The 54,923-nt window shown below is 28.0% G+C and overlaps 6 protein-coding genes across 6 annotated transcripts; 2 read left to right on the top strand and 4 right to left on the bottom strand.

Moving 5' to 3' along the window:
* Nucleotides 1-6,184: 6,184 nt before the first annotated feature.
* LOC106766908 (protein TIFY 3) lies at nt 6,185-8,595 on the top strand. The gene is given in 6 exon segments (XM_014651696.2): nt 6,185-6,428; nt 7,449-7,560; nt 7,631-7,787; nt 7,942-7,999; nt 8,195-8,271; nt 8,274-8,595. Coding segments are annotated over 6 exon segments (660 nt in total). The 5' UTR covers nt 6,185-6,273; the 3' UTR covers nt 8,375-8,595.
* Nucleotides 8,596-11,316: 2,721 nt separating this feature from the next.
* Nucleotides 11,317-14,111, bottom strand: LOC106767402 (protein CREG1). Its single transcript, XM_014652281.2, has 6 exons — nt 13,858-14,111; nt 13,680-13,715; nt 13,354-13,555; nt 12,534-12,612; nt 12,270-12,387; nt 11,317-11,594 (listed from the first exon to the last, which is right to left on the bottom strand). Exons 1-6 carry the CDS (start codon nt 14,073-14,075, stop codon nt 11,570-11,572), a joined length of 678 nt encoding a protein of 225 aa, XP_014507767.1. The 5' UTR covers nt 14,076-14,111; the 3' UTR covers nt 11,317-11,569.
* A 5,314-nt stretch (nt 14,112-19,425) lies between these two features.
* On the bottom strand, nt 19,426-22,379 carry LOC106765772 (protein FATTY ACID EXPORT 2, chloroplastic). Its single transcript, XM_014650501.2, has 3 exons — nt 21,919-22,379; nt 21,164-21,298; nt 19,426-19,781 (listed from the first exon to the last, which is right to left on the bottom strand). Exons 1-3 carry the CDS (start codon nt 22,328-22,330, stop codon nt 19,642-19,644), a joined length of 687 nt encoding a protein of 228 aa, XP_014505987.1. The 5' UTR covers nt 22,331-22,379; the 3' UTR covers nt 19,426-19,641.
* An 897-nt stretch (nt 22,380-23,276) lies between these two features.
* Nucleotides 23,277-26,779, bottom strand: LOC106766517 (cation/H(+) antiporter 19-like). Its single transcript, XM_014651239.2, has 3 exons — nt 26,394-26,779; nt 24,861-25,862; nt 23,277-24,649 (listed from the first exon to the last, which is right to left on the bottom strand). Exons 1-3 carry the CDS (start codon nt 26,586-26,588, stop codon nt 23,411-23,413), a joined length of 2,436 nt encoding a protein of 811 aa, XP_014506725.1. The 5' UTR covers nt 26,589-26,779; the 3' UTR covers nt 23,277-23,410.
* Nucleotides 26,780-43,056: 16,277 nt separating this feature from the next.
* Nucleotides 43,057-46,932, top strand: LOC106767420 (self-incompatibility protein S1). The gene is made up of 3 exons (XM_014652307.2): nt 43,057-43,278; nt 43,367-43,440; nt 46,457-46,932. The coding sequence occupies exons 2-3, from the start codon at nt 43,427-43,429 to the stop codon at nt 46,803-46,805; spliced, it is 363 nt and encodes a 120-aa protein (XP_014507793.1). The 5' UTR covers nt 43,057-43,278; nt 43,367-43,426; the 3' UTR covers nt 46,806-46,932.
* Nucleotides 46,933-48,212: 1,280 nt separating this feature from the next.
* LOC106767664 (cation/H(+) antiporter 19) lies at nt 48,213-51,389 on the bottom strand. The gene is made up of 3 exons (XM_014652603.2): nt 51,100-51,389; nt 49,760-50,761; nt 48,213-49,560 (listed from the first exon to the last, which is right to left on the bottom strand). Exons 1-3 carry the CDS (start codon nt 51,292-51,294, stop codon nt 48,322-48,324), a joined length of 2,436 nt encoding a protein of 811 aa, XP_014508089.1. The 5' UTR covers nt 51,295-51,389; the 3' UTR covers nt 48,213-48,321.
* Nucleotides 51,390-54,923: the final 3,534 nt, after the last annotated feature.

Genomic DNA, 54,923 nt, shown 5'->3' on the forward strand with positions numbered 1-54,923 from the left:
AAGCCATTGCCGAGGGGTTTCACCCGACCACACACAAGTGTAAGTCCAACCAAACTCATCTTGGCCCATATAAAATGGAGACACCCAAGACTAGGACCTCCTCCTATTCTCACCACATGACTCATCACTCTCTAATTGAGCATGGATGGTCATTAGAATGTCAAGGTAAACCCCATCCTAAACTCCGGCCATTCATACGGTCAATCACAACAACTACAGGGCACCACCATGTAACCTCCCTTGAGGATAATGGAATTACGTCCAATAACCATACTTTTAAATTTTGACACACCACTCATGATTTTCAACGTTCATACACTTGTACATAATTATACACTGTTATTTGAATCTATATAAGATAATATATAATTCATACATACTCCAACATTACATACTTTTGCAGAAACATCACTTATTAACACAAATTTCTTTATAACCTTTAATTACCAATACTTAAGGAATTCAAATGGCTTGGAGACCCTTACCAATGGATCCGGAAGGGTCAAAACCCCCCAGAACGACCTAAAGAACGTCCAAAACGGACATCCGAAACTCCCAAAACGTCAAAAACATCAAAAATACTCACTCTGTCGCAGGAAATTCGCTGAGCGCACAGAGTGCGCTGTGCGACTCTGCATAATCTGCAGAGCGAATTTCTGCAGATTTTAGGAACTCACCCACCCAAAACTCATTATAGGCCATTTAGTGAACTTCTAACACTCCTAATTCGAAGTATGGTTGATTTTAAACTTGTTTAAAGGCTCACATACATTCCTAACTCAAAANTCTAAAAGATATGCAGAGATTTATGATCAAAAGTTCACTTCTATTTAATTTTGGAGCTATGATTGTGAATTACCTATTCTAAACTATTTTTAGTCATTTTAAGAACTTAGATAAGTCCAAACCAATGTTTCTAAATTATCTATCCTGGTCACTACTCTCTAAAACACCTAATAATGAAATTGACTATCCTAGTTCCTCTAATTTGACACTAACTCTCCCCTCTTTTCCTTGAACCATAACTAAATAACTCAAGTGCAGAATTAACCTCCTACAACAATTAAATCAACTTTAAAATCATTAAAATTCATATTTACTAACAATCCAGTATCTCAAGAACTTAGAACAATCAATTTCACATACAAACCACATACCTTTATTTCAAATAGCATCCTTGCTCAAACAAATTATACATGCATTCTTCTACCACTACTACAAACAACAATTTCATTCATAATATTTTTTTTTTATAAAACATAAAACAGAAAATAAGATCCAGCTTCCCTTACCTTTGTTTCACAGCATAGTATGACAGAACCTTGCATGCTCTCTTGCACCCCAAGAAAATACTAGGATTACCTATAGATCATAAATTGAAGATGGAAAATAATTTCTTAATCTTCAATTGAGCTAAGAATTTTGAAGAAGAGAACTGTTAAACAAATGCAAGCAAAACTGTTGCATGATCACAGCTTCGAAAATACATAGAAAATAGGGAAAACGCTTACCGGGAAAAAAACACCGAATTGATCGGTTGAATTCGAAGCCTATAACTCCAGGACTGCTTAGGTGCTTCCAAAATGTTGAACAATTGACTTAGTGAGAAGAAATCCTAGAGAGATTACAGAGAGAATGAAAGGGTTATGTTTCTAAAGAGAAGAAGAAGAACATGTTTGAAGAGAAGTAGTGTTCTATCTGATAATGAGTTAAAATTAGAAAATTTAAAATTAAAATTGTTTTACTAATAATGACTCAGCCCATTGTGTTGTCATAAGTCCAACCCCAAATGCTCTCTTTTTCTCAGACTTTACAAACAGCATTCTTTTTACAACATATTTCTTCACCTTTTATGATATATTTTTTCTACAATTTTTGTTAACATATTTTAAAACACTGTGAGCACATTAATCTTGATATTCTACATATTTTGAAATGTCAACATGACACTCGGGCTATAAAAGTCTTCCACTGGCATAGTTATATATAGTTACTCAAAAACAAAATTAAACATCTTTGAACTCAATTCATCGTTCTTTCACTGTATAATTATATACATAAAACGTAATTTATGTTAAAACAAATCGGAACCATTACAGTATAATTTAAAACGACAAAAAAAATATATTGTCGAGTTGAAACAAAATTTTATAAAAAAACACAAAAATTATTTTTTTTTTCTATATAACTCTAATTGTGGTTATTTTAAATCCTAATCCTATGTTTTCATATTCAAATATTCTATTTTTTGGATCCAAAATTTTTAAATTATGTGTTTTAAATATAAAGTAAAATAGGATAATTTATAATTTATAGTTTACTACAACGGATAATTAATAATATTTGATTTTGAAATTTATTCATTTATCCCTTACCTCGAGATATTTATTAGATATAGAGGATTAATGTCTTTTTATTATTACGTTGCAATGTGTTAGTTTCTTATTTTTAGTTTTATTTTATTTATATATATTTTCTCAAAATTTTTCTTATAAATCCCTTATCTTTTTGTCTAAGATTTTCTATATCATCATTCAATAATATTCTACCTAGACTTCTCAAACTTAATTTGTACCGTTTCTCATTTTCTTAAATTTCTTTCATTTCTCAAGTTTCTTGATTCTTAAGATTTTCAAAATTATCAGTTTTTAAGATTCTCAAAATTATCAAGTTTCTCAAATTCTCAGTAAAAAAAAGAATATTATTCCAAAACTTTTACTATATTTGATATTTCTGCTACGTTAGGTTTTTGTTATCAAGCTTATGTGCCTATTCTTACTGCAGTTCAATTTTTTAATTTACACACTAAAGTTTTACATTATCCTCATTTTTTCTTTTTATTATATAAGCTAAACATCAAAAGATATATATGTCTCAACTTGCAAGAGGGTATTAGATATAAAGAATTAATATTTGTTATTAGGTTGTACCTGAGATAGTAAAAATTGAGTGGTCAATAGTGGTCAGATAACAGGTGGAAACAAAAATGTCTACTTAGAACTCGTTAAGATAAGCTCTAACCCGATTCTAATACCATATTAGAAAATGGACTTTTAAGGTCTAACTCAACTTCACAAAACCAGTTTGTAAGATGAGATTTGCACCTCACTTATATATTATAAATTAGCCTTATTTCTAGTCGAGATATAAGATTTCCAACAAATATAATATGCTATAATATAATATTTTTTCTTTCATCTTTAACAAACTTTGTAAACATTACAAGAAAGGTGGCAGACACTTAATCTCATAAGGAAAATAAATTAAATATAAGTGAGGTCAAAAAAAGTCAGGTCAAGAAAAGTCTTTAAAAAGTAAAACACTATTATAAAATAAGAATACTCAACTCTAGAACAAAATTATTATTATTAAATGAAGTGTTGGCAATGAGTAGTAAAAGACAAAAAGAAAATAATGAAAGAATCTTAAGCACTGTTATGTTGTTTTGTTTTTTTCTTTTTTGTGAAAACGGAGCACACAAAATAAAAGGTGATGCTTTTATGTTCATGAATAAGTGGGGCACATAAGATAAACCATCTGTATGTAAAAATGATATATTTTTTTTCCTATGGTTCCAAATAGATGATCATAAATGGGGAAGGACAATTGGACCTAGCCAATAATTATTCATTGATATGTTTTTCTTTTTGAGTTAACATCTTTGACAAAATCTTGAAACAGGATATCATTTTAGTGTTACAACAATTTATACTCAATTTACAAAAGAAAAATTAACTAATAGCAGTAAAATTATTATTATTAATAAAGAAATATAAAAAAATAACGTTTAAATATTGATTTCTACATTATCTAAACATTTAGTTTATATTTTGTGATATTTAAATCACTAATCAATATAATTTAATTATAATTTTTTAAGAAAAATTAGTTAATATTAATATATAAATAAATTAAGTAAATTTATTCCAAAAAATATTAACTTATAACAAAATTTTAAGGTGATACAAAAATCAATATAAGTATTTGATTAAGAATCCGCTTGAATACATTACAAAAAATATTATTACGAGAGTAAATCATAATTATTAGAAGTATTAGTAAATAATAACATTTAATTTAAAGATCAAATTCAGTTAATATAACAAATTTATAATTAATATAAAATATTTAATAATAATTATAATTAAAATATTTTAAATAACAATGACAATTTTAGCCGGAGATACCATTGACGTCTTATAAAGGAATGTTTGTAGACTCATACTTTTAAATATACTAATTATATTATTAGTTTGACTATTTAATGTAAATAATTATATCTGAAAAATGTTATAATATATATATATATATAAATGGATTCTCTTTTTATTTTCTAATTTTATCTTTTAAATATATTTTAAAATTAAAATAACTATTCATTAATTTTATTATTCAAAAAACTGTTTCTTTAAATTCAATCATCATTTTCAATTTCATTGTATTTGTAAATTTAATTATTTTTTAATTATAAAATTATCCTCAAAATAAATAAAAATTTATAAAAATTATTTACACTCAATTTTATGATAATAATGGTTTTATTGTCTGTTATTATCATAAAAAATAAAACACCTCTATATTTTCATCAATAATAATAATAATAATAATAATGATATATTGTTATTATTATTATTATGTGATATCACTTTTAATAAATAAGGGTTAAATATTTTTTAGTCGCTATACGATAGGCGATTTTGGTTTTAGTCTATTTTTAAACTATGGTAGAATTTAGTCTTTCAATTTTAGAAAACTCTGGTTTTAGTTCTTTTTACCAAATTTTTTAATAATGTGTTTGAAACAACAAATAAAGTTAAAAAAAAAATTGGTAAAAAGGACTAAAACCATAATTTTCTAAAGTTGAAAGACTAAATTCTACCATAGTTTGAAAATAGACTAAAACTAAAATCACCTCAAAATATAGAAACTAAAAATATATTCAACCCAATAAATAACGAAAGAATGGTAAATGGTTATAATTTAATATATAAAAGTAGATAAAAATAACATAAATCCTCGGCAAATTATCCCCATTTCTTTATATTTTATATTCATACATCTTTAGAAATATGTAAAATTACTTTTTGTACGGAACTCACAGCTAGGATATGCACTTGTCTGAATCTTGTGTCGTGGCTTTAGGTTTAATCACTGTATCTGAGATAAAATTTTTCACACATTTCAACAAATTTAAATAGTATTAATAATTTATTTCACTCTTAAAATATGATAATGAATATCATCATTTAAATTAAAAATAAAATTAATTTTTTTTATTTATTTTTAATCGACTAAATAAATTTTATGTATATATACAATTTTTTAATTTTTGTTTAAGTAAGAATAGTATAAAATCATATGCATCTAACTATGCTTAAGTTTAACCTTAAAAGTGAAGAAAGTCTAAAAATTGTAAGTATCACAGATAAATAAATAAATAAAGCAAAAAAAAAAAAAACAATTTTACAGTTTTAACTTTGTGGGCAAAACTAAAATCCTTTGTTGGAAATTATAAGCAAGAAATCTCTGTTTTAATAAATTGAGTATTATTAATAGTTATAATTTTTAATAATAAAATAAATAATTAAAAGAATATATAAATAAAGTTATTTTCTAAATTACTTTTAATTATATCAATACAAAAATTATTCTCTTACATCAATCAAATAATTTACAAATTGTTCACCTATTTTTCTTTTGTTTTCAACCAAATTCATGATATCAAATCTAAAATATTTTTAAAAAATAATTTTGTATATTCAAGATTAATACAGAAAACTAAACCTACATTAAAATAAATTAGTTTAAACAGTTTCCATCAAAAAGGATTTTAAACTGTGTCCTGAGATATTATTGAAGTGTCTGGTTCAGAATTGGCAACAGTAGAAAACTTTAAGAAACATCCTTAAACTTTCTTACTGTAAAAACATATTTAAGAATTAGAATAGAACAAAAATTCAAAGGCAAAATTTGGTATTTTGAGATTTTAAGTTACCCTGTGAATGTGTCTGCAAGAAACAGACATCTATCCATATAATGGACTGGAAGTTAAATGAAGCATAAAAAACACGTGCTTGTTATGAAAAAGGGCATGAGAAAATGGTGCAGTTGGGCGACAGTGTGGGACCACCACATCAAATGGAATCAATTAGAACCTCTTCTTCCTCTTGTAATGTTTTCAAGAACAACAATTAAGCATCATCCTTTGAAAATCCACCCCCACTTGCTCCTAAACCATTCATTACAACACATCACAAGTTGCTTTTTTCAACCATGGCTGGTGTGAACACCCTCCCAGGAGAAGGGTGGAAGCTTTATCCTTCTTCTGCTATGGAGATTGCTCTTGACAGTGTTGATGGAAGGAGTGAGAACATGGAGGTCCACAACACCATAACTGATGATGTCTGTGTGCATTTTTCTGCTACCAGGTGTGTCACTCTCTTTACTGTAGAACATGTTTGTTCCTCTATTTCTATGTATAGTATTATATTCCTNCACACAGATTTATGCTTTCTTTATTTGATACTTCACTTCTTGTGTTCCCTTTTTTGCCCCCCTCTCCATGTGCAATTAATCAACCTACTGGGGGACAGCTTGTTTGGTTCATGATTTCAAATTTCTGTGGATTCTGAACTTTGTGTGAGTGAGATCAAGACCCATCTATTATGGNGAGTTGGATCATGAAAAGAAAACTTTGGACTAATTTGGATGAACCTTTTCATATGTATTTATCTAAGAAAATGATACTTAAAATGATTTTTTTTTTATAAATTAAAATTAATTTATGTATCTCACACCTTGGAGAATTTAGAAAAAAATACTTTTCAAAAAAATTTAGAAAAAAATACTTTTCAAAAAGCTTGAAATATATGCAAAGTTGATTTTATCATTCTGTAAAAAGTTTATGTATTTTTTCTTCTTATTTTCTTCCTGTACAAGTATTTACTACTTGTTGAAAGGTTGATCTGAACAAAGCATCTGATTAGGACAGGAGTTATAGATTAGACTTGTTTAACCCAACTTTCTGATCTGACATTCTAATTGATGGTTAGGAGTATGTTAATTCTGAACCTAAAAAAGAAGCAGATTTTGGGGATATACTATAGTGTGTTTGTTGGTTTTTAGTCATTACCTCAGGTTTTCTTTGTTTATTTTAAAGAAAAGCATCTGTGCATTTGTTCACCTAGATAAAGGGTACACCCTCAGGGGATAAGCCACTCTCAGAGGAAAGAAAATGCAAAACTTTTCTGGGTTTTGAACCTTTGACTTTACACTTGTTATTTAATCAAGTATTGAATGCAGAGTTTAGAAAATATACTAAAGCTACGAAGTCTAAAGCATGCATGATTGTTGAGAAAACCGTGCTGCATAGTACAATACAATCTCTATCAATGTATAACTTTTGGATAATTTTTTTATGGTATGTGGTTTCACCCCTTTCCTCTCAGGCCAGTGGCAGTGCCATCATCTGGACAGATCAAAGTGATTCCAAATCCAACCAAGTTTACCATCCTCTATAAGGGGAACATGTGTGTTTATGAAGGAATTCCCGCAGAAAAGGTAACTCATTGTGAAAGATGATTAAATAGCTGTTATGATTTTGGTATAACTCATATTTATTCATTAACAGGTGCGTGAAATAATGTTGATTGCTTCTGTCTCTGCTAAGTCTGCTGAAATGAAGAGAGGGGTCCCTTGGACTTCACTCATTTCAAAAACTCCTTCTTCTCTACTTGGAAACACTACTGATTCTGCAAAGAAGAGTTCCATTCGAAGGCTGCAAGATGGTAGCTCTCTTGTTATTACTCTACTAGATTTAGATGATTGATCGATCATCAAACAAATTTCTTGTATGCCATTAATTCTATGTTCACTTTTCATGTGTTAATCCACTAATATTATATAAGTCTTTTCTGGCCTTTGTTTGATGTCTCTCTTCAGAATTTCCTCTAGCACGCAGACAATCACTTCAAAGGTTTCTTGAGAAGCGAAGAAACAGGTACTAACAATGTATCATGTTAGTGCTGTCTCTAATCAGTTCAAAACTTCATTGAAACTAAAAATCATGTTATTCAGGAATCATACCAACATAGTTATATGATTTGGAATGTCAGTGTGAGAGAGTGTTAGCATTTTTCATGATATTACATATGCTGTTTCTGGTATTGACTTTGTTTCTGTTTCCTGAATAAAGGTTGGCTAACAAAGCACCTTACGCCTCAAGTAAAAACATGGCTAACAACATAGAGAACAACTTCTGCTCTGAAATGTCACATTTTGGTTCCTTGAACTATCAAAAGAGGAATTTCAGCCCAGTGTTGTCGCCTCTTTAAGGAAACATGTGTTGGTTCTGCTCTATGGAAGTAGAAACTAATATAACTATGTTACTTTCTCGAGACCATATTCTGTGCTTGATTACTGAATTTGAATCTATCAAGTATGACTTGAAAAGTTGGACCAGTTTGGTTATAATGCCTAGAAAAAGTTCATTATGCTAAGAAAACCTGCTTTTTAAATGTTAGTGGTGGACTTTATGATGTTTTGTAGACAATTGTTATCAGTTATGTTGTAACATCATTTGTTGCTTCCTTCGTATTTTTTTGCTGTTCTACCATGTACAATTTTATTTTATCTTTTCAGCATAGACCAAGAAAACAAAACAAAACAAACTGTCGGTTTTCGTGTGAATTTTGATCAATAGATGTATAATTTTAGTGTTTACATGGTTATTAAAAAAGAAAGAAAGAAAAAACATGTTTCAACAAAACAATTACAGCACTTATTTATCAATAAAGCATTCATGGCATCTTCTTGCCTTGGACAAGTTTCATGTTTGAGTTTTAACCTCTGTGATTGTTTTTTTTTTTTTTAAATGATAGGTTTATTTAGTTTTCTGTTTTAAAAAATAAAACTAGTATTATTGTATTATATACATGTATTATAATTCACATATCGGATTATTATATTTAAAATTAAAATTAGTTTTATTAATGAGTTAATTTTTTTCTATTTTGTTATATAGTTGATGGTCCCATAATAAAGTGTAGTATTCAAAGCAGCATTGATACCTAGTTAATAATCTCATCCCTTTTTCCACACACTTTTGTGTCTTCTCAAGTTTGGAAAGGTCATCTTGTTGGCCTCAAAATATCTAACATTCTCTGACTTCGCTGAACACGTGGATTCAATTGCTTACGTTCTTCACTAAGGGGTTTATAAAGCAAATTTCCTGTTTTCATTATTTATCATTAGGAATTCAAATGAGATTATTGACGAATATTTGAAAATATTAAATAATACATACAAAAACTTATAAATATATATTTTTTAAAAGTTTAGATTGAAAGTAGAATCACTCTTTCTTATAGGAATTTGATTCACATTTTATTATTATTGAACCTTACGTAAATTTGATTCAAAGTAAAATCCATTATTAGTATTGACTTTGTACCCTCATATTATTAAAAAAATAACATGATCACATCTATTTATCGTAAAAAGAAGTTAGATTATGATTGTTTGAAAAGCCCCTTTTAGTAAAAAAGTGAACTTCTAATCATAAACAAGCTAGCTGAATTATTTAACTAGAGATAACTACATGCTTTTTAGGTAGCTGAATTATTTATGATTATTATTATTCATCATGAAATAATTTTAGACCAATGACACGTAAATGATATTCAAATATTGTCAAAAAAATATTATCTAAGTATCATTATTTCATCACTTTTGAATCCTATTACCATGGAATCATAAATCTATTATGATCTTAGCTACATCAGTTAAAAATAAGAACTTAAAAAATTTATATGAGAGGGATTACAAAAATTAACTAATGCATAAGTTGAATTATTATTTTTAGAAGTTTATTAAAATAGGTCCTTTTTAAGGATGGTGGGTAAATTAATGTTTATAAATATTGTTTAAACTTATCTCTATTTTGAAAAAAAAAATATATTAATTGAGAATAGGAATATGAGTAATATTTTTTTTTTCAATTGAATATAATGATAAGGATTGACATATATGTATATGTGTGATCATTATATCCATCACAATATTCATATTCATTATCGTTTTTATTTATGTTTAAATTACCAAAGTACATATAGTTTATAATTTTTTTTTCCTTTTGCTACACACTTTTTTCTTTTCTCTTTCAATTGATTGGCTTGTTATATCTCTTCAAAATCTATTCACATATCTAAGGTACTTTTCCTTTTAAGACAATTTTGATTATATATTTATTCCTTTATACCAATTATGTTCAAATATAGTTAATCAAATAGTTTTAAAGTTTCACGTGTGATTATTTATATTTTTTAATATTTTTTTTCATTGAGAATGTTTAATTTCAATTCTAAGTATTCAATCATGTAAATCCTTTATTTACTAACTAATAAAAAAATTATTATCTTCTTTATTTTTTTATCCTTAATTTTACTTTTATTTAAAAAAACTTTTGTTTTGTTAAAATAGCTTTAATTGTCTCTCAAATGTTCGATTATTTAATATTCAAAGTATGTCTTTTATGTGATTTCATTATATGATATATTAAATAGTTTATAGGACACATTTTTTTTTAATTTTTTAAATATTTTTATTTATTTTTTATTTTTATTATGTAGAATAATGTATTTGATATTTTTTATATGATTATTTTCATTTTCCAACTCATTCTTATAAATGTAATTTTACTGTTATAATTGTATAAAGATGTTTTAATTACTATAATATAATAATTTAATATTGTTATAATGAATCTTGTTTATTATTATCCAATATAAATTAATATAAATTGAGACTTAACAACATATTTAATACTGAAAACAATTTATTCACAAAAAAAGATTGTCAAACGTATGAGCATTTTGTACTTCATACAAAAAAATCATATGCAGTCATAAATGTTGCTCAAATTATAGACCTTAACAATCCTTATAAAAAATGGGTTGAAAAGAAGTTAAAGATAAATATGCAATATTTCAAATAGAAGAACAAAAAATTGAAACTAATCAAATAATATAAAAGGGAATGAACAGAATCAACCCTATATAAGTTTCGTTATCAATGTGTGAATTATTCTTTTCCCTTCCTAGAATTCACATGCAAATCCTAACCGACTGTTCCTTATAGAGAAGTAACATCCTTTGAATGTGCAGCGCCAACAGCTACAATGCAATACAAATGCGAAGGATGGACCCAAGCAATTCAACAATCTATTACTTTTATTAGAAAACTTATTATGCAGTCTAAGAGTTCTCTGTTACCAGATCAAATGATTTGACACCAAATTATGGAGATAAGCATAGCATCTTATTGTAATCAATTATTGCTCTCGGATGCCTTTTATTTCTCTTATTGATTGCAGTATTTTCAGAGATAATAGCCACAACACAAAGGGCAAGAATCCAAGATCATAAACATGTACAGAGTTCAAATATACAGGAATAAAGAACCATGGCCCAAGAGTATTTTGGAAGGAATACACAATTCAAAAGACAGTATATCAATTTACAATTCCATGGTACAATTACAGCCCACAATAGGAATAGCAATTCGGGAGCACTCAGAGAATGATGGCAACATTGTTCCTGTATATTAAGAACCAAAATTGGACGGAAAATAAAAATGAGAAATAGATAAATGGCATAAATTTTGAATAATTTCATAGTACAAAATGTGACATTTTCTTTCCTCCCCTCTCCCCTTTTCTTATTTTACAGAGGAGGGGGATATCTTTGTTAAATTATATTAATAATTAAAGTATAACTTTGATGTAAAGATTCTAATGTGATGATTATTAGAATATAAGGTATTAAAGTTATTGGAATTATTTTAGAGTTATTAAAATTAATCCCTCTCTTCTCCCTTCAAAAGGACATTTTGATATTTTATTAAAGTTAATTAAAATATCACAAAAGAAGAAAAATTTTTACTACTGTGGACAAGGGGTTAAGTTTATGAAAGAAAAGAGAGAAAGTAACGTTCTCAGAAAAGCAAAGGAAACAGTAACTTTGATAGAGAAAAACTTGACAATTCTATATATCAAGAAAACATTAAAGAGAAGTAAAGAAGAGAGAACATTGACAGGAAGAACTATACAATGGATCCAGATAAGTTCTCTTTCTCCTATATATGAGAATAGTGAGTATCATGAAAATTCAAGATCCTGTGTGTTGTTTTCATTTAATTGAAAATCAAAGATTTGCTTACAATCTTTCCATATTATTTCCTTTCAAGGATGGTATTTCTGTTCTAGGACTTACATTTTAGGATGAAGGTACTCTTCCACTGTGAGTGGTTTTGGACCACCAAACCAATCAATTAGAAATATATTTTCAATTTCTAATTTGAAGATTTGAAAGTTGTGATCCTTCGGCCAGCCTGCCAACAACATGAAAAACATCATAGTTCAGAGTCATTTTTTATCAACCATGGTGTATATAACAAGGAGAAAGGGGGGCATTGAACTTTAGTAAACAGTCACGTAAAAACAGAAAGAATGAATGCTGCTAATTCCTTGATTTTACCTTTCATCTCTGGATGCTTGGAGAACAAGGCTTTTCTAGCAAATTCGGCTTCCTTGGAATTTTGATCAATCAATTTCAGCTGAAACACAAAGAAAGAGTTATCAACTTCCTAAGACCTACTAGTGATTAGAGAAAACTCGAGAGTAGTTTCTTTAAGATTGTTCACGAAGTTACGTAGATATTGATAAAAACATCTATGCCAACGCATAAAATTGTATAAACTACGGTACAAATACAATGAGTATAGAGATAGATGTATTTTTCATAATCTTCTAACTTAAGCATTAAAGAGCATTAAAAGAAGGCAGTGTTTGAAAGGAGTAAAAAGTAAGAGTGCATTTAACTTCACAAACCAAACCATTTTAACGAAACTGAAGTGTTTTACGTTGACTGATTTGTACGCTAGTGATGCGTATTGAGAACAAATTCATGTACAATAAGTAACGGTACTGGATATCTACACCCAGTGTGGATACACTAACCATCTAGGAGTACCCATATATGATAGATTAAAATGGCATAGTTTTGACAAAAACATTCTTATCACCCAAAGAATGCTTTTGACTTTTTGTAAGAATTCGTGATCCTGGGGTTTGAAATACTGAAGTGCTGGAGAACTGGAAATGCTTCCAACACCAATACTAACACTCTAGTAATCATATGGCGAGTCAAAGGTGCCCAACGAAAAAAAAAATGGTGTTGAACATGGAAAATAGCAAAAGAGCAAAGTTTAGAGAAATTAAAAGAAAAATCCAAAGGAGAAACATCATGTTCACACATCCAAATTATCATATTGGATATAATTCAATTCTTCACACACCTTTCCAGTTAGAGAAATTTTTGAGCAAGAAGGGTTCATTGGATCTTTCTTGACACAGGTCCCAAGAGGGTATTCACTAACTGTGAATGAAGCTTTATCATTTTGCAGTGCATTTCTTGCTGTTGGGTCGAGGCTTGTCAAGTAAAAGTAAGGGATTCCGGTGCCTGCACCGGGGAGTCCATCACTATACGACACTACATTCCTGCACATACATGACATAACAATAACTTTTCAGCATTCAAAATTAACAAATTCCAGTACATAATGTAGAAGGCACCAGAAACTCTCAGCAGAAGTTATTAGCAGAGTAAATAAACGACGCTTACCCAAAGGGAGCACCACCCAAATCAGCTGAGATAGTGCTGAAAAGAAAGGGGGAAAAAGGAAACTGTTTGAGTTTCATAAGCAGATAAATAAGTGAAAGCGAAGTGGGAAAAAAATCCAATAATTTGAACATGCAAGTTCAGAATTGGAATGGAAGAGATGAAGAGAGAAAGAGAGTACTTGAGGACTCCCCAGAAATTGAGAGAGACGAGCCAACGAGCAGTTGCAGCTGCATCATTTGGGTCGGGTTTTGACGGGATCGACAGTAACCGGCCTTGGGATTGAGAGACCCACATCGACAACCACATCAAACATACCAAACCCTTCATTCCCATCAAATTCAATTTGAAACACATCATTTTGTGTTTTTTCCTGAATCCTTGGCAGTTGCTATTCATCGCTCAAATGGTCTCTTGGAGCATCTTGAGACAGACTATTTATACAATTAAAGGATAAAGAATCCTTTGAATAAAGACATATATTTCTTTTTTATTAGATTTAATTAATAATTTATTTTATTCAATTCAATATTTTTTTAAAAAAAGGACACATTCAAATTTTTTTGATATCATTTTTCTTTATTTTTTTAATATGAAAATTTATTCTTTTATAATAATTTTTTATATAATATATGTCAAATAAATATAAATATGTATTATATTATTTTTATTATTTTTAAATAAAATTGAACTACTTTCTTTAGTTAAAATTATGGTACATTTTATAAATGTTACATTTTAAAATTTGGGAGACTTTCTATCTTCAACTCATTCTATATAATTTTTTTCTTTTACTTCTCTTACTTTTTATTACCTTCTTTTACCTTAAATTCATTTTATACCATTTTTTCAGAAAATAAAACACACATCAAAAGAAAGGAGGGTAAGGATTTTTTCGAACTCAAAACATATTCTTCACCCAAAATCTTCCACCCCATAAAAGAAAAACAATTTTCTTCACCTAAAATATAGTGGAAGAAATAAAAGAGTAATGAATAATAATGAAAACGGATGAGAAAGAGGTAGAGGGAGAAAAAAAATAAAAGGTTTAATAGGTTCGGAGGTCCCTGTATTGGAGGTTTGTTTCAATTCGGTCCTCCAATTTTTGAAGTGATCAATTAGGTTCCTAATTTTGTTAATTTGAATCAATAAAAGCATTTTTGTTAAATGCAGTTAACACCATGAAGTTTTTGAACAGGCACGCTGACGCTTTCAGGTGACATCGTTTCAAGTGCATAGGTGGACTATAAAATGGTGAAATCCCTAAATTAAAAGGGTGTATTTGAAGGTGAAATTCCTAAATTAAAAGGGATTTCACCCTTTTATAATCCACCTATGCACTTGAAATGGTGTCACCTGGAAGCGTCAGCGTGCCACGTGTTCGGAAAGACTTTTATTGATTCAAATTGACAAAATTAGGGACCTAATTGATCACTTTCAAAATTGGAGGACCCAATTGAAACAAAACCCCAAATATAGAGACCTCCAAACCTATTAAACCAAAATAAAAATATTTAATTTTGACACTGTCATAGTTTTAAACATTAATTTTAGTTTGAACTAAATTTATTAAATACTGAAAAAAATGTAAAAGTCAGAATGAATTATATCATACACATAAAGACTTAATTATTAGTTAAACCTTTTTATTATAATAAAACACAATTAACAGAAATGTTAATACAAACAACTAATTTTGTTTCAGCTTTATTAATGATTAAAATAATTAAGCATTTGTTTTTTTTAATAGTGAGGAAATTTTGTTATTGAATGTGAGAGATTTACTCTCTTACATTTTCTTTATCATGCATAAAGTAATATATAAATAATTTTATTTTTAAAATTTGAGTACGATTTATATATTTGATATTTTTAAATTTGTATACACTTATAAAAAAATTTAAAACTCAAAAAAATATTTTTTAAGAATCATCACTCTTTTTTGGTTTTTAATAATTATTATATGCGTTTAAAAATACAATTAATGATAATATAAATTTAATTTTTAATAAATACACATGATCATTATCGATATTAAATTATATATTTTATTTATACTATTAATAAAATATGTTACTATTTATTCTACTAAAATATTAATTTAAGTTTTGTAAATATATTATATTATGATTTTCTTTAATCTTTATTTTGAAGCACAAAGATCCAGAATTTCATTTATATTTTATTGATTGATTGTTGAGGGACGAATATATCTTCATGACAAGAAAAAATCATTTTTCTAATCTTATGAAGTTTTGATTTATATATTATATTAAATATATATATTAGGACAGTAACAATTCTTCACATAAAGATTTTATACCAACAAATATTATTACAGGTATTTAGGATTGGTATTTTCTTCCCAATAAAGAGTATTTTTTTTTTAACATTTTTTATTTATTTTAAGTGTCATTTATTAGAGAAATTTTGATAAATAATTAAATTCATATTTATAGATATATGTTAGCAAAATCACAAGCAGGCCAGGTAAAAGATGAAGCAAGCATTTAGATCTTCAAATAAAAAAACCCTCATAAAGTTTTTTAGTATTGATATTTCTCTATTAAATTGATTATAAAATTATGCTTTAAGAAAAAAATATCTTAAAAGTTTTTTATTAATATATTTCTATTAAATTGATTATAAAATTATGTTTAAGAAAAAAATATCTTAATTTTTTTATATTCATATATTTTTATTAAATTAATTGTAAAATTATGATTAAAAAATTATACCATAAAATAAACGAATATATCACTATTAAATTAATTATAAATTTATGTTTGAGAATAAAATTTAATTTAGATTATTACGTGTATGTGTTAATTTTAGGTAGTATTAAAAACGAGTTAAAATCCTTTTTTCACTAAACTACAATTTTATTTAGAAATATTAAATGATAAGTTATTTTTATAATTTTATAATCAATTTCGATATTCATTTTGTTTTGCAGTGACTTCTCGTGTGGTGATTATACTTATTAATTTTTCTTTCTTTTTTATATTATAAAGGTAATTGTTTTGAAAATTTTAACAAATTTTATTTCTCGAATTTTATGTTGCTTATGTGTATCTATCTTTTCATCTCATTTATGGTTAATATATATTTTATTTATGTTATTGTTATTTTTATTTTATTTATTAGATTTTATTTGTATTAAGATTAAAAATGTGTTACTTTTATCTAATTTTATTTTTTAATACTTTTTTTATTTGTGAACTTTTAAATTTTTTCTACATATATTTTGATGAGAAATTAGAATTATTCTATTCGATTCAATTGTATAACTATTAACTAGTTTATAGTTTATAGTTTAGTCTTGTAGACAATAGAAATGAAATCATTAATCAAACAAGAGATGAATATAATTTGAAATTAAAAAATTAAAAATTAAATAAAATTAATTACAACGAATAATTTTTTATTGAAAAAATTTTAAAAATAAATTTTAAATTAAAAACTTTATTCTTAAGTTTGTTTCAGCTTACACGACATTTGAACCCTTCATAACCATAGGTCTATTTTTTTGGGATAAAAATCAAAAAATTATATCAGAATAAAAAGCTTTACTATTAAATTAGAAAATTATATAGATATATAATTTAATAATAAAAAATATTACTAAGTTTATAATTTTCTTGTGTAGCTTTTCTTAGTAATAAAACTAATAAAATAGAATTCAAGTAAGTATCCTTTATTTAATGATATAATTTAAAAAAAAAAATTACTTCAAAGAGTATTAATTACCAAAGATTTAATAAGAGTATTAAGTACAAGAGATAATGATTATTAAGGACAATAAATGTTTTAATTATTCTCAAAATTTACATATATTTAATCTAATGCTAGTTGGATTTTTCACTAAAAATATTTAATAGTCAATTATGAGTACTTTTGTGTAAGCAAATAAAAAATATTCGTAGAAACATTCTTTAAGAAGTTTTACACTCAACTTAGAAGAAAAAGACAAATATCACCTTATATGTGACAAGTTACAGTAAAACAACCTATATCATAATCAAGTTTTCTCAATCAACCTCGAACAATTAAGGAAGCACTCTTTTTCTTAAAGTATGAAACTATATCAATGAACAAAGAAAGTGTATTTTTTAAGAAAATTTTGAGATATTTAACAAAAACAAAATATTGTTATTATTATTATTATTATTAATCATTAATTATTATGTCCATTGAGTAATTCACTAGACATTTTAAAAGTAAATTAATCAGTTATTATGAAATCTAGTTGATTATTTTTGAAAGATTAAATTTTCAAATTACCTAACATAATTGATTATTTTTTTAATGTAACATTCTATTTTTAGTAGTAAAATGCTACTAAAATGAAATATTACATATATAGTAATGAAACCACTTTTAAATAATAAACCTACCAAATACAAGATTATACATGAGAATAATCTAACTTTCCAAGTGTTTCACTCTCACCTTTCATTGGGTAAAAAAAACGTCTCCCTAACCTCACATTATTAAGGTGATTATAGCAAAAGTAAAAACATACACAGAGATAAAAGTACTACAAGATCATTTATAATTTTTTTAAAACAATAATAATTCACATCTATATATAACTCAAATAACACATAACACAATTTCCCATCAACCTTGAAGAACCCAAACTATCCAAATAAATGCATTGATGTCAAACTCATAGGAAACTTGTACATGTGTATAGTGGAACAACATGCTCTTAAATAATAATAATCACATCTTCAACCACCACCAATGATGTTATACAAAAAAGGTTAATTCATCAAACATCTATACATAAGATGTGTTTATTGAGAGTATCAAGATCATCCTCCAATTCAGAAACTCCTATTCATAGTAACACACTATAACCAACTTAGGATATTTGTATTTCATAATAATTTTTATTGTACAAAAAATAAAGATTTAAAAAATATAGAATCACTACCCTCGTAAGTTTTTATGTCAAATATGTATTTATAATTGTATGAAAACTATTATGATCCAATATTTTGATATTTTTTTATAACATGTCAAATATGTATTTATAATTACATTTATTGTTTTTAAAACTTTTCAATCAAATTATATCAATTGTATATGATGAAAAACTATATATAAAATTAATTTTCTTTGTATTATATATACCCATAAGATCTTGTATCTATAATAGAAAAAAAATACAAACTAAAACTCAAAATAAAAAAAATAATAAAAAATTAACTAAAGATAAAAAATAAATATAAAATAAAGATAATATATATAATAATATCAAAATTTAAAGTAAAGACAAAATTTAATTTTATGTCTAGACTAAAAATACATTTAACATTTAAAAAAATCATCAATTTTATTTAAAAGACACCTAATTGGAGATATTCTCTTTCGGGTCAAGTTTTCTATTTAACGAAAAAGTTAAGAAACTAACCCCAAGTCAATTTAGTTTGACCACCAATGTGAACCCAGAAGGAAATATGTTCAAAAATGATAACTCAATAAGATAAGATAATAAATAAATAAAAAAATACTAGTAGCAAAAAGAAGACATTTCACGTGTCCCCTCTATTATTTAGTAGCAAAAATACTAGTATTTGATAATAACGTTTGATTAAGGTCGCAAGAATGCAATGCTGTAAATAAACCAAAAAGTTAAATAAAAGAAAGAACAATGTTCAGATCATGGGTTCGCCTTTTCTAATTGTATTTTTCTTTCAGTGAATTATGCAGTAACTAGTGAAAAAGTTAAGAACGAGTATAAGTTATAACTAAATACGCATAGGTTCAAATAGAACTGGGACAGAACTGTGCACACGATAAAAGTACACACGAAAATAACAATTATGGCCGTAAACCGAGGCCAAACATCCTTATTTAACAACAAAGGTTTACTACATTGATGAACAACACTGAGAAAGTTTCCAAGGTATCCTACCACAACCACCTCAGCTTCGTTATTTGTGTGATATTGTATCTAGTGGGCACTACGCATAATTCCATGCAAGTAACCACCCGTCATTATAAGCGACACAAGTGACACAACACCTGCTGGAAAGACCTTACCTGATTTCTTGAAACGAGAACCCATCACCCCAAGAAGTGCAGCAGATATCCCTACATGTGGGGTGTAAAGTAAACAAAATCCAACACGAGAGCAGAAGATGAGCTCAAACTTTACTCTAATATCAAAGTGCATGCCGTAAATATGTAGAAGTAATATACAAGTAATGTAAACTAAAATAATCGCACGTCTACTTTAAAATTAATATTTCAAAAATAGACTCGGGCCGGAAAAAACTTTGAACCAGGTAATAAAACTGTCGGGCTTATCAAACATTATTTAGGTGACCATCTACATAAAAGCATAGCATAGATTCTTCTGCGCAAACCACATTATGTGACTATAATTATATAAAAGTACATCATATAGCCTCTTCCATAGCCAGTTGGGCAACTCTAAACATTATTTCGTTTTGTTAGGTTGTATAAAATCTTATAGGCTTGAATAAGATATTTATTTAGTTTTAAATTCTTAAAAGAAACTTCAGAATTCTGGGATAACCAGCCGATAGAGTCTTTACAGTTCACATTAGTTAGTCTCATATTGAATTTCGACATATCTTATCAAATTAATAAACACAAATTATGTGTTAATGATTTGCAAGATTTATTTATATAATTTTTTCTTCAACTTCAAAAGTTTCCTCTCTTAATAAAAAAATGAAGATGTTGTACATCCCACACAAAAAGATAGGGCTGAATTACAATAAATAGGCACATGCAAATCTCAGCTTGTTTGTAAGCCGATTTAGTAGAATTGAAATACATATAAATTCGCTTCCTGATATGACATAATCTACTTTAGCAAGGTTTGTCAAACTTATCATTCTCTCTATTACTAGACTGCTATTGAACCAACCATAAATATATAGATTCAAGCTCAAGATGTTCAAAAACCAACATGAGAAGATATGTTGTAAATTTCACATAAATTAAAGATATATTCAAATTATAATATATAAATAGATAAAAAACTTTATTTTACAAGCCGCCTTTGAATATTCGTTGAGTTAAACCTGAATTCACTTTCTATTCCCTAAAATAAATAATTTAAATATTTTTTTAACAATAGCAATTTTTTAATTTTTCTTTTGATGCTAGCTAAATTAAAAAAATACTAAAGTATTGTACAGGAAACATAGTAGGACTTTAAGATGCACATTCAAAAGAAATCCAAAATTTAGCCATATAGATCACCTTTAATTCAAAAGTGCTAATGCATACTTATACGTGAGAATACACACAAGCACACAATTTTTATTTAAAATTACTAATGCACCTTAAAGAAATTAACTTTTTTGTTTTTTAATTCCTTAGTATTGCAAAATAAAACACAGAAATGAATGCATCTTATCTTTATATGATGATATAACACTTTCCTAAGGTAGGCTTTAAGCAATGAGTAAGCAAAAAATGTGGAGCAAATAGTCACTTACCAAGGCCCACAGATGATGCAAAAACAGGCCTTCCAGGTAGCTCAGTATATACATAATATAGCAGTGATGCAGACAAACCCCCAGCCAAAAGCGACTTCTGACTGCCACTCTTGAGAAAACCCATTACACCACCCACTGCCAAACACCATAAAAACATCGTTGTATATACGTCACCGGGTAAGGGAAAAACATAAAGCAGATGATGCAAAATCATGGCATGGCCGAATCCGTTGGACATTATACTGTGAACAACTCCAATACATGACAGACTCGAAAAAACAGTTTTAATGCAGGAGTAGTATAGGACCATATAACTAGGAAGCACAGATATAGGACCAAATCATAGTAGTAAAAAATGAGCTATTGTTTCAGACACACGCAAGCGTCCCACTCGACATTGATAATAATTTTGGAGAGTGCTTCCTAACCCTGCAATTTGGGAAGAAATTGCAGCTAAAGACGACTCTCAAATAGCAGCTTAATTAACATCTGAAATTGCAATGAATCGAAAACCTTGCCCTAGAAAACTTTCATCCGTCAAGCACATTCCAAAATGCTTTTGGATGAATTGAAAAGTACCAAGTTAACTAAGTCAGCTCCCTCAGATAATTAAACAAAACAAACATATAATACAATAGCAATGTCATTCTCTAGGGTTCAGCAACAGTTATCTCATTTTAGTTATTAAGTGAGTGAAAGAGAAGTACCGAGAGAGAGAGAGAGAGAGAGAGAGAGAGAGAGAGAGAAAGAAGTACCTCCGACGAGTGCAGCATAAGCTAGAGTGAATTTCTGGGACATTAACAAAGCCATTTTCCTCTTGTCACTGCCCGACCCTTCCTCGCCCTTGCTGTTATCACCTCCTTCTCCTCCTCCTCCGCCTCCTCCGCCGCCACCAGAGCCGTTACCGTTTCCGTTAGCGTCGGAACCGCCACCGGTATGATCGAAATCGGGTTGAGTCAAGTCAAGCGAAGTGGCCTTGGAGTCGGAAGTGACGGCGGCGTGGAGGTGGGGATTGTAACGCGTGAAGTAACGGAAAGCAGGGGAATGAGATTGAGAGCGAAAGAATATGGAGATGTTGGGAATGGAAGTGTGAGATCTTGTAAGAGAGAATGAGGGAAGAGTTGAACCTGTAACACCCAACCCACCTAAACCTACACTCTCTGCCATTGACCTTCTCCTTCCTTTCGATTTTGATTTCGTTTCAGTTTTAGATTTCGCCCTGTTCCACAACCTTCCTCTCGCCTCCGGCCCATGTTAATCCACCTTCGCAAAGCCCAAGCCCAAAGCCCATCCCACGCCCTTCATACGTTAAAAAAAATTAACTGATTTGTTTTAATTCATATGTTTTATTATAGTAGAGTGTTACGTACGCATTCATCTCAATAAAAGGGTGAAAACATAACTGAAAATTATACCATAATTTTCATATAAAAAATCAATTATATCATAACTGATTATTTCAAGTTCGGAATAATGGGAATCAAATTTTTGTCTGAACTCTTTCCTTCATGCAAGAGATCACTATCTTTTGAAAAATCAGTACCCACGATTACGTGCAATAGGTTAAATAAATATCAATTAAATATATATATATATATATATATATATATATATATATATATATATATATATATATATATATATATATATATATATATATATATATATCTACACAATGATCTCATCACCAATTACCATCTTAAAATGGATATTTGTATTTTCTTTTGCATAATTGACACCTCCTTTGATGTCCCGAAAGGCTCATTAGATCGAATTTCATTCAAGTTATCAATACTTTTGAATCTCAACTTATCACTTTCATTAAAGTTAAAACATATAATTTAACTTTTTAATTTCTTTGAATATCATTTAATAAACAAATTATTATTCATTTTACTTAATTTCACTTTCTCAAGACCTGTAAGTATATTTTTAATATTAATTTATATTTTGTATGTGTATGAGAAAAAAAATCGCGGTAAAGTTATGGATAGTGCAAAGACTTTAAGTTAACTGTTTCAAATTTTTTACATATAAAATTTATTTAAATCGTAATTAATTTATTATTATTATACTACATGTTTTGAAATATTGTATGATTCTCTCTCCTGCTTAATATTCCAAAACGATACTGCTAGTTTTGTTATAGTAAAACATCCAAAACATCATTAATCTAAAAGGATAAAAGTTGATTATGAGCATCTAACTCATTTGTAACATATAAAAAGTTCACAAGTATGTATAACTTTATACTGCATTATTAACTCCCTGGTGAATCTGACATATATCTGGGGAATCAAATTCCTCCATCACCAAGGGATGAACGTCAGTTGAGGGATTGTATTGCTGAATTACCATAACTGACGTGACAGTGGAAAAATCTGAAGAAGCAACAAAGCTTCCAACAGGTCCAAGCTCTGGACAGTCACTCTTGCTACCCAAAGGTGCCACTGGTGGCATTCTACCAACCAATATTAGGTTGCATCTATGCATTTCCTTCAATGCTGTCTCAATATCTGCTTTGCTTTCCACTAGCTTTTCCTCATACTTCATTGTCTCTTTGGTGTTGTTGTTGCATGCACTTAAAAACTCACTCCACAATTCATCATCTTTATCATCATAATCATTGACATCAACCATATCCATTGTTTTCCTATATTTCTTTGATGACACCTCAACACCGAACGCCAATGATGTCCCTGGTGGACTTACAAACTTAAGCACAGTGAGAAAAATACCCGGGTGCTCAGCCATTCTCATTCCATAACAAAGAGCTTCACGATCATCACGCCCTCCAAAGAAGGGTACCACTATCTTATAAGACACATCACTGGCTTGGACTTGGCTCGTCCCTCCAAGACCTCGATCAACAAAAATTCCCACAGAGCAAGGAGCATGACATAGCACAAGTTGATTCATCTCTTGGAATGAATGTCCCAGTGACTCCATCGATCCATCCACACGTTGGTGTTTGTGGAATGGAAGGATGATCATGGCTGCACGCTTTCTGTGAGCAGTAGTACAAATATCCTCGTGGATGCTATTGAGACCAGAAATGACTGTCATGGGTCGCACACTCACACTGCTCAATTTCTCATATGCCTGAAAAGCTATGATCATTTGATCTTTGCCATCCCGCTTCTTGTTACAAAAGGGCATGCCATTTTTGTGTGCTTTGTGAACCATTGTGATTGCCGAAGATCGCTCCGAAAGCTCCATCAAATGCGTTGCATAGATACAAAGCTTTCCTTTCCTTCCAGTTCCACGGGAACACTCTATTAGATTGATCAGCGAGGGAATGTTACGGGTGTTGTGGAAGCAAGCTAGCAATCGAAGCTCAGTGTCGGGATCTCGTTGAATTGTTTTGTGCTTGTAAGGTGCTCCTCTGCGAGCTGGTTTATATATAGCCATGACTATTGGGGTGGTGATGAAGGTGGTGAACAGTGCCATGACAACACAAATGGCAAATGCTTGGTCATTCAGCACCTGCATTGTATAAGAATGATTCATAAAAAATATAAGAACAAATGACAAATTCTTTTATAAGAAAGGACAAATAACAGACTTGTATTAAGAAATAGGGTGGTAGCATGGCTACCTTCCACAGAGATCTTTGACAATCAACATTGATCTTAAATACTAAGATAAATTATTATTGTTTAGAATAAAAATAACAATATTTTTCTGACATAAATACCTTAAGGTCCCTCCCAATGTTGAGAACAATGAGTTCTACCAAGCCCTTTGTGTTCATGAGAAATCCAAGAGCCAGCGCTTCTCTGGAAGGCACCTTAAACAGTAATGAAACAACAGTAGTGCCAATAATCTTCCCAAAGCAAGCGTTGAATATAACAAGCATTAGCATTGCCCAAGAAAGACCTCCCTTAATTGTTGCTACATTAGTCTTCAAGCCACTTGACACAAAATATAGTGGCATGAAAAGGCCAGAAACCAAGTCTTCTATCCTTTCAGTCAACACCCCAGCAAAGGAACCTTCTTTGGGCATAACAGTACCAACCACAAAAGCCCCAAAGAGTGAATGAATTCCAATAGTATCAGTGACAAAACTACAAGCCAAAACCAAAGTCAATGTGATGCATATGTAGACCTCCTTCACTGGCTCACCCTCCAGGGAACGGTTAGCCATAGCCACAAGCAACGGCCTAATGGCAAAGACAACAAAGATGACAAAAGCAGCACCACAGAGCAATACCCAAAGAGGAACAAAGGGGGATGCATGAGAACCAGAAAGGGCTATGGCAAGAGCAAGAAGAATCCAAGCTGCAACATCATTGACAGCAGCAGCAGACATTGCAATGCGACCAACATCAGTGGTTAGGAGTTTAAGCTCCGCCAGGATCCTCGCAAGGACAGGGAAGGCGGTGATCGAGAGAGCAACACCCATAAAGACTAGAAAAGGAAATAGCTCAGCATCTTTGGATACAGTGGCTCGAAGAGCAATGGAAGTGCCAATCCCAAGAACAAAAGGCACAGTGATCCCACAGAGGGCAATGCCTAAGGCCTTGTGACCAGTACGTCGAATTGCACGCATGTCAAGCTCATGTCCCACGAGAAACAAAAAGAACAAAAGACCTATGTTGGCCAGTGTGTCAAGAACTGTGATGCTTTTCGCTGGAAAAACCGCATTCAGAAACTTCTCGTTTCGCCCAATTGCAGATGGCCCAAGTAGTATTCCTCCCTACAATTTTAACAACATTACTACTTATATTGACATACTCAACATTTTTATCCACTTTCTACGAAAAAAAAAATGAAAAAAGTTTTTTTAACAATATTTTAATAAAATGATGACACTCTGTTATAAAAAATTGTTAAAATAAATATCAGAACCAAATAAAATCCCTTTCCTTATAAATCACAAGTTCTTTTTTATAGAATTAGTCCTTTTAATGGACTTACACATGATACAAACTCAAGATGAGTAGTTAAACTTTAACAAGATTGACCCAAGTGTTGGGTAATTTGTTAGCTCTATTAAATATATATCATCTTTCTATATCTCTCTTCCTTGCGAGAAAGACATGCAAAGTGAACATTTTTGAATAAAATAACACCAACCGAATCCAGCAGTTAAAATAATAATAAAAAAAAAGAAATCCTGGGCATGCCCATGTGCCTAAATTCATTATCACTGGAAGAGGAACCCCTTTTATAACAACGAGAACACACTTGGTTTTGATAACTGGATGGTGGGGTAAGAAAAACTTACTATGATTTCAGCAATGACTCTGGGTTGTCTGAGGGGTCTGAAGAGGAATGCAAGAAATCTGGTAAAAGTAACGACCAAACATATTTGGAGGATTAACAGAGGAAGAGCATAATCCAGAGGGTTTTCATGTTGGAACACTCCGTTGGACGTGGCCTTCATGGGTGCAGGGCATGATATGTTATTACCGCTGCCCATCGTGCTTTTCTCTCAAAATATACCACCACCAACAATCCTTAAACTATGTCGATTTTCACAAGAAAAACAGACTCACAACAACAACTACTTGTGTTGTTCTATGTTCTTCACGAATCTTCACAATCATCTAGGAGTCGAGCTCTCTATATATAGAGCGGGGTTAAACAGTGTGTAACTCTATGCAACCAATGACAACTAATTAGGTGCACTTGTTTGTGGTAGGACCAGTTGAAACCAGGATGGTTTACTCTCTTATAGATAACATCTTTCGTAAACCATAAATTTAATTTCAAACTGTAATCATTTGTTAAATTGCTTTTTTAAAATTAATAAAATATAAAATATTCCCATTATTATATATCACCTATAAATTAAATTTTTGTCAAATATTTTATATTTATATTCTCATATTATTTATATATATATATATATATATGGGTCGGTGAATAATATTTTAAATACATTTTTGTATATTTCAACAATTCTAGATATTTTTTAGAATGGGAGTGTTACAGTAAATCTATAAATAGAAAGTTATGGGTGAAGTCGGTTCATGACATGTGTTACAGTAAAGATCTGACCTGATCTTAGTATCTATCTTAGTGCTTCTTTTCTGTCTCCGTAAAACATTGTTAAATTATCTTAAATTAAAAAGAAGAAGATAGAATTAAAATAATTACTTGTATATATAAAAATAATTTTTTTCATTTATTTAAGTTAATGTTAAATGTTGTTATATTATATATGTTATATGTATCAAACCGTTATAACATCATATACACTGATAAGAGGACAATTACATAATTAATAACATAACGTAGAGTCCTGTAAATATAAAGATATCAAATTGTATTTAAAAGATAATAATAATAGACTGAGATATTATACTACTAGTTATATCTATATCATTATCATATTATATCTATATAATAATATTACTTCTTCTTTTTCAATACTTGATTATCTAGTGTTCTTGTAAAATATAATTATCATATCATATCAAGCAAATAACAATCACATAAAATAAAATAAGTTAGAGTTCATTTAAAACTTATAAGTTTTAAATAAAAAGATAATATAATAATAATTTAAAAATTATTAACATAATTCTTATAATTTATCAAATCCGTATTTAAAATACAAAATCTCTAATAGATCAATTATAAAAAAATAAAAAATCACAAACGCGATTTCAGAAAGATTAGTATATTAACTAGTATCTTAAATTTATACTTTTATCATTCTTCAATGTTTAAATATTTCTTGATCCATAAAATATAATATAATAAATTATATATCTCACAAATTCGACCACAATCAAGATTCTAAATAGAACGAATTTCTATCGATTCTCACCACCATAAAAACAAACTAGAATTATCGACAAAACAATTTTTCGCAAACAACTAAATTTTATCAACAATCAATAACTCGTTGATAATTTTGTTTTTCGTAACCATTTTAAAAGTAATATTTTTGTTTGAATCATCACAAAGATAAAATCAATAGTGTTGTTTGAAATAATTGATGAACTCATAAAACGTTTTAATTTTAAAAAAAAAAATCTTCATATGGGGAATAATTTACAAATTTTTAATTTTAACAAAATACATGTGCTTAAATTTTGACAATTTCTTTGCATTATTAATGATTAATATTTTATGTCGCAAGCGTGTCCGTGTTTTTTTTTTCTTTTTTTTTTTTTGAGATCTGCTTTTTTTAGATATAAAAGTTTTAAATTAATTTAAAAAAAAAATATTCGTTATTTAGTTAGAAACTTTATTTTAAAGTTTTGATTATTATTAAAATTTTCACTTTTTAATAAATAATTTATTTTCATAATAAATTACACCCTTAAAAATTGTAATAATGAAATATTAAAATATACCGAATAGATTCAGTAATTTTTTACCTACCTCTGTTAATCTAAAATTTTAACATTTCCCTGTACTTGTGAACTCTTCCTTGAAGCGTACAAAAATACTTATTTTGGAAACTTTTCTTCTTCTTCTTTTTATGAAATAAACTAATATTATTATTGTTACACAAAATATCATTGTTAAAAATTGAATTTTAAATCTAACTCAAATTTATAAAATTAATTTATAAAGTGATGTATGTATCTTTTTATATAATCTAAATTAGTTTTATTATTTATATAATCTAAATTAGTTTTATTATTAATCGAGATGAAACTTCCAACATGTATTTCTTCTGTTAAGATATAAAATTTGAATATTAGATTAGACATTAATAGATTGTTTGATAGGAATTCGATAGTAAATGGAACAATAGATCAAACCAATAACAAGTTTGGATAGAATGAACCCTAACTCATAGTTTTTATATAATAAGGATATAATTTTATGTTCAACACATCTATACAAAATTGGCTTGTAATACGAAGTTAACATTCATTTATAAATTAGTCTTATAATTAGTCTATGTATTTAACTTTAACTCATTCTTATAAAATCGATCCTAAGCTTTACATGTATTTATAAATTAGTCAATGTAAAACTTTAAAACATTAAAATACAAAATTAAAAAATAATAAATATATTTGTTTTAACAGTAATAATATATAAAAATATAAAGCAAATTAATTTTAAGTTGCAGAAAATAATAGCATGATGAAATTTAAAATACCGTTATAAAGTTGTCATGTTAACTTTATAAACGAATTTTTTAAATTTGGAAATATATTTTGAGAAATTTTTTGTTAGTGTATAAATTGTCTCATCAATGTTATCATTCAGAATGCAATTTTGATCCTTTAGTGGATTTATTTAAGATTTAATCTTTCTAATAGTCTCTATTTTTGGTGATTATTTTCAATTAGGTCCCTCATTTTTTCTTTTTCTCAATTAGGTCCCTATTTTTGAAAAATTGAAGCAATTAGGTCACAGTCGTTAGTTTTGTACTAATACCGTTAAAAAGGTTACACGTGTCATCTAGTGATTTTTTTTAATTTTTTAAATATATTTGTAATTTTTTTATTTTTATTTTAAACTATTTATTTATTTTTTTAAAATTGCCATGTGTCAGTGATAGTGCCACGTGTCACTGTCAGACCACGTGTTATTAGATTTGTCTCAATTTGGTCCCTATATTTTAATTTGTCTAAATTTGGTCCCTGCATTCTTATTTTGTCTTAATTTAGTCCTATTTTTTCAAAAAACTAAACAATTTTATTTCTCTCCAAGTTCAAACAAAATTTTATTTGTATATAAATCTTTACAAAAAAATTTATACAAATTAATTTTTTTATTAGAAAAATAAACAAATTACAAATAATATTAAAGAAATCATTTAACCTAAATAATATGAATGAGTAACTTATAAAATTTAACATCTCAATAATAAATATTTTTGTGAAGGTAATCTATACAAGTATAGTCTCAATACTTCCTCAATAATTCATAAAAAGTTTCTAGAGTTAAATATTTCGATTTGAAAAACATCATCACTAATAATTTGCTTAACAAAAATAAATTTAAAGACAAAAATTTGGAAAATGTACATACCGTGTTTTATTTGGGAAGGAACAAATTTTTTTAAATTTTTAAAAAAATTAAGACTAAATTGAGACAAAATAAAAATAGAAGGACCAAATTGGAACAAAATAAAAATACAGGGATCAGATTGAAACAAACGCAATGACATGGGGTTTGACAGTGACACGTGGCACTGTTAGTGCCACCTCACACTGTCATTGCTACGTGGCATAATGTCAACTTGACACGTGACAAATTTTATTTTTAAAAGAAAAAAAAATAAAAATAATTAAAAATATATTTAAAAAATTCAAAAAAAAAATCACGAACTGACACGTGTCACCCTTTTTAACGGTGTTAGTACGGAACTAACGACAGTGACATAATTGTTTCAATTTTTCAGAAATGAGACCTAATTGAGAAAAAGAAAAAATAAGAAACTTAATTGAAAAAAATCATCCAAAAATGAGGACTATAGAATTATTAAACCTTTACTTAATGACATACGCTCTTGAGGGAAACGAGTTTATTATTTTGGAACAGGTTCCTGCACATGGTGTTTTACATTGTCTTTGATTTGTAGTGTCTTACAAATAGTTAAAAAAATATTTATTCTCAATGAAAAATTTCTTAATTATATCTTTCTTTGCAAAATCGACATTCTTAAAGAACTGAACATTTACCAATTTTAAAACTTAGATATGGACCATAAAAAGTGTACCCATAAAGCTCCAACAAAGAAACAACTATTGTTTTCATATTCATTTGATTTTTTTTTTTGTTGTTTCTTTTGGATGCGGTTGCAATTTCCTTATCTTTTTTGTTCCCAGCCTTTATTCATTGAAGCATAGACAAGATGACCACTTTTTGTATTATTTTCAATATTTCCTCTTCCTGAACATTATGTAGGATGAGGTCATTTAAAGACCAAATCTTTTCTTGACAATTATAAGTAATCTTGAATTCATCAAATTTTGTTAGAAGGGAAATCAAAACTAAATGAACTAATAAGTTCTTAGACAATTTTAATTAAAGTGCATTTAATTTTAAAACAATACAGTACTACTCTTGATGATGTCTTTATCCATACATCTTCAAATTAGGTTTGTTCAGAGTCTATCTATCAGAAACTTTTCATTCTTATCAAATTTCTTTCAATTCAAGAAAGAAACTCCTTCGCTATATTTATGTTTTTAAATGTGTTCCAAAATGCTTATGAAATGAGCATTTTTCTAATCATTTGATTTTTAAACTCATGTGTCATTTCTCTCTTAGTTCCATTGAAAGTACGAGTATCGAGTAAAATACGTGACGAGTAATTATTGCCTGCGAGTAACAGGTAACGAGTATTTTAATATTTGTTTCTAAACAGGTCAGGTATAGATAGTATACCATCCGACCCACAGGTACCTGTTACCCTAAAAAAAATAATTTATATTTTTTAATCAAATTTAATTAAAAATAAAACAAAATTATATTTTATCAAGTTAAATTTAATTAAAATTAAATTTTAATTTATATTTAATTTAATTTATATTACATTATATATAATTTTTGTAATTTTATTTTAAAATGTATAAAATATTTTTTTTGGGTATTCACGGATATCCGTGAGTTTTAAAATATCTGCGAATATTTTCTAAACTAGTACCTGGAAGGGAGCAGTAAAATTTTATCCGACGGATTAGGTTACAAATAACTACCATACCCGATCTAACCTGTTACCATTCTTAATTGATAGTAAACTATCTCTAACGCATCAATATCTAAGATATTGTATTTTCAAAATTATTTAAACTATTTAAAATATAAATAGAATTGATATTGACATTAATATTGGCAGAATCATTATTCACAACTAAACATAAAACATTAAAAAATACTTAAATAAATAAGATATAAGTAAAGTATTAAGATAATAGTTTAATATTTTATCATTTAATAAAATTTTATATAATAATATCTCGTCACAATAGCATGTTAATAATAAGATAATATTAAATAGTAAGTCTTCATTCAGGATGATTTAACATTTACACAAAACATACTAATTATTAGATAACACCTTTGGTGTACATGCAATATTAATCATTCTTTCTTTAAGTTTGGATGTACATATCAAACTCCTAATCTTTTCATATTTTAAAATAAGTTAATTTAAACAATAGATTACTTTAATGACATATTGATTCAATTAATTACTCTCAAATATATAAATAAAATGAAAAAAAATATGGTCATGATTGAGCAATTAATTTAAGAAATAAAGAAATCAAGTTTTCAATTTTTAACTTAAAACATATATTTCAATTGAAAAGATATTCACATATTCAATTATTAAGATATTTAAATATCAATTAGTCACGTCAAAATATATTTAAAAATAAAATAAAATCATCTAATTATCATGATTTTTGTTTTGTAATTATTATATTCAGAAAATACATATATTATTTCACTTTAACTAAAAAGTTTAATGTCTTAATAGATATTTATTTATGTCAATAATTTTTAAATAAAATCTTTTTTTACGATTTAATTAAATCTTTATTTTTGTAAAATTGAATCAAAAACAGTTGGTATTAGATATTGTGTTATTTGGCATGTTTATTAGATAATGTTGATAATGTTGTTTCTGTTATTTGGCATGTTGAATCAAAAACAGTTGGTATTAGAAATTCAATTACAGAAAGACTCATCTCTTCACAATTGCGAAATAGAAATGAAATTGGAAAAATTTTAAATTTTAATGGAAACTCCCAAAAGTCAAAATGTTGGTTTTGGAAGTATCACTTGGACACTTGGAGTGGCTTTGTTGGAAGCTGGGAAGGCGTATTCCGTTAAATTTGGCCTTCATGGTTTTGGCTTGCTTCAGATGAAGATGAATATACCTTTTCTTGTTCCCATTTTGATACTTTCATTTATTCTTCTGCCTTGTTCTTTATCATGGGTTGTCGATGTCAAGATTTTTCCTGAGACAATATCTTCCATTTTTTAGGCATAACAGTGGGTCAAGTGCATCTGTCCGGAGACAATATATTTTTTTAATGGTTAAATTTAAAACTATATGTTAATGAGAGATCATAATTTCTTAATTTGGAAAAATAAAATATTCAATGCATTATTAAAGTTTTATAAAAACAATGAGTATACATTAATTTAAATATAAATAATAAAGAAATTTATTTAATGTGGTTGACAATTTTCTCTTCTAGAAATAATAAACCAGATAGAGCGAGGAAGTAAAAAAAAGGAAAGACAAGAAAGAAAAAACAGAAACAAAAGAGATATATCATTTATTTACTTTGCATACGAGAAAAAAAAAGTAAGAAAGAAATTACAAGTTAGGTGGAAAGTTAGAAAAAAAAAAGATAAATATAAATATCTATTGAATTAAATATATTTTTAAATTTTAAATATTTTCGTAAATTTATATTTTGTTCATATTGATATATTTTGATTTGTAAGTTTTAAAACATAAACGAAAATAATTTTATTTAATTTACTTATGTTAACTTTTTTATGTAAAATATGTTTTTAAAAATATTTCAAATAATATAAATATTAATATAAAACGTGTTTGAAATATAAAAAATTAAATATAATCGAGTTAAAATTTTATTTATTTTTAATGTTTGAAAATTAAATTTATAAAAATTTAAATATAAATAAATTTTAATTTAATTTCAAAATTTAAAGATTAAAAATATATTTAATCTATATATTTTAAAGACCTAATATAAGAAAAATTAAAACACAAAAGATTTTTTTTTGTTTTGGTTAAAAGAGAAAATTTAAAATTATCATATAAAAGTTTTTTTTTTCTTTTATGAAAAATAACATATTTGTATCGTCCTCCGAGCACTAATAATAAGTGGTAAAGTCATTGGAAGCTTTAAGAGCCACAAACTTAGCGTGATTTTTACTCATAAAGTTTAAATTGGACAAGAAAAGGGAGTCTAATTTTTTTTTTTTTTTAAAATAGGTTTAGTTTGGACTGATTTTAAACACTCATTCTGGAAATAGTTCTAAATAAAGAGTATAAACAAATTTGTTTGGTAGCCTAAAGTGGTAGATCTATTAACATAAATAGATAAAAATATATACTAATATAAATGTTTCATAAAATAAATTGACATACCATCTACATCAATGTAATTATAATCTTTATCTAGAAAATATAATATAAACCAATTAAAACTATTTACATATATTATATTTAGATTAAAAAAATACATACATTTAAATTTATTTTATTTTAAATTATTTAATTTTTAAATGTTTTTATAAAATTATTCAAATTTAGTGATTTTATTTTTATTTGAATAAAATATTTCAATAATCATCATATTTAAAAAATATCCGAGCATAACATAATTTTTAAAAATCCAAAAATATCAACATTAATACTATCTTATATTTGATTCTGAATTATGTTATTTTACAATCAAAATTCATCTAGAGTTTTTCTTTTAATATTTACAACGTGTATTACTATCATAAAATTATTTACTATTTTAATAATAATTAAAACTAATTAATGAAGACTAGGCTTTTAATTTGAACAATACTCAAAGAAGTATAAACCTAGCTGTTTTTTTTTTATAAGTTTCAATGTGTCAAATAATGATGTTTTAAAAAGTATATATTTGAAAAAGGAAAAAAATGTCTTAAAACACAGTCTTTAAAATGAAAAAAAAAGTTATAAAACTCTTGTGACCAATTATATAATTTTATATTAATAATACACATTTATGAAATTGTATTTATATCATCCAATGAATGTGTGTAAAGAATATAATTCACAATTTTATGATGATGCTTACATCAAGGAGTTCATCAAAGTGGGAAACTCCCAACTCTTTAGTGGATTTCAATTGGTAGTGTGATTTGGACTTGTGGTGTGCATATTTTTATTTCAAAAGTTGAGGTTTAATTGTATATTTTATTACTCAATTTATAATTTTTATAAACTTAATGTTACATTTTTAATTTTATAAATTTCATCCTTTAAAATTATATACATCATTGGTTAAATATTAAATTATTAGTTTGAATTTATATAGTAAAATATGTATTAAATTTCAAATTATATATGATTATAAGATCTTAAATATTTACATTAAGAAATATGATTTAAAGTCAATAGATAATGAAAATAATCTAGAAATAAAAATTTAGAACTCATTCATCTGAATCTAAACTAACTTTTTTTTATGTGATATGATTTATATGTATTGAAAGGTATATGAGAACTGAATCCACGGAGAACACTATGAAGGGATAAAAATGATATGATTGTCGACAGCAATACACATTGCACGGGTTGCACGGGTCATACGAATGAAGACCGCAGTAATTAAAAGTTACCATCATATAAACTAATTCAAATAGATAGTGCTAATATTTAAATTTTGGTAACATCACCAACACATCATCCCACATTTAGCAGCTTAAGAGGAATTTGAGACATAAAATAATTAAGATCTCAAAGAGTTTAAAAGTAATACACAATCTTTCATGTTGTAATTCTTTGTAACAATAATTGTTTTTTATTATAATATTGTGTTAAATATTTAATATTTACACTTTTACCCGCATAGCACTTGAGAATTTTTCTTTATAATAGGATATATATATATATATATATATATATATATGTTTTGAATTAGATGACTGTGAAGAGTGTACAAGTGTTTATTTATTTTGACACAGAAGTTGGGTACCATGAATAAAAAGTGACACATGGGACCTCCGAAAGTTATGTTCACTTACAAATAAAAACACTCTTTTTCATTTTTAAAACAAACTAATTTCAAATATGAGTGGACATTAAGTCTGTATCTAGAATGAATGAAAAAGAAAAAGGAAAAAAAATTGAATTTGAAAAAAGAAAACTTGATTTTATTTTATATAAAAATGTTTTGTTTTTCTATTTTTGTAAAAAGAAATACATCCTTATTCATTCAATGTTTTCTAAATATGTTTTTTTTGTTCACATGTTTTTTTATTCTTTAAATAACAATTTTATAAATTAAAATTGTAAAAACTTGTAGATTAATAATTTAAAATAATAAGATTTAATTATTGTAATATTATACGGTTTTAATATAAATAGTTTGTACAAAGAATTTTATTATTTTAAAATTATATAATTTTTATAAAAAAATTATAATTCTTTTACTTCTTTTTAAGTATTTTTTCTATATACTCTTTTGATTGAAGAATTAAGATGGTAAGATTAATTCTTGTAATGAGTTTTTTAATTTGAACCGATTATTTTTTTATTTTCTTAAGTTGAGTTTCAATTTTTTTTTAGTCTCTTTGTGTCAGTGAGTCTTCTTTCACTTGCATAAGTCTTTTTAGTCATCTATATGATTCTATGCTTATTAGTGATCGTCATGATATATCCTGATCGTTATTGTGATGTTCCCATATGTAGATGAAACATACAAGCTTGGAGGAGTTTTTTTTTGTTAGGATCTTGTTAGTTCTTGGTCAAGTAAGAGAAACTAATTGCATTGTTTTAATGTTATAGATATCTTGAAATATGTAATTTCACAATTGAATGATATAATGAAATTGATATGTTGATTTTGGTCTATTGGATGTTTGTATTGTTGAATTGTTTTGGTTGAGTTGTCTTGATTGAGAACTTAAGATCTATCAATTGAGTCAATTGATATGTACCCTAAGATTAATTTTTTTTTACTAAAGAATTAAGAATAGAATATCAATTTGATCATTTGAGCAGGTTTTAATTTCTCATATCACAGAGTTTTCATCTTTTTTTTCTAATACAGCGTTGAGCGCTAGTTCACTGTGCAGGTCTAGAAGAATTTTAGCTTCAGATCACTACATGCCAGTTTTGTAGCGTTAAGCACAGTAAAATGCAAATGCTTTGGTACAAAGTGATAGTAGGGCACTACTGAGCATTATCTTTCTCTACAGGTCTATAGCACATTAGTTTCAAGATGCTGAGAGACAAAAGTGTTTCGCTTAGCACGAGTTTTGTAAGAAGAAGGGTGTTGAGCATCAAGATTATCACTGAGTGTCACCTCTTACAAAAGGTTTAGGCTTCTATGAAAAAGCGTAAAGTTGGACGTCACTTTTGAACACCAGTATACATGTTTGAAATTTCTTATTTCATGGTTGTTTGATATATAATTTGAAATGTGTTTAATGTCCGCCAATGAATTTATGTGGTTATTCATGTATGATATTATGATGATGATGAGTTTGTTATTAGTTATGAGAAGAAAATGGTATATGTGTTTGACGTAATTTCATGAATCTCTTAGGGAGATTATATGGTGATGTTTTATTAATGATGTATGCATTGATGTGGGAGTTTAAATGTTGGAGATTATCGTGTCACTCTAATAACCATTTAAGCTTAGGTGGAGTAGAATGAGGTGTGTGGTGAAAGGTGCATGAGGTTGTAGATTAAAGACTTTATCAAATATGTTATTAGACGAACATTGTGTGTGGTAGGGTGAAATTCATCAGCAATGATTTTGCAAAACAATAGATGTCATCACAAGTGCATGACCCTTTGAGATTTCACATCAATGTTTTATCGAGATAATTGAGTCTAAAATGATTCTCTATACGCGACAATGTTGTTTTATGAATGTATAATGATTCATTCAACGTTTGATTATGAAAACTCTTTTTTCACATTAGTTTACCTTTTCTTATGCGTTTTTCTGTTTGTGTAGTTTTTTTTTTTTTTCTTTGCAACGATCATCTTTATTAGTATGAACAAATGAGAAAATAAGAGTCTATCTCAGGAGTTGATAAAATATTTATAATTATCTTTATAATTATAATTATAATAATTTTATTATAATTTTTTTACTAATATAATATAAAAACTCTTTACTACTATTCTTTAAAAGAAAACTCTAATCACTACAATTCTTACCTTTTTCTTTTATATATATTTCATCTATTTTCATTATACAATTCAAATAATTTTGTTTCACAATTAAAAAAAATGTTAACCAATTCCAAAAGAAAATGATCAACAAAGGTGACTGTTACTGTGAATGAGACAATCATGAGTGTTGGTGAGACTAATTTGTGTGAAGAGAAAAGTTCCGAGGAATAAATGTCAATGTAGTGCTTTGTTGGGTAAAAAAAACTAATTAATAATAAAGCTCAATAAATAATCCACTAGATAAACATTTTTTTATGCATTTCTGTGCTATTTATTTTCAATCAAAATTAATAAAATAATTTATTTTATTATAGAAATGTAATTTTACTTTAATGAAAAATATTAAAAAATATTGAAGAAAATATATGTAAATTATGCCTTTAATAAATAGTTATTCTGTTTGTAAGAAAAATATTTAATTTCCAAATGTTTTTAAGTGTAATTTTTTGTTGTTGTAAAATTACATGCGCATTATGCTATTTCTTTTAATATTATATATACAATTTTTATGTTACTTTTAACTATATAATGTTGCATTCTATTAAATTAATTTTTTTAACATTTTATAAAAGTTATACAATTTTTAACTAAAAATAATATTATAATGCTTACATTTTTTTTAATTTTAATACTTACAAAGTTAATAAAATCATTTTTGAAAATGAAATGAAAATTTAAACTTACATCAATTTTCTATTTCATAATCTTAAATTTATATTTTAATATATATATATATATATTATTTATATTTTATATTTATATTTTATTTTTAGTTAATTTATTATTATTTTTTATTTGTATTTTGGATTTTATCTATATTTTTTCTATTATAAATAGAAGATTTTTATGTGTTTATTCAATATATATAAGAAAGACTGATTTCATAGGTACCTTTTACTATATTTAAAATATATATATATATATATATACTAAATTTATTTTAAAATTTTAAAAATACTATTTGCATAGATACATTCAACATTTCATAATTTATTTTAGAGAGCATGATTAATACATTTTTTTTATCTCATCTCTTATGACTCAAACAATATTTATTAAATTAATATTTATGTTACCTCAATGTATTATAAATACACATATTTACCAAAAACAATTCATTGTTCTAATGAAGGAAGGTCTTGTCTAATTTTTGAAAGAAGAAAAAAAAAGATAAAGGAAGTTGAAGACATATTAAGAAAGTGTCTCTCAAGTTGACTTTGTAAGGAACATTAGTTTTTTTTTCTTTTCTTTTAACAAGAGCTCTTCAAGTTCAACCTATTATAGAACAGAAAAAAAAATGAATTTATTTAAACTATTAATAATTTTAAAATTAACTATTTTCGTTTGTTGTAATAGAGTAAAAAACTACTTTCTGATAAAAAAATTAAAAATAGATACTAAATAATTAATTATAAAAGAAAGTATATTAGTGAAATCTCAGCAAAAGTTCAAAATCCCAATCATATTTTTATTTCCTTTTTTTAGTAAATATATTTAACCTAGGGATGTTCTATAAATGACAGGTAAGAAAAAAAATATAATTTTTAAAATATAAAAAAATTAATAATTATAAAATAAATAAATTGTGGAGTTGTTGAAAAAGATATACTAGTGTGGTAAAGAATGTTCGATTGTTACTTAAAAAGATGTTTGTGGCAGAGAAGGGTGGTTGAGTGGTAGTGGAATTTTTGCAATTGACAGCAACACAGACAAAATATTGAGGAAATTTATTTGTGTGATGTGGATATGTGTTGACTTTGGATTAATAAAAAAAAAAAACTTCTATATCAACCATATATCCACTTAGATTATTATTATAATATGTTTATTATTATTACTATAATTATTTATTATTATTATTATTATTATTATTATTATTATGTTTATATTTATTATGTCTGCATCATTTGTTTTCAACCCCTCTCATCTTAAATCTTTATATTCAAATAAATAGAAATCAGCAAGGCAGTTACACAAATTGCAAAAGGGCAACATGAATATTTCATGTAAATTTTCTTAAATCTACTCATATAAATGAAGATTGAAAAGTGGTTTATCCCATAATTCTTTCCTTTCCATTCCTCATCAATCTTTTAAAAGGAACATAAAATCTCTTCCTAAAATGTTATGCTCTCTTAGAGCATACCATGTCAGCCCTAAAGTTCATTCTCCACATAACTCATCAAGTTACATAACTCATCAAGTTAGGGTTTTAAAATGTTTTCATAAAAAATATCATCACTAAAAGTTGAACTTATGATCTTTCTATCATCACAAACTCTTATCATCACAAGCTCCTACCATTTAAGCTACCATATTTCTTTGTCTTACTTACCATTTTTATAAGATTAAACATTATTCTCCATGTTTTTACACATAACTAAAAAAATAAACATAAGTAAAAACATTATACGTAAAACTTGAACCTAATACCTCACCCTCCAACGCAAAGCTTTTAACCAAAGAAATTATCACAATATTTTAATATAATAATAATAATTTAAATACATATTAATATTTATTATTTGTTTTATCTCATGTAAATATTTTTCTAAGGTCTTACACATAAGAAGATGGAAACATGTCCTACTGAACATTGTTCCCACCTCCTTTACTATTGGCGAGTCACCCTTGCACTCGATGAAAAATAGTGGACCACCTCGACAACAACCTAAAAAGAAAGCCTCACTAACATCCTCATTAGTGAGCACATGGGTAACTCAACATTCCAATACCCATGTACAAGAATAATTCAATGAGTACAAAAACAACTCAACATTCCAATGTTCGAGTATAAAAGCAGCTTGGCATTGTAATGACCGAGTACATGAGCAATTTAGCGTTCCAACATCCAAGTACAAGAGCAAGAGTAAATTAGGGTTCCAATACCCGATTACAAGAAGAATTTAATGAGTATAAGAACAATTCGACATTACAATGCCAAAATACAACAACAACTTAATGTTCTAATGATTAAGTACATAAGAAACTCAATGCTTTAGTGACCAAGTACAAGAGCAACTCGACTTTCTAGTGTCCAAGTACATGAGTAACTTGGTGTTCCAATACTCGAGTACATGAACAAATAAAAGCCTGGTGTTACAATACCATATTCAAGAAAAAATGGTGCAAAAGGTAGACCTAATGTGGAGAAAATGCTACTACGCTTGCAACTTTGAGAAGAAAGAAAGCTTGCACCCAATAAAAGCCTACAAGGCAAAATAACTCATTGGAAAGTTAATCACCGAGGTCAACTCAAGATGAATTAAGTACGGGGATAAACATCCACTAATAGAATGCCTAAGACAACACAAAGACAAATGTCCAAAAGGCTACACTCACACACCATATAACTTTGCAGAAAATAATTGTAAAGAAAGAGAGCCAAAGTAAAGAAAGTTAAAGCCTGAGAAGACAAAGTAGAAGGGAAACTCACACCTAGATAGGATGGGCCATTCCACATAGTTGATTCCCTCCATAAATGTTCTTAAAAGCTAGAGGAGTTATGAGGAAAACTCATCTAAAGGACATAAAATGTCACACATCTATATATTACCATTTGAAAGTATAAGGACGTATGTACTTTTTTTTTCTTTGCCCAGATTTTGCCCTTAAGTTGGATTTTGCTAGACAAGGTTTTAATGAGGCACACTTTAATTTTCTAATAAAAATCCTTTTTTATTTTACATATCTTTACTTGTTAACACAAAACCCTTAAAAGGAAACACTAAGATGTAATGAGTTAAGCCTGCAAGCATGACATCGAGTTACCTAGATGGTCACCAAAACACTCAAACAAGGCATCAAGTTATTTAGACATTAACAAAAGTCCACAAATGTGCCACCCGAGTTACTAGGACAGTAACATAAGAAAAACCATCAAACGAGACACTAAATTACCTAAATGGTAGGAAAAGCCCACAAACATAGTACCCGAGTTACTTTGGTAGTAACATAAATAAAACCCTTAAATGAGACACCGAATTACCTGGGTGGTAGTAAAAGCCCATAAACATGACACTCAAGTTCCTTAGACATTAACATAAGCAAAGTTCTCAAATGAGACACTGAGTTACCTAGACAGTAGCAAAAGCCCACGAACATGGCATTTGAGTTACTCAGATAATAATATAAACAAAGTCTTCAAACAAAGCACCAAGTCACTTAGATGATAACAAAAACCCACAAACGTGACACCCGAATTACTTAAGTAGTAACATAAGCAAAGTCCTCAAACGAGGCATTGAATTACCTTGATGATAGTAAAAACCAACAAATTGACACGTAAGGTACTTTGAAATTAACATAAGCAAGTCCTCAAACGAGATATAAAGTTACAACACAACCCAACCAAAGAAACAGTTACAACACAACAAGCATTTTCTTTATGTTAATCAAATTTATGAACTTGAGAGACTTATATATGTAACAAACCTAACAAATATACTAAATAGCATGATTTAACCAAACTTATTCAATATAGTTAACCTAAACTAGTTAAATAATATTCTAAGAGATATTTATTAGTATAATTATCTTATATTCATAAAATATGTGACTAAATTTTGGTAATTTAATTATATTATAATAATATTTTTAATATCATATATTAATAAACACTTAAAGAAATCGTGTATGTGATGTCAATTTTTAATATTACATTTCTTAAAAAATGTTGCAATTTACAATATAATAAGACATTTTAATAACTACCATAATTTACATATATAGTATAATTTTTTTAATTATCTTTATTTTAATTATTATACTATTAATGAAAAATAAGACATTTTAAATTGTAATTTTATAATAACTTTTTTCCAGGTATCTAATTTTTTATTTTAGTGTTCTTTCTCTTTTACCTCCTTTCTCTCTTTCTAATTTCTCTTTTTCTTTTAATAAGTAATTTATATGATGAATTCATTTAAAAGACATTAAAAAAGATAAAATAATTATAAAAATATAAATCTTTTATATTTTGTTTTAAATATAATATAAAAAAATTGAATATATCAAAATATCATTTCAAATTTGCGGGACAAACACCACTCATAATAGTGAAAAACGCACAAACTCTATTTCGGACCTTATACTTCAAAAGCATGGCTCATTCCCTCCCTCGATTTCAGATTGAAAAAACGTGGCTCACCGCTATGTCCTTCTCACCGGCCATCGTCTCCCTCTCTCCGACCTTCTCACCGGCTGTCGTCTCCCTCTATCCCACCTTCTCACCGTGGTGCGATTAGGTTTGGTAAGTCTCTCGTTGTTCTCTCTTGCTCTACCAATTCTCTGTTTATTGTCCTCAATCTCTCACACCCACTCTCGGTTGCTTGCCCTAGTGCGTTTTTGATGGTCAACATTGGATTGCTGTATGGTGTTTTAAAGAACTTGTTGGTGTGATGTTTCTTGCAAGGTTAGTCTATCACAATCTTTCATATAGGAAACTTAGGGTTTGCTTTTGAACAGGTTAATTTGTTTGAGTTTGAATTTGTTGTTTGATTTCTTTGGTTTTATAATCTAGGATTAGTTCGTTTGAATTTGGTGTAATTCCTACAATCGTTACTTCAAGTTCATTATTTTAGCCATCTTTATTGCTCGACTTCACTGTTTCTCAGCTGTCTTTCAGTTTCTTTGCTGATTCTGTAGAGATTTTTTACTTAATTATGCCCAATTATCCCTGTTCATTGGGTCATTTTAGTTCATTGCATTGGAGAATAATTCTCTGCATCTATTATAGATTCATTATGACTTAAAACATGTGAAAACCAGTCCCAGAGTCTGCATTGTTGGGAAATTGTTGGTACGAAAACGGACCATTGAATTCTTCGTGTAAAAGTAAGTAATTGTCTGCATACCCACTATATCATATCATTTACATTCGTTGCACTTTTTTACCCTGGTTATTTTGCATCTGGTATGCCAGACATGTTTCACATTTTAATGTTATTTCTATCGAGTAATTGTTAAAGTTTAATCTAACAGATGAGGCACATCCAATGTGTTTGAAAAAGTTTCTCCTATATTTCTGTATTTATGTATGTGAAGGAGAGGGACCAATAGATGTCATACGTGTTTAGGTAGCGAAAGACTTTACTGAACTTTAGATAATACATTTGTTTGGTTTATCAATATTTTTTTTTGTATCCTTTAATCATTTTACGAATGGACTAGGAGAATTTTGACTATGCATAAGAAGTTTTGTTGATTGGCTTGCTAAGAGAGAAAAATAAGAATAAAAAAAAAACGAACATGAGCTTCTCTAAAAGCTAAAATTGGCTTCTGCATTATAATATAAAAATTTAGAAAACTATGAGATAGCTTCTACAAATTAGCTTATGCATAAGTTAGTTTTAACTCTTAGAAAAACCCATTTCATTTTTCTTTTTATTTTGCTATCCTACTTATCCTTGTGAAGAAACTTGTCCAAAACAGTCTTTATTATGTACCTTACTATGTACCTGGAGATAAAGAGAACACAGATTTTTGCACTTTGTTTAGAATTTCTAGTAACTGCGCCCATTTGTGCCTTTTTTCCAAAGCAGTATCTGATCACATTCTTTTCCCACGATGATTATTTCCAAAGCAGGTATGAAAGTCTAGACTAAGGCAGCCCAGCTTATAATCTAATATGAAAACAACGGTAATATAAGTCTAATTCGAACTCCTTCAGTCAAACGACTGTTTTTCGAAAACAACCGTAACGAATACATAGGATTTTCCAATTATCTGAAGCACACCTTCATACTAATTTAAGCAAAAATCAATTGATTCCCTCCTTTTCTCTATTGATTCCCTTGTATTCATTGGTTCTATTCCTGCTGCTCCACACACTCTGGAAAAATTTTGGTTGTTCGCTTGGTCCAATTTTGCTCAATGTTGTGTTTTTTTGCTTCCAAGAACTTTTACACTCTATTTCTTCCATCTCTATATTCCTCAACGGATTCAGTGATTTTCGGCGGGAAAAGTCACAATTTTGTATTTAAAAGGGGATGCACAATGAATTAGTTTTTAATTGACTTTTTCAAAGCTGAATATAATATGTTTTGATTACATTACTTTTCGTGTAAAACTCACTGAATCCGTTTTCCATATTTTTTTCTTCTTTCAATTTTCTATCTATTTAAAACTAATTTCATCTTATTTTATTTAATACTTTTAATTAACTAGATGAAATTGAGTGTTGATAGATGAAAACATTTTATATGCACAAGACCCGTTTATAAAAATAATAATTAAAAAACAAATTCATAACTAAACAGAGAAGTTAAAGAATAGTTAAAAAGGAAATTGGTTATTCAAGAATATAAATAAACAATGGACCTAGACTCAAATATAATAACAAATATACTATTTATTTAAATAATTTTACTAAAAAAATTATATTTTCGATAAATATATTACACTCGAGTCTGACATGGATAATATCAATTTGTAATATAATATGTAAATTTTTTTTTACTATTCTTTATTTGTATGCATTTGTTTAAAAGATATTTATGAGTGTTTTAAAATTCGTGAATATGGTAAATGTTTTAAAAAAATATTTTTATAAATTATTAAAATAAAATTACAAAAAATATATAAAATATAATATAAATTAAAGTAAATATAAATTAAAAATTAATTTTAATTAAATTAAATTTTATAAATATAAATTAATTTTAGTTTTAATTAAATTAAATTAAATAAAATATAAATTAAATTTTTATTTTTATTTTTTATGAGAACTGGATATTTGTGAATATTAAAATATTTGTTAATTCACAAGTAATAAATAATCATAAATATCAATTATTTGTGGTAGATTTTATTCATTATGGATATCATTTTTTTCTAAGTATAATAATATACATTGATATAGTTTATTAAAAAAAAAAATATTTTAAGAAACCGGAGAATTTCACTCAAGCATGATCTCTACAATAAAAAAACTTAGGGAACTCATATGCTCTACTTTTCTACTTAAATATGCTAGAAATTACATCAATAAATTATATTGATTTTGGAAATTATATAGATGTGTCAATTTAACGTAATCCCACTTTAACCTATTTTTGAACAAGCTCCCTTTTAATGGATCATAAAACGAGTAGGCTAAAAGAAAATTTGAAGGAAAACTTTTCAAATACCCTAATTTTCTACTAAAAAAATGCTAGAAAAGAGTTTAATTTTGGAGATCTCAGATGTAATGCAATGAATGGCTGGTGACAGCTAAAGAGGAAATAATAAAGAAAGAAAGAGAAAAACAAGTTTCCTTCGAAATTCACGAACATGCACACCAAAAGCAATGACTATATATGTTGTTCCTGTTGAAGTGNCTATACATGTTTAATGTTAGCTTGAAATCCTGTTAATATATATATGGGTGGGTTAGCTAAGATAAGAAAAGTGGATGTTGTGATCCTGATGGTGGCGATAGGATTGTGCAGGAATTTTGTTGAATGTAGGAAACATGTGAGCATTAAGAACAGGCTTGGAGCTGGAAAGAATATGAGTTTGCATTGCCAGTCGAAGGACAATGATTTGGGACACCAAAACATAGCAAATGGAGATGAGTTTGGATGGGACTTCTCAGACAATATTTTCGGAACAACACTGTTTTTCTGTGATGTGGGTTGGGAAAAGGTTGAGGAATATCATTTTAATGCTTATTCCTTCGGCAGGGACAGAGTACGATGTGATGGTGTCGGATGTTCATGGCTCCTATCGGCTGAAGGCATTTATGGCTTCAATGTACAAACCGCCTTCTGGGAATTCATGTACCAATGGCCAAATTAATCACATCTACTTTATCACAATAATATAATAAACAACTATTTCCTTCTTCTCACTTCTCATCACCTTTTTCTTATTATCTACTGATAATACTAAAACTAACTTTACATCTGGTGCTCATCAAATCCATCCTATACCCACTCTTTCCAACGAAAAAATAAAATAATTAAAGATTACAATAGAATATGTAAGTTATGGTTTTTATTTTATTCTATAATATTGAATTATTATTAAATTTTAATAAAAATTAAAATATATAGTTTTGTTGACAAAGAAAAAAATTTAATATATTTATTAATATCTTAAACTATGTTTACTAACCCATGTATAAATATTTAATGCTATCATTATTATATACTTATTAGCATTTAATTCTTTCGTTGCAGTTTAATGCTTATTGTATTAAAATTTATGATTGTTAATGTACACTAAGAATTTGTTATGTTCACAATTTGTAAAATTAATATTATATCAAGTTGGATTGTTATGTTCACAATTGTAAAATTAATATAATATCATGTAACTAAAGTATGTTAAATATTTGTAAAAAAAAAATAATGAATACAACCAAAAGACCGCACAAATGCAAAACTTGTACAACTTAAACTAAAATTATAAAAATCACATCGTTAGAATACTTGGAAGATTTTTATGTTATAACTTATTTTCAATTTTTTAAAAATAATTTTTTTTTTCATGTTTCATGACGGAACCAATTTCATGCCTGAAATGGATATGTAAATATTGAATACTCAATTGCATAAATATTTGATTCTTTACTATTTACATAAATTGATTGCATAGTAACCTAAACAATGCCCATAAGCATTTCGATGAAATAACACTAATTGCGATAATTTGATAAACGATTTTATGCCTGTAGAAGATTGGAATAAACTTTAAATAAAGCTATAATAAATTTAATATATTATTGTAACTTATAATTAATTTAAGAATCAGAATGTGCCACAAAAAGCAGTAGTCATAATCGCGTTTCAGTTTAGTTTCAAATCTTTTATAAAAGATCATTCTAAACCAAAACATTACAATTTATAGATTATATTTTGTCTTTTCATATCCAAGCTTTAAACTAAGCTATCAAGACACAATTATTACCTATTAACTAATACAATAAACTCACGACCCTTGCATTCTAAAACTCACAAGACTCCTAACCAAGTTAACTACCCATAACCCATACCATTTAATTTTAGGAAAAAGTCTCTTTAACAACTCTTTTTTTACAACTTTTTGACAACACATACGTGGTAGTTTATGATTGGTCCGTTTCAAATATTTTTTTAAACATAAATTTAAACAGACCAATAAAATGATGACATGTGTCCTGTTGTCAAAAAATTGTTAAAAAAGAGTTGTCAAAATATCATTGTCCTTAATTTTATTCCACTCAAGTTACCTAAAAACAAAATCAATCATGAGCACAAGTGCTCAATTATACGAGCATCTAACTCGTTTGTAATACATAACAAGTTCACAAGTATAACTTTAATACCACATATTAACCCCCTGGTGTATGCGAGATATCTGGTAAATCAGATTTCTCCCTCACAAACGAATGAATGTCAGTTGAGGGATTGTATTGCTGAATTACCATAACTGACGTAAGAGTGGAAAAATCTGAAGAAGCAACAAAGCTTCCAACAGGACCAAGCTCTGGACAATCACTTATGCTACCCAAAGCTGCCACCGATGGCATTCTACCAACCAATATTAGGTTGCATCTATTCATTTCCTTCAATGTTGTCTCAATATCTCCTTTGCTTTCCACTAGCTTTTCCTCATACTTCATTGTCTCTTGGTTGTTGTTGTTGCATGCACTTAAAAACTCATTCCACAATTGATCATCCTGTTTCTTATCATCATAATCGTTATCGTCAATCACATGCATTGTTTTCCTATCTTTGTTTGATGACTCCCCAACCAATTCAACATCAAAGGCCAATGATCTCCCTGGTGGAGTTACAAACTTATAAACATTTAGAAAAATTCCCGGGTGCTTAGCCATTCTCATTCCATAACAAAGTGCTTCACGATCATCATGCCCTCCAAAGAAGGGTACCACTATCTCATAAGACACATCACTGGCTTGAACTTGGCTTGTCCCTCCAAGTCCTCGGTCAACAAAAATTCCCACCGTGCAAGGAGCATGACATAGCACAAGTTGATTCATCTCTTGGAATGAATGTCCCAGTGACTCCATCGATCCATCCACACGCTGGTGTTTGTGGAATGGAAGGATGATCATGGCTGCACGCTTTCTGTGAGCAGTAGTACAAATATCCTCATGGATGCTATTGAAACCAGAAATGACTGTCATGGGGCGGACACTAACACTGCTCAGTTTCTCATAATCCTGAAAAGCTATGATCATTTGATCTTTGCCATTCTGCTTTTTGTTCCAAAAGGGCATTCCATTCTTGCGTGCCATATGAACCATTGTGATTGTCGAAGATCGCTCCGAGAGCTCCATCAAATGCATTGTGTATACATAAAGCTTTCCTTTCCTTCCGGTTCCACGGGAACACTCTATTAGATTGATTAGCGAGGGAATGTTGTGGGTGTTGTGGAAGCAAGCTAGCATTCGAAGCTCAGTGTCGGGATCTCGTTGAATTGTTTTGTGCTTGTAAGGTGCTCCTCTGCGAGCTGGTTTATATACACCCATCACTATTGGGGTGGTGATGAAGGTGGTGAACAATGCCATGACAACACAAATGGCAAATGCTTGGTCATTCAGCACCTGCATTGTATAAGAATGATTCGTAAAAAATATAAGAACAAATGACAAATTCTTTTATAAGAAAGAACGATTAAAAGACTTGTAATAAGAAATAGGGTACCTTCCACATAGATATTTGACAATCAACTTTGATTTTAAATACTAAGATAAATTATTATTGTTTAGAATAAAAATAACAATATATTTCTGACATAAATACCTTAAGGTCCCTCCCAATGTTGAGAACAATGAGTTCTACCAAGCCCTTTGTGTTCATGAGAAATCCAAGAGCCAGGGCTTCTCTGAAAGGCACCTTATACAGTAATGAAACAACAGTAGTGCCAATAATCTTCCCAAAGCAAGCGTTGAATATAACAAGCATTAGCATTGCCCAAGAAAGACCTCCCTTAATTGTTGCTACATTAGTCTTCAAGCCACTTGACACAAAATATAGTGGCATGAAAAGGCCAGAAACCAAGTCTTCTATCCTTTCAGTCAACACCCCAGCAAAGGAACCTTCTTTGGGCATAACAGTACCGACCACAAAAGCCCCAAAGAGTGAATGAATTCCAATAGTATCAGTGACAAAACTACAAGCCAAAACCAGAGTCAATGTGATGCATATGTAGACCTCCTTCACTGGCTCACCCTCCAGGGAACGGTTAGCCATAGCCACAAGCAACGGCCTAATGGCAAAGACAACAAAGATGACAAAAGCANCACCACAGAGCAATACCCAAAGAGGAACAAAGGGGGATGCATGAGAACCAGAAAGGGCTATGGCAAGAGCAAGAAGAATCCAAGCTGCAACATCATTGACAGCAGCAGCAGACATTGCAATGCGACCAACATCAGTGGTTAGGAGTTTAAGCTCNGCCAGGATNCTCGCAAGGACAGGGAAGGCGGTGATCGAGAGAGCAACACCCATAAAGACTAGAAAAGGAAATAGCTCAGCATCTTTGGATACAGTGGCTCGAAGAGCAATGGAAGTGCCAATCCCAAGAACAAAAGGCACAGTGATCCCACAGAGGGCAATGCCTAAGGCCTTGTGACCAGTACGTCGAATTGCACGCATGTCAAGCTCATGTCCCACGAGAAACAAAAAGAACAAAAGTCCTATGTTGGCCAGTGTTTCAAGAACTGTGATGCTTTTCTCTGGGAAAACCACATTCAGAAACTTGTCATTTCGCCCAATTGCCGATGGCCCAAGTAGTATTCCTCCCTACAATTTTTACAACAACGTTGCTATTTGAGTTGCTGTACTCAACATTTTTCCAATTCTTAAAAATAATCCTTTCTTTATCAATTACAAGTTTCTTCTATGAAAAATATTTATGAAAACTCAACTTAACAAAATTTCTTACAAAAGTTTAGAAACAAAAAATATATTTAATATTTTCCTTAAATATTTAAGCATAATCTCTTACCTATATTTAATATTGTTTAATATAGGCGGAGCAGATTATTGGCATGTCCATTACATTACATGATTAACGAAGTACATTATGAGTGCATGGGGAAGGGAAGTTGAATTTTGTAACTGGGAACAGAAAAACTTACAATGATCTCAGCAATGACTCTGGGTTGTCTGAGGGGTCTGAAGAGGAATGCAAGAAATCTAGTAAAAGAAACGACCAAACATATTTGGAGGATTAACAGAGGAAGCGCATAATCCAGAGGATTTTGATGTTGGAATCCTCCGTTGGACTCTGCCCTCATGGGTGCAGGGCATGATATGTTATTACCAGTGCCCATCGTGCTTTTCTCTCAAACTATACCACCACCAACAATCCTTAAACTATGTCGGTTTTCACAACAACAACTACTTGTGTTGTGCTATGTTGTTTGTCAATCTTCGATCATCTTGGAGCTGGGATATGTTGTGCTCCGTAGTATATATAATGCGTTTAAGCACTCTGTGACTCTATGAAACCAAGCACAACTAAATAAATAACGAATTTATATGTTAAATGCTATACTTTACGTGTCTCTTTCTTATTAGTTAGCCACAAAAGCTTGCTTTCTTTAGCTCATAAAAATCAATAACAAATTTTCAAATTAACTTGAAATAAATAATTACTATACTTTATCACAGTGATTATATTATAATCATGGTTTAATACGCGAATGGATGATAATTATAAATTTGGAAGAAGCTTAAACTATATATGTGGGTAAAGCATTTGTAATATGTATTTTAATAATTTTGAAAATATTAATTATATACTAAACACGTCTCTTTGTTTGGCAATGGAATAATTTTATCGTAAGATCTGTCTGACTGCCACTTTTGTCCTTCCTCCTATACAAATCAGAAAAAATTCTCTTAAATTACCCATACATTATCAGTTCATCAAACATCTTTTACACATAAAAGATAACGAAAAAAAAAAGTGTAATAAAATATGAGAACGAAGAAAAAGAACACAACAATTTAAAAGATTGTATTACATCTATTAATCATAATTAGTATAATATGTATCCCATATTATATATTACATTATACACAACCAATGTAATAAATGTTTAATATCTCTTCTAAAAATTTCACAGTTATTACAACAGTTTCCTTTCTACTAACTAAGGTAATATGTTTAACGTAAAAAGTGTGACATTAGTGTTTATTTATATGTAAAATGTCGGAACCTATAGAATAACATAATATGCTAAGGTATATGAATAGTATAGGTTAATTGGTTTAAGCATACGACTTTATGTATAAGCTGAATATATTCTTCTATATAAAGAATAATATCATTATGAGTGTGTATGTACACATAAAAATTAAATTCTTTTAAAAGTAAAATGCCTATACAATGTTTCTACATTAAAATCTCAAGCTCATTCTTTCTAATAATATTATATCATTATAAAATTTTTGTTTTGTCTTCGTCAAGGGTTGAGAATGAGAAATCTATAGATAAATTATACAATTTTGGTTTTTTTATTCAATAAATTTTTTTCTTAATTCTTTTTAAAATAAAAATTAATTTATTTTTAGAACAAAATATATCCTTAAAAATGTAACAGATGGAGCATCCAAATTGTTAGAAGATATTTACGTAAGGGTTTATCTACCATTATTATTAATAATGCACAATTTAAAAATTTTCTCTTAATTTCATGGAAGGAAAGCTTCCCTAAGGCATAAATAAACTTTTATAGAAACCTTTCTTTATTTTTTTCTTATATTCGGCCTAACCTTTTTTACTTTATTTTTCTATATTACTTTTATAGAAAATAATATTCATCATCTCTTATTTTTAAGCTATGTCTTTAATATTTTCTTTCTCGTGCTTTACACAAAGTGATTTTTAAGTTTGTTTTATGGAAAATATTTTGGACTATGTTTTTACTAATACATACCAACATATTTCACACTCTCGGTATTTTTCATCTTAGGCTTTTTTTTTTTTCACAGGGACCGAACAAATCCAATAAATAAATACACAATATTTTTCTACTAAACTAATCTTGTTTGAATTGTTTTCTTAAAAAAAAAAAAATCTTTAACCTTACTTCTCTAACTAGTCAGTAATTAATAAGAAAGATATTCTCAAGATATTGCATTTGGCATCTATAAATAAGGTTTTTGATTCCAAAATAAAATAAAAAAAAGTAGATGAGAATAATATCCTCGAAAATAGTGAACTAGTTTTCTTTTTATGGAAATTAATTATATTATTGTAAATACAATTAGTTCTTAATTTAGTGGAAAATTCACGAAAAGACAAAAAAGAAAAACACCTAAAAAGCATCTCATTAAAAATTCTTTCTAATTATTATAGTCATAGTATCTATCATATTCATACTTCTTTTCGTCTTTCTCTTTATTTTCAGAAACTGCCTACAGTTTAGTATTCGCATATTATTTTCCAAAATTTTCTCGTAAATTATAAATAATTTTTTAAATGGATTTTACCGCATTTATTCTAATTTTAATAAATCCATCATTATTAGTATATTTTAATTAAATCTATAAGTTATAAATTGATTATTTATTTTACCAGAAATTTTATCTTTCAAAATTTTCGATCTTTTTAGCCAGCATATTATAACTTTGATAAGATGTAATGAGATAAGGTTTTTTTTTTTTTTCCTAAAGAGTTTTTTTTTTATTCTCTTGTTATGTTTGTTGAGAAGAGATGTTGTTAATATAAATAGTGAAGTGTCCGTGATGCATAAAATTCTATAATATGTAAGATTATAGACTAAATTTTAATGTTAAAAAACAATGTGATTGATATTAAAATATGGGTTTAAGCATAACTCAACCCCATAAAATCAATTTTTAAAGTAAGGTTTACACCTCATTTATATATTATAAATTGGTCTTATTTTTAGTCGATGTAGAACTTCCGACAATTGCTTCCGAAAAAGTATTAAGTTCGATACATTTTGATTAGTTATATTAATATATTAACATATTAAAATTTATTAATATATTTCTACTTTGCGTACGTTTGTTTTTCAGTTGGTATGTTTTAACAATGTGTACCAGATTTTAGTAGACAAAAATATCCTAATATATTGTAGATTTTAAGTTTAAAGGTTAAGGATATTTTAATAATTTTCATTCTCCAAATTAAATAAAGGAAACCCCTAAATCCTTGCTCATCTTTTTCATCTCTCTCAATCCAACATTTTATCTATCATCTCTACGCTAGTCCCAACTAAAAAAACATTCGCTGTTAAACAATTTGTTTTTGTAAAGAGTTGAGTCATTGACATATTCGCCTGCAAGAAAAGGTTCATTCAAGATCTCTTCAATTTCATCTTCTTCGCTAACCTCTCTAATTTCATCATCTGTGGATATTGAATCATCATCTCTAACAAAACTTTCAGGACAATTACCAATTCCTATGTCATTATGCTTGTGAAAATTAGATAAAACAAAAATTATAAAACGAAAACTCATTATAAAATCATTTTTTTGTAAGAAATTGTTTAATAGCAAGTGTTTCTGATTTTTTTTCCGAACAATTACCAATTCCTTCGGATATCATTATGCTTGTGAAAATTAGATAAGACAAATTATGAAATGAAAACACATTATAAAATCAATTTTTTGTAAGAAATTTTTTAACCGTGAGTGTTTCTAATTTTTTCAGTCGGGGCTAATGACAGAGAAAATGTTGGAGTGAAAGAGATGAAAGAGAAAAGATTGAGAGGAACAAGAGAAGTGAGCAAGAGTTTGAAGTTTTTTTAGTTTTGAAAATGAAAATTATTAAAATATCCTTATTATTAAAACTTAAAATCCATCATATATTAGGATATTTTTATCTACTAAAACCCGGTAGACATTGTCAAAATGTACCAATTGAAAAACAAACATATGAAAGTCAACAAACCCCATATATATATATATATATATATATATATAT

This window comes from Vigna radiata, chromosome 7 (assembly GCF_000741045.1).
Source record: "Vigna radiata var. radiata cultivar VC1973A chromosome 7, Vradiata_ver6, whole genome shotgun sequence".
Lineage (NCBI taxonomy): Eukaryota > Viridiplantae > Streptophyta > Magnoliopsida > Fabales > Fabaceae > Vigna > Vigna radiata.

What these genes read in the sequence shown, in the direction of transcription:
- LOC106767402 (XM_014652281.2), bottom strand. Translation starts at nt 14,075, where the DNA reads ATGAATAGCAACTGCCAAGGATTCAGGAAAAAACACAAAATGATGTGT. An exon ending in TTGGGTGGTGCTCCCTTTGG is followed by an intron (nt 13,556 to 13,679) that starts GTAAGCGTCGTT and finishes ATGTATGTGCAG; the next exon opens with GAATGTAGTGTCGTATAGTG. An exon ending in CAAGCATCCAGAGATGAAAG is followed by an intron (nt 12,388 to 12,533) that starts GTAAAATCAAGG and finishes TGTTGTTGGCAG; the next exon opens with GCTGGCCGAAGGATCACAAC.
- LOC106765772 (XM_014650501.2), bottom strand. Translation starts at nt 22,330, where the DNA reads ATGGCAGAGAGTGTAGGTTTAGGTGGGTTGGGTGTTACAGGTTCAACT. An exon ending in TTATGCTGCACTCGTCGGAG is followed by an intron (nt 21,299 to 21,918) that starts GTACTTCTTTCT and finishes GGTGTTTGGCAG; the next exon opens with TGGGTGGTGTAATGGGTTTT. An exon ending in TGCATCATCTGTGGGCCTTG is followed by an intron (nt 19,782 to 21,163) that starts GTAAGTGACTAT and finishes CCCCACATGTAG; the next exon opens with GGATATCTGCTGCACTTCTT.
- LOC106766517 (XM_014651239.2), bottom strand. Translation starts at nt 26,588, where the DNA reads ATGGGCAGCGGTAATAACATATCATGCCCTGCACCCATGAAGGCCACG. An exon ending in GAGTCATTGCTGAAATCATA is followed by an intron (nt 25,863 to 26,393) that starts GTAAGTTTTTCT and finishes TTAAAATTGTAG; the next exon opens with GGAGGAATACTACTTGGGCC. An exon ending in ACATTGGGAGGGACCTTAAG is followed by an intron (nt 24,650 to 24,860) that starts GTATTTATGTCA and finishes TATACAATGCAG; the next exon opens with GTGCTGAATGACCAAGCATT.